The 72,089-nt window shown below is 37.4% G+C and overlaps 2 protein-coding genes across 2 annotated transcripts; both read right to left on the bottom strand.

Moving 5' to 3' along the window:
- Positions 1-19,462: 19,462 nt before the first annotated feature.
- On the bottom strand, positions 19,463-23,908 carry LOC116409478 (DC-STAMP domain-containing protein 2-like). The gene is made up of 12 exons (XM_031898134.1): positions 23,768-23,908; positions 23,384-23,440; positions 23,057-23,270; positions 22,353-22,510; positions 22,098-22,262; positions 21,705-21,872; positions 21,467-21,567; positions 21,243-21,370; positions 21,009-21,130; positions 20,776-20,869; positions 20,049-20,291; positions 19,463-19,868 (listed from the first exon to the last, which is right to left on the bottom strand). The coding sequence occupies exons 1-12, from the start codon at positions 23,832-23,834 to the stop codon at positions 19,790-19,792; spliced, it is 1,596 nt and encodes a 531-aa protein (XP_031753994.1). The 5' UTR covers positions 23,835-23,908; the 3' UTR covers positions 19,463-19,789.
- Positions 23,909-24,322: 414 nt separating this feature from the next.
- Positions 24,323-25,548, bottom strand: LOC116409477 (DC-STAMP domain-containing protein 2-like). The gene is made up of 3 exons (XM_031898133.1): positions 24,999-25,548; positions 24,591-24,761; positions 24,323-24,508 (listed from the first exon to the last, which is right to left on the bottom strand). Exons 1-3 carry the CDS (start codon positions 25,501-25,503, stop codon positions 24,330-24,332), a joined length of 855 nt encoding a protein of 284 aa, XP_031753993.1. The 5' UTR covers positions 25,504-25,548; the 3' UTR covers positions 24,323-24,329.
- Between the last annotated feature and the right edge of the window lie 46,541 nt (positions 25,549-72,089).

Here is a 72,089-nt window from a genome sequence, read left to right as displayed (position 1 = left end):
CTGCAGAGTGCCATTGAGCCCTATGGGAGACTTTCCTTGGGCCAGGTTGGAGCTGCAGAGTGCCATTGAGCCCTATGGGAGACTTTCCTTGGGCCAGGTTGGAGCTGCAGAGTGCCATTGAGTCCTATGGGAGACTTCCAAAATCATGCACAGAAGGATCAAAGTCAGAAAGGTTTTCCTATCGTAGGTTTACTATCGTTCGGATACGAAAATGTTGTGATTTTCGGATGGCCAATACGCTATTATCGTGACTAATACGATTTTTTCGTAAGCATTTTCGTGATATGTGTGATCATCAGAAATTATTGTATCTAATCCTAATTTTACCATTTCGGGATTTAAACTCGTACTTTGATGAATCAGCCCCTTAGTGATGATTCAATAAACACTTTCATCTGGGGACTAGCTATGCTCTGAACCTAACTCACATATGGAATTCAACACTAGGTACAAAGATCAACACCAGCAGGGACAAAGCCACCCTGTCCTTACCTCCTCCCATGTGGCAGGCATTAATATATAGCACCTTTGCATCTGGATGACATACAAGTTAGGGGATGGGGGGGGTTATCATTTTTTTTGGCCATCAAACCATAAAAAAAGTTCCACTTGATTGCACATACAGGACAATTGCTATTCTGTGGTCTTATGACAAAAATAGGGCTAAATACAGGATTCATTGATTATTAAATAGATTAGACAAATCAGAAACACATCTTTCTAAATGACAATGAATATTCAGATACATTTGTTTAGCTAGAAGATTACTTAAGCAGCAGGCACTAAAAGTACCAAATGTACTTCTGCCTATTTATAATCAACGAGAACAACTTTGCCGGCCAAAGCAAGACATTATTTTGCCAGGTTCTATTCTGTTCTGATACATATCCTTTGAAGGAAAACTCAAGATATTTTATGTTATAGTTTTGAATATATTATATTTAGTACTTGTAGAATTAATCACAAAAAAGGTCAACAAATCCCTCTTAGTTGCCCATTTGTATTTATCTCTCATGAAAACAACAGTAGAACCCTAAAGCTTGTAATACATGCCATTCTGAATAGACAGAACTGAAGAAGCAAATCATATGTAGCACACTATAATTAGGGCTTGAGTAGCCAATTATCAATAATCTGTAAGACAATAAGAATGATAGGGACAAATCATTCAGGGGCAGAAAAAGAACTGTCTGAATCATTTCTCTCTGCATGGGATTTGCATGAAGGATTAGGGATTTGGATGCATTTTAGTACTGACACCCACTGAAAAGTAATCTTTTTAAAAGGCCTTGGTGCAGACTGCCCAGGGGAGGCAAGTGACTAGGGTGCATCAGTGGTGGGGCACTAGTACCCAAGGCAAGTGTCCCTTCTGCCTCTAACTCCCAGCCCTGCTATTTTTTTCGGAATTGGCGGCAGAAGAAATAGGAGGTGTGCTGGGCAGAGGTTCAAGGGGGTGATTGGATACAGGAATAAGGTGGTAATTGGGGGAGAGGCTGCTGAGTGGGGGAGAAGGGTTGGGGCAGCCAATGCCAGGGGCTTCACTTTGGGTGCCTGTGCACATTGGCCAGGTTCTTAGACTGCTGATGGATATATATTAAAATACTTAAACTCAAAGTGTGGAATCACATGTAGGAAATGTTAATATAACAAAGAAAATTCCACTGGATCCTCTTGGTAACATAGGAAGAATGAGTTGGTGCCATCTGGAGTATTGTGGGTAGAGGGCAGTCTGGGTACAGGTGACGTTTTATGTAGCACAACCAGTGTGGAGAGAAAAGTGTCTCCCCTTGAAGAATAAGGGGTATATTTATCATGCTGTGTAAAAAGTGGAGTGAAGCATTACTGGTGATCTTGCCCAGGGCAACCAATCAGCAATTAGACTTCAACAGTTAGAAAACCAAAGCAAATCATATGATTGGCTGCTATGAGCAACATCTGTAATGTTTTACTCCACTTTTTACACATCATTATAAATATACCTTAAGTGTCCATTGAGAATACTGAAGCAGGTATCTGCATGTCACAGGTCTTATAGTAGAAAACTATTAATTATTTGGAGACTAAAATTGTTTTTCACTATAAGACCTGTAACGTGTAGATTCCTGCTTCGTTGTTTATTACATCTTTTATTTTTTATATATAAATATATATATAAAATGGGTTGGACAAATTTAATCTTTTTGTGTGTGCTCACAAGTTTGTGTGTACCTGTAAATGGATTGTGCATTCTGTACACGCCAAGTTTAAGGAAAATACTAATATTTCAGTGCATAAATTGCATGCTTTAGATGGTTATCATGTGAAATAATCAGTGTGTAGCAAAGATATATTACTCATGACAAAGAAAAGCTACTATAGGTAAATAGTTATTTACCTATAGTATGGTTATATACTGCATGCTTATGCAGACATATGTGAATGTATTTTTATTGTAAACTCAGAAGGTACAGTATGATTATCATTATCCTTCATATAGTACTGACCTTTAATGCAAAGCTTTACCGTTCATGCTTGAATTAAAACACAGACCCTCCACCTGACCTGCTACACAGCACCTGTCACAAAACCAGACGTGCCAAAATAAACATTAGACTGGTGTGCATGGCTCTAGAGAGGATTTCTTTAGCTCCCTTTAAATAATTTCCTGTAACAGTGGGCATAACGCGGAATGCTAAAGTGATTTTTTTCTAAGTGGGACTTGCAGAATCCTGCGCAGTATTACCGCCTTCTTTTATGGGCCCAGCCCTTCGTCACGTCGTCACTGCGCCTCACCGCCTCTCTTGCACACGCATGACGTTACGAAGGGGAGGGGCGGTCGAACATATAAAAGGAATACGCGGGAGCGGGCTTTGGGAGATTTTTCATGCGCAGATAGGGTAGTGGGGGTTCTCCATTTTACATGTAGTGTCCGTGCCTCTTGTGGCGTTTGTGCTTACGCAGGGCCACTGTCCTCTTCAAACCTGCTGGTCTGTCTCACGAGTGTGAGCTGAGCAAAATAGTTTGGCTTCTAAATAGTTGTAATGTCTGTGGGACTGGCTGACTAGGTCTGTGAGGGAATGAGGGCAGCTGGCTGCAGGACCAAGGGCTACAGCTGAGCAAAACTATATTTACTAGACTACTTTCCTGTAGTAGACTTGTTTTATACAAGTCTACACATCACCGATAGGACCTTGAAATGTTGACGATAATTGACCCCCTCAGCTTCAGAAGCAAGTGCTAAAGTAGATAGTCACTTATCATTTTCCAATGGAACAAACTACCAGCGCAATTCAAAAGAAATGGTTGAATAAATGGTCTTAATTAATCATGTATTTCAGAAAAGTTGTACCTGCAAGTATGAAGTTAAGGGTGGAATGAGAGTAATGCAGCCAAAGAATTAGCTTCCACGTTTTAGGTAAGGGCTATAGAAGTTATTGCCAAGTTTTATTTTAGAGCTAGTGTAAAAAGACTGCTTTAAAGGGGTTTTGTTCACATTTAAATTATCTCTTAATATGACGTAGAGAGTGCTATGCTGAGGCAGTTTGCCCATTGGGCTTCATTTTTATGGTTTTTCAGTTAGCTTTGACTATTACCTGACTATTTTGCCAACCTGGCTGTCCCTTCTCAAGCTGTCAGTTATAGCTTCTAATGCTAACGGCCTCCTGCTGCACAAATATGGCAGCCCTCTCACAGTGAAATATAGGGATTAGATAGGTAATGTGAAAGCATCACGCAAATACTTAAGGCTTAAAAATAGCATGCAAAGCCAATGTTATAGATTTACAAAAGGTTTAATTTCTGGTATCAGCATCTCTTTAAAGGTGAACCACCCCTTTAAGGTTGGATAGTAACCTTGTAGTATATGTTTATATTGAACCATTGTACATTATTATATTATCGTATTGTAACAGGCAACCTGATAAAATCTCTTGCCAAATTCCAGGATTTAGGAAATTACTAAAGATTAGAACAGAAGTGGAGAAGACGAAAGCTGCACTCCTAAGAATTGAATATACTGTAAGTAATACACTGGTAGATATGGTTCATTGACATGATGGATAGATTGATACTGGAGCCTTGGTGCGGGTCCAAAGATGCAGCTAATACAACAATAAAGGGATCCACACTCCAAAAAAAAAAAACAGTTTTATTATAAGGAGACTAAGTCTCCTTATAAGATGCACACATATAGACATGCTTGTTATATGGGAAAAATGAGCTTTATGATCCTACATCTGTAAGGTACCTATGGCACACAACTTGGAGTCACAGTACAAAGTGACAAAATCTGCAGGAGGGGCTTCCTTAATCTATTGCAGCCTGTTTAAAATGAAACAGTATGTTATGTAAAAAGACAAATGGAAGCCATTCCACTTTCGGTCAACTATGCTGACAGTTTGGAATGCAGAAATCTGCCAGGAGAAGTCGCATCTGGTAAACACTGTCCTATTGCACATGCAACTCAGCCAGCATGCTCCCAGATGGATGTGGCACTTGGCATATAAGATATGCTGTAATGTGCAACAAGGTACAAACTATGTATTCCTCAAAGCAGACTTTGTGCTTTGACAACATGTTTTCAAAATGATGTAGGGTCGCGACTTGTCAAGTTTTTGTTCACTATTGCCCCTAGGTTAGTGTCTTAAATGGAGGACTTTTCTTTCCACAATGAAGATCAAAAACCTTAAGTTCTCTCATGATGATGGCAGTGCTGCTTGCATTCAGCAGAGCTGTATTCATTGGTGTTGAGCTTGGGGAGGCACTTGAGTAACCCTTATTCCACTACTTAACTTGCACATACTTACTGCCAGCCAATGAGTGGCGTTAAATACACAACTGCCTTGTGGCTGACAGTGATGTGCTCAATAATATGCATTGGAGTTTTAATCTGGAATGAGTGCAGGTTCAAGTTTTGTGTAAACGTGCACTAAGGACACAATACTGTTGCACTTTCATCAGGGGCATATGTAAATGGCACCTTGAATGTTCTATAGGCCTTAATCTTTCAAATGGCAATACCATGAGTGTGGTAGTGTTAACACACACACAAATAAATATACAGGTATGTACTAAGTATATTTTTTTACAAAATATATTTTCAAACTGGCACACATCCTTGAAAAAGGTCCTAATAAGGACCTAAACATCAGATTGTTGTGCAATGTGCTTATAATAAAGGTATGAAGTTTTAATAAGGGTGTGCCAGTCTGTGCAACATTTCGGAGCAAAAAAGCTTGACAAAGGGGCTTTTTTGCTCTGAAACATTGCAAGTCCACAATAAATTTGCAAGGGCTTGCCCTGCTTGTACCTGCTTCGAGTGCCAGTGCTTATTCTTATCCTTTATCTGGAAGCCTGTTATCCAGAAAGCTCTGAATTACACAAAGGCCATCTGTAAACTCAATTTTAAGCAAATAATTCTAATTTTTAAAAATGATTTCCTTTTTGTCTGTAATAATAAAACAGTACCTTGTATTTGATCCCAACTAAGATGTAATTAATCCTTATTGAAGGGAAAACAATCCTATTAGATTTATTTCATGTTTAAATGATATTTTAGTAGGCTTAAGGTATTAAAAGATCTCTTATCTGGAAAACCATTATTTTTTTTAGTAGACTTAGAGGATGGTAATCGAAATTAGAGAAAGACCCCTTATTTGGAAAACTCCGCGTCCATATATATATATATATAAATATATCGAGCCAAGGGTGGCACACCGCTTCAGTCCTTGTCCCGGGTGCACAGTAAAAAAGTTTAAATATTGAAAAAAAGACCAGCAACACCGGATCTATTGCAAACAATTAATTATATATTGAAAAATGCATGAATAGCCAACGTTACGTTTCGGTCCCTGTCGGGACCTTTTCTCGACGGGGACCGAAACGTAACGTTGGCTGTTCATGCATTTTTCAATATATAATTAATTGTTTGCAATAGATCCGGTGTTGCTGGTCTGTCTTTTTTTCAATATATATATATATATATTGTGGGGGTTGACTCAAAAGGCAAAAGTGGCAATACTTTCTACAGACTGACTGTCTCTAACCATTGAAACTCCAAGCAGGGATGCACCTGTATTTTATTTACAGCAGGATTTTTTAAAAGACAGGGCACTTTTCCAATTTCACGCAACTTATGCAAACAAACAAAAGTTTATTCTTCTGAAACCAGGACAGACACGTTCATTGGCAGTCTAAATGTCTTAATCTGCTCTGTCACTACTAAAGCCACTCAGTCCAGTAATTATAAATATATTGTCTTCTCTCCTCTGCTCTCTGGCTGCACCAGCTTGCCTCAACAAAAAGGATTAAGGACTTAAGAATAAAAGTAAAAAGAAAAATTATTTATGACTACATTAGAATCATAACCCATATGTCCTACATGTTTAGTACTCCAGTGACAGAGGCCTGCCTACCACTTCCTGAACATACAGATCTCACTCCAATTCCCATGCATCTGTGATATCTGGACAACATATTGACAACAAGTAGCCATCCTAATATCCTTCCTTGGCAATACAAATACAATAATAATAATCTAACCTAATGCATGAATATCATGTATACACTGCACATTTCACTATTTCATTATCTTTTAACAGAATTTTGTACAGCATATAGGGGAATTGTTTCAGAGGCAGAGTGGTTTCCTCCTAGTGTTCTGACCCTTAACCTGATGCATTTTGGGAAAATACCTCTTTACGAAATGAACTATGCAAAGACCTTTATTATTTTATTTATACTTTTATTTATGTATATTTTTATATTTTATATATACTTTTATTTATTTTCCACATTGCCCTGATTTTCCCATGAAAACATGAAAGAGAATTAAAATAAAAGATAAAAACATGGAATACAAGGGGAAATACGTATGATATCTTACAGAAATATGAGGCTTCATTCTGGTGCTTCCAGCAAAAAGATGTTTGGTTATCTCCTTGCTTTTCACTTCATTTCATATCTGTGTCAGATGTTCCCTATGGTGTCGGCATACATCGGATTCTATTCTAATTTCTGTCACTTACAGGGTCTTTTTACCCAGTGAAAGCCTCTCAGTAATTACCATCTCATTCACAGGACCAAAAAAAAAAAAAATGATAAAAACAGCAAAGGTTATCATGTTGGATTTTAAGATTTGATCGCAATGAACTTACTGAGCAGTGGACTGGAAAGGTCATGTCTGTATACTTCACAGCCAAAGGACACTTTATAATGTCAGTTGACTTACTCAGTTTTCAGTAAAAAAATGAAAAAAAGGTCATTGTTCTCTTGGTAAATGCACATTAACTTTCCAAAGATGGCGCTGTTGGAAAGCAGTAAGGAATTAAAGCTAGAATTTGTGCGCCTACTCCTTCACTGATGCAAATAAACAGCCAATATTTAACATTTTATACATGTACATTCAGATATGGCTCAGTGTCTAACCCTGTCATCTTTTAGATCATTTAACTCTAATTATCATTATATGCTTTTTCCTGTAGTGATCAATGATTATAAAGATTAAGAAGACACACAAGCAAGCTTAAAGGAGCAGTAACAACAAAAAGGGAACTGCATTAGTTTAATCACATGTAGTATTCTTTACGTGTAAAAAAAAAAAAAGCTTTTAAGCTATCAAGTCTGCCTTACTATTCAAACAAACAGAAATTGAGTGGATGCATTTTGGGCTACACCCTTAGTCAGGTTGATGGCCCCCTATGTGTTCCTGTAGAGTTCTTCTTTGTTTGCTATTTCTATGGACCTGGGCAGCTGGGAGATATGCACGAGAAGAGGACTGCCCAGCTCAGACAGAACTAATGCTAGGCAGAAGAGGCACATGGCTAGGGTGAAATGCTTGGGTTGGCGCTAGGCACATACTTCTTGTCTGCCTACCCTTAGTCAAGTCCTTCCAGTCCTGCTCATGATCCTTGCTCCTACCACTCCTTGATGCTTGCTCATCTCTCTACCCTCCCCCCTCGTCATCACCATGTGCAGGAGTGAAGTGAGGTGGCAGTGAGCAGTGGCAGTGAGGATCAGTGAGTAGAGGGGAATGTGGTGGTGTAGAACTTCATAGGGTGAGTCTGATCACTGTTCATCTGCAGGCCAAGAATCAGCCCCTTTGGGCATTAGCCTAAGGGGCTGATTTACTAACCCACGAATTTGAATCCGAATTGGAAAAATTTCGATTGGAAAACGAACATTTTGCGACTTTTTCGTATTTTTTGCAATTTTTTCGGCGCCTTTACGACTTTTCGGAAATTATCGCGACTTTTTCGTTACCAATACGATTTGCGTGAAAAAACGCGAGTTTTTCGTAGCCATTCCGAAAGTTGAGATTTTTTCGTAGCGTTAAAACTTGCGCGAAAAGTTGCGCTTTTTTCGTAGCGTTAAAACTTAAAAGGCACGACGTTTTGCGCAAGTTCTAACACTACGAAAAAATCGCAACTTTTTGCGCAAGTTTTAACGCTACGAAAAAATCGCAACTTTCGGAATGGCTACGAAAAACTCGCGTTTTTCCGCAAAAATCGTATTGGTAACGAAAAAGTCGCAATAATTTTCCGAAAAAATCGCAAAATACCGATCATTACGAAAAAAACGCAATCGGACGCATTCGGCCCGTTCGTGAGTAAGTAAATGGGCCCCCATGTGTCAGATCTTGAGAACAGAAAGGGAGAACCAAACATTGCTTTCAATAGCAATTACACTTATACATTATATATATATATATATATACAGGTCCTTCTCAAAAAATTAGCATATTGTGATAAAGTTCATTATTTTCTGTAATGTACTGATAAACATTAGACCTTCATATATTTTAGATTCATCACACACAACTGAAGTAGTTCAAGCCTTTTAGTGTTTTAATATTGATGATTTTGGCATACAGCTCATGAAAACCCAAAACTCCTATCTCAAAAAATTAGCATATATCAAGGCACCTCAGTGGGAAGTCTGTGGGAAGGAAAAAGTGTTGCAGAAAACGCTGCACAACGAGAAGAGGTGACCGGGCCCTGAGGAAGATTGTGGAGAAGGACCGATTCCAGACCTTGGGGGACCTGCGGAAGCAGTGGACTGAGTCTGGAGTAGAAACATCCAGAGCCACCGTGTACAGGCGTGTGCAGGAAATGGGCTACAGGTGCCGCATTCCCCAGGTCAAGCCACTTTTGAACCAGAAACAGCGGCAGAAGCGCCTGACCTGGGCTACAGAGAAGCAGCACTGGACTGTTGCTCAGTGGTCCAAATTACTTTTTTCGGATGAAAGCAACTTTTGCATGTCATTCGGAAATCAAGGTGCCAGAGTCTGGAGGAAGACTGGGGAGAGGGAAATGCCCACAGTCAGTGATGGTCTGGGGTGCCATGTCAGCTGCTGGTGTTGGTCCACTGTGTTTTATCAAGGGCAGGGTCAATGCAGCGACCTGGCACCTGCTCACAGTGCCAAAACCACTGGTAAATGGTTTACTGCCCATGGTATTACTGTGCTCAATTGGCCTGCCAACTCTCCTGACCTGAACCCCATAGAGAATCTGTGGGATATTGTGAAGAGAAAGTTGAGAGACACAAGACCCAACACTCTGGATGAGCTTAAGGCCGCTATTGAAGCATCCTGGGCCTCCATAACACCTGAGCAGTGCCACAGGCTGATTGCCTCCGTGCCACGCCGCATTGAAGCAGTCATTTCTGCAAAAGGATTCCCGACCAAGTATTGAGTGCATAACTGAACATAATTATTTGAAGGTTGACTTTTTTTTTTTTAAAAAAACACTTTTCTTTTATTGGTCGGATGAAATATGCTAATTTTTTGAGATAGGAATTTGGGGTTTTCATGAGCTGTATGCCACAATCATCAATATTAAAACACTAAAAGGCTTGAACTACTTCAGTTGTGTGTAATGAATCTAAAATATATGAAAGTCTAATGTTTATCAGTACATTACAGAAAATAATGAACTTTAACACAATATGCTAATTTTTTGAGAAGGACCTGTATATATTAACCTTTTGGACATCAAGAGTGGCAGGTATTTAAAGATTTCAAAGAGGCTGTTCACTGATTAAAATTTTTGTGGGTTACATGTCCTTTAAACCCATACAAATTAAAGTACATGGAAAGTTGCTTCAAATCATGTATTTTTTAAAGTTTTTTATAATTATATCTGCTTCCATTATGCAGAAATGTATTTTTAGAACCACATCCATTCTTTATTAGCCATTATTTTATTTTTGGGGTTAATAACCCTCTTTAATGTTGTTGGAAATAGCCTTAAAAGTAAGGCAGATTACAGATGGCATAAATTTAATTGGAGGGAACCCCGCACCATCTAAGTCTGGGTTTTTTTTAGGGATAGGAAGTACAGCACAGATGATACAACCTCATGAAATGGCATGCAACATATATGATATTATGGCAGCAAACCATGAAATTGGCCTTTTTTATCAATGATTATCCAACCCAGCATGAGCAGATACACTTATGGATATATACTTCAGACCTTCAAGTAAATGACTAATTTGCTTTTCATTAAGGCTCAGTGACTGTTTCAGTGTAAGTAGCTATAGCATTTGTAGCTTAGCAACGGGGCCATTATGGAAAGACAAGCATGCTATCCATTAGAGGCAAATGTATAATCCATGATTTTATAGATATGACCTCAAAACAGAATTGCATGTGAGGCATTAGAGATACTATGAAATGGAGGTCAGCACAAACAGCTCCTTCTCCATTCCCTGGGTAGGAGCATTAAAGATTTATGGGGGAGTAATAGATGTCAGAAAAAAAATTATATAAACCAAAAAAAAAAAAAAAAAAAATTTAGCAATGTAATATTCTGCATAAGACGGTTAATACTCTGCTAATTTCTATTGCATTTAAGACCTGCTTGAAGGTGGTGTATTTTTTGTCACTCTACACTGATGCACACGGTGAAATTTGCAATTTAATTATAAATATATATCTATCCAAGAGGCACGTGAATGGGAGTATGCAGGAAAGAAGCTGCAAATTGAGCTGAGAGAGTTCTGTTCTGTGATTCAACATGTAGGCTGCAGCTGATTCACTGCTGATTGTTTCCTACCATCCAGGAACAGATAAAATACTCTCACTAGAAAGAATGTTGGGCTCAGGTGTACAAGCCCTGAGCCTTCAGCTTGTGCTATTGTAAAACACCCATAAGCAGACAAATGAGGCTAGCAGGAACCGGACTGCAGCATTTTTAGATTTGTGGACTTAAAAATTGTTGTTTATAAAAGTAGAGCTATAACCCCCCCCCAAAAAAAAAATATTGCTAGAAATACCCTTTTAGCAAGGGTGTATTTTAAATACTGAACTTACTGCACCAACCTAAAGGTTCAGAACCTCTGTTAGGAGGGTCAGGGACACTGCACATGCTCAGTGTGCTCTAAATAGCTGTTGAGAAGATAAACTTAGCAATTGACGCAAATTATCAAGCAGAAAATTAGTTGCTATTAGATGCTATTAAATTCTAATGCTAATTGCGCTGCTTTCAGAGGTTCCATGTGATGTAAATCTGAATAAATTACTATTAGTATATAGTTGGTCCCTAACCTCAGGTAACTGACAGCGACACAAAAAAAATCGGGGTGCTATTGGGGCATCTACTACTTTTTTTAAAGAAACAGTAACAACAAAAAATGAAAGTGTATAAAAGTAATTACAATATAATGGACTGTTTCCCTGCACTGGTGAAAGTTGTCTGTTTGCCTCAGAAAGACTACTATAGTTTATATAAACATAGCTGCTGTGTAGCCATGGGAGCAAAGCAAAGGGAGAAAAGGAACAGGTCAAACAGCAGATAATAGATAAACACAATTATATTTTACAGAGCTTGCCTGTTATCTGCTGTGTAACCTGTGCATTTTCTCCTTTTTCCAGCTTGAATGTGGCTACACAGCAGCTTATTTATATAAACTATAGTAGTGTTTCTGTAGCAAACACACAACTTTTACTAGTTAAGGGCAACAGTACATGATATTTTAATTACTTTAAAGCTCTTTCATTTTTTTGGTGTTATTGTTCCTTTAAGCTGTAAAGTTGATATGAAGCCACACACATTTTGTGCATTCATCTCGAAACTAATTATAGGCTTTTTGTGATAACTTTACTAAACAACAATATTTAATCCAGTACTGTCTGTGTCCTGTTGCTGTCAGTCGAATTTGTCTTTGTTTGGAGTTTTCCTATAGTCCAGGAATACTTACTGAATATTTTATAATATGGCTGTTTTAATAGTTGTGCCAAACTAAAGTCTACATTAAAAAAAATACGTGCAGTTACTAGCATATCAGTTAGTCTTGGTGTCCAACCTAGAGGCTCCACTCTGTTGTACAGTTCCATTATAAACCCTGTAGTCTGTGTATATAGATATACAAAGTAGAAATCTTTGATTGACCCTGCCCATTAAATGGCCACTGTACCTTTATTTTGTATTTCCACAATTTTATTTAATGAAAATATGAACAAATGGGTGTATAATTATTCAGTTATTCAATAGTTCAGTTTTAGCCTTGCCTTTGCAGCCATTGTGAGCTCCCACTGAGATTCCACTGTGTTTATAATTCTATTATGAGAAGCCTGAAATGCATGAGGCTTTTTAGCCCAAGGGTGTGATAGCATTAAGGGCATGGTAAGGAAGACTCCCTAGGTGTTCTCATAACCTACAATCAGAGATATCATAAGTCTATGCTATCATAGGCATCCCCGTGTTTTTTTAACAGTCCTGCTGGAAAATGTAAGGTTATAATAACATTTGCATTGCAGAATCTTTGGAATGAAGAGGTTCTACAAAGTCTATGATCTAATATTAATAATAATCTCTTTTTTTGTCATTTTACAGTTTTCAGTGGTTTATTGTATTAACCCCAAATTCTCCATACCTAAATTGTTATGACTGTTTAAATGCATTAGTATGAAGCATATATTCCTGTCCTAGAAAACGGCAATATATAATGTATTTTACAGGGTGAATCAAGCTGCCTTCAAATTTAAGAAAGTTGGTATAAACGTAAGGATAATACTGAAATGTATTCAGAACAGGCAAAAAATAGAAGACAGATTCTCTGTAAAATCCATCAAACCCTCTTTATTAAAAGATTGATGGAAATCGAAGAAACTCCATCTGAGGTTTGAGCTTATTTGATAACGGCCAACTCACAGTGTAAATCAATATGCTCAAAAAATGCACAGAGCAAGACAACTTATTCCAAATATTGATATTCTGAATAGAGTCGCAATCTTCTTTTTAGAGGCAAACACTGAATAATATAGACTAAACAATAACTGCTTTATCATCATTAGGGTATTTTAATATTTCAGCTTGCAGCCAATTAGGTTTGATTTATAGCACAGGGTGCTGAAACCAATGTTTTGAATTGTCATCCCAAAAACAATTTCTTACTGCATTTCTTCCATCACCCAGAGCTTCTGTATCTCAGGATCAACACACAAATCCCTCACACAAATTATTTTACTGGGATTGATTTACCACAGAAAAATACAAACTATTTTATTAAGGTCCTTTAAGGGTTGTAAATAGGGATACCAAGTTTTTTTTCACCTTTTTTTTTTGTTTTTGCAAGTGGTAAAATTTTCCTAAATTTGCTCTAGTATTTCTCATGGGTTTTGTTTCACCATGAGGAAAAATTAGGTTTCTTGCACGGGAAAACACTCATCATCTTCAGTGCACTTGGCATGAGAAATAATGCCTATGGACTCAAATGCATTTGGGGGTGGAAAAAACCCCCATTGATACCATGGCATTTTGTGCAAGAAAAAAACACCCAATGTCTTGGGTTTTGGAGTAAAAATTTTTTGAGAAAAAAATGGCCATTGATTCCAATGCATTTGGTACAACAAAAAAATACCCATTGACTCTCAAACATGACTCTCAAAAAATGGCTATTGACTCCAAAGCATTTATAGCAAGAAAAAGGGATTTTACTGCATTTGACACAAAAAAACCCCATGCATTTGGCGTAAGAAACGACTCTTACTCTGCCCATTGAATCCCACATTAGGAGCGAGAAAAAATGTGGCCTATTTATCCCAATGCGTGTGTGATGCAGAATGTTCAAGATTGGACCAAGAGGCACATTTATATAGCTTATATATTTTTAAAGACATACAGTTACAATTGCTGCTCTTTACACTGCAGTTTCTACCTTGGTGCATATATAGGTGCATATACTGTATATATCACGCTGTGTAATGATTTATTTTTTTTTTTAATTCTAAAAACTCACAAAGAAACTGTTATTGATAGAAAAATCATTCTTTGTTTTTGCCACTTTTTACACTCAACAGCTTTCTGTATATAACGTGTAATTGCATAATACATATAGGAATCTGGTATTTCTTGCCAGTTATTGTAATTGTATACATGGCTTTGTACCATTTTTAGCTAATGGCTTCGTGCTAATCAACTACATTTCACTATAATGAACATTATACAATCATTTAAAATTTACGTAATTTGGATCTCCATACCTTAAGTTTGCTAAAAACCGTTTAAATATGAAATAAACCCAGTAGGATTGTTTTGCATCCAGTATGGATTAATTAGTTGGGATCAAGTACAAGGTACTGTTATTTATATTACAGAAATAAGGGAACCCAAATAAGGGATCCCCTACCTGTGGGGCAAACATAAGGAAAACATGATGGAACTTCTAGGACATAAAATATGTTATTAAGTTAGAGTGAAATTTTCAGTGAATCTGTATTGCTGTCTTAGATGGTGTTGGAACTATAGCCAGGCAACTGATAAAACTGTATTTACTTATCTGTATCAGCATTGTGGGGTGAAGGGACTTTTGGCCACATAATAGATATTTTATTTTAGAAATACTGCTTGCTGATTGGTTGGTATTGGTTATTAGGCAAGTAGCAAGACTTACTTATTGCATAACCCTAGTCTGAAAACCACTTCTGTAAAGCAATTAATATTTTGGGTTTATCTTCTATACAAAAAGTTTCATATATCTGAACTGATCCAGCTTGAATCTCTCTATTTTAATTAATGTACTTCACTTTTTATATATCTACTATATGAATATTTCTTTAAAAAAAATGTAGGCCCTTCAAAATATCTATCCATAGTTAATATATCTGTAGTGAAATGCACATATATACAGCAGCATTTCCACTAAATTCTGCAAAGTAGGATATATAACAGAGCTGTTGTAGTCTCCTAATAAGATTTTAAAGAACTTATTATTCATTATTACACACATCTAAAATATTAAAGAATTGGCTAGGGAATAGAAATATAGGCAAAAGAAATAGAATCTCAAAGTAGTGAGCAACATGTTTTTCATCTGACATGATTAGAATGCTGGCTAAAGTAGATGTTATTTTTTATAGATAGTATTTATTATTTTATTTAATATCTTTCGTGAAGGTGTGAGTTGTATATATGTATGTATATTTTTATTTGTATAGTGCTACATAGGTACACAGCACTGTACAATAATAAATACAAAGTAAAGTTACATTAAAGATTAAGAGAGAGTGCAACTTCTGGCTTCAAGAATGGAACGCTCACTTAAGAGCTCTGAGTATCCATGTTGCCCAATTTTCTTTTTTGAAATACAACACACAAACAGACAAGGGATTTTATTTAGGTAGTTATGGATAAAGCAATCAAAATAATTATCTTTGTCCAGGATAGATGTGTTATGGGAGGGGGTAGAACGGATTTTTTACATAAAAATTTTTAGCGTTACTGGTCCTTTAAGCGGAGCAAGCTCTCCGTAAGCCACAGGGACAGGACCTGCTTAATGACAGACTGACAGTTTGGTGGCTGTATCATGTATGCATGCTCAGTTTGTAAAGAAATAAAATTAAGCAATTCTCAAGGCAGCCGTGGGCTCTAACACCCCATTAAAATGAATGTGTCAGACTGTTTAAAGCAGTCCCTTTGTTTGCTGATTCTCATTAAATCTTTATTTCCAGTGCAATACTGTTAATAATTAAAGCAATGGTTTCTCTACTACTCTATATACAGTAGGCACCTTGTTGCCAAGAACCACTAACGTTCAAACACTCAAAGCTATATTGTTGCCATGCCATTAGAGAGATCTAGTATAGAAGTGTGGGATCATGGGTGTGTGCAAATAGTCAAAGGCCCCTCCTGCGACCCCCTTCGCTATTACAGGACTAGCTGCATTATTCAGTTACAAGAGGTGGGAAGAGGCCCTTAGGTCCCTTAGTGTTCTTGCACTTGAGCCCTTGTGTTTATAAGAGGCATGAAGCTTTTTACATTTTTCATCACATGAGCATTATACTTTAAATCAGGCATTGTTAGATACATTGTATGGTTTCATACTGGTTTTCCCATAGACATTTCAACATCTGTCATATGCAATAATGCATTTACTGTCACTTGTCAGAAAGGTTAAATTTTCTTTTCTTAAAGATACCAGTAGAAAGACAGCTGACTATAATAGTTGCTGGAATCCATAACTTGTAATGTCTATATAATTGCTCCATTTTAGTCTGTCATACTATTTGGCATTTTCTAAGAGAACTTGACCTATGATAATATTTTTCCTGTAAATTCCTACCAGCTGATTAAAGCAATTGCAATTAACTGTTTCTTCTATAACTACAGCTGAAGCATAGCCTCAATAGTTTTGTTACTGGCAGTACCACAGCTCCCCTGTAGACAGAGTCATTAATGTTTTCTATAGGGAATTATCGGCCATCAGCTCTGAGGTGCTGGAGACAAAATGTCATCATGGCATACTCTTTAAGGCAAGTTCAGAAAAAAGAAAGGGTGGGAATATACTTGGCTGCAGAACAACCATACTAGAAAGTTAAGCCACACAGTGGGAAAATTTGTACCAAGTAGAGTAACCTATTGCAATCAGTCAGTAATTAGTTTGAAAAAATGTACTGCAGGCAGAATAGTAAAAGCAAATAGCCAATTGGTAAATAAGTGTTTCTGTAACAGTGGTAGTTAATAAGACCCACACACTCCAATAGCTTTACTCTAATAGTAGCAACATTTCCAGGGGCACTGCTGCCATGAAACGAGTTGAGAATCTGGCCTCAGGCAGCCGTGCCTGGCAGGTTACCAGGGACGGCAGAAACATACTTCTGGTAACTTAAAGACCTAAAATTCTGATTTTTATACTGAAATTTTGGGTTTTCTAGTGCAGAGAGTGCTCTGCACTAGTGATGCACTCCCTCTCTAATGTGAAAAAGCTAAGCACAGCGGGAGTGAGGTTGGCAGCATCAACTTGGCCACCTCAGGCGGCTAGGACCCCTGAAGCAGGACTGAGCATCTCTATCCCTTACACTAGCAGTCAGCTTAGCGGCAATAGGGGACTTTTGGCATTGTTCCTCATTGCTGCATACTGTATGTTTTACTGTAGGAAATCAGGCACACACTCAATTGTCATTGCAGATGTGTTCATATACTGCCAGCCAGACCCTGTCTTTGTGGTTATACTGAAATTATAGGTACTCCAGAGTACCCATATCATTTCTGGCTGTTGGAGCACTTTTTAGAACAGCAACTTTGTTAAATGAATATATGAAGTGTGATTTATATGGTGTTACTTTGTTGTTGTATTCAGTTATGAATTAAGGCCTTTGTGCATACAGTATGGCACTATCACCATTTTTCTGCCCAGCATTTCTTATGGTTTACCCTGGATGCTGGATGGTAATACCAAGCAGCAGGTATGCTACACAGTTTGTTCATTATTTGCCACTCTGCTAGTGAGGACTAGGGGCAATGATAAAGGTGTGCCCTGTGTCTATTGCCATCATTTACTTCTAATTGATTTTCTCCCTCCAAACTGCACAGAACTGTAATTCAAGAAGTGACTGGCACATAGTAAAGTTGATCAACCTTTTTGGAAAGAGAGCTTTAGGGATTCAACCAATTAATGATTTTTAATTTGTCTCAACAGGCCTGGACTGGGATTCAAAATAGGCCCTGGCATTTTAAGTTTACAGAAGCCCAAGCAGCCCCCACCCTCATTTAGCCCATTGATTAGTGACTGTCTGTAGCATTTTGCAGCAGCAGGCAGGACACTAAGTGCAAAAACATGGATTGTTCTTTTTATTCTTTTATTTGCACCATGCCTTATACATAGAAAATGCCCCATTAAAGGGGTAGTCCAACTTTAAAATAGAATGTAGTATGTTAAAAATGTCCTATTCATAACAATTTTTCAGATGGCTTTTATTTCTTTATTGTTTATAGTTTTTTAATTATTTGCCTTTCTGTTCTACATCTTTCCAGCTGCTAAATGGGGGTCGCTGCTGACATCTGAAAAACTATTGTTATTATTTCTTTTTATTATTTAGCTTTCCATATAGACTTGTTTCCTTAGGCTAAGCTAATGCCAGATCTTGGCCTGCAGATAAACACAGGCCAAGAATCAGCCCCTACGCTGCCATCAGCCTTTCCCTGCACCCAGTCCCATTGCATCAGGCAAGTACAGTCACATGGAGCGCATTTTATATTGGAGAGCTACTGAACACAAATCTAAATGATTAAAAAACTTCAATATCTTGCAATTTTTTCAGAATATCAATGCCTACATTATAATAAATTTTAATTGAAAGGTAAACTACCACTTTAAGTATATTGTTGATCCAGTAGGTATTTTTATTGGGATTTTACATCACAAATGATTCTTTTCATTATAAACACTATAGAAACCAGGGAAAAAAGACAAAAAAAAGTTATCTTTGCACATTTTTATTAAACAGGTTGGAGGTATATTTTTACACCAGTAAATAATTTTGTGTGCTTTTTCTTTTTTTTTTTGTGCTTATTGTCTTCACAGATCTGACTTAATTTTAGAATTCCACCTTATCCTGCAAAATGCATGTTTCCTGAAATTAAAAAAAAATGGTATTTTCTCAACTAATAAAAAAGGAACGGTCCAACAAAGGTCAAATGAAACAAGTAGTGGAGAAAAACAAACTATTAGTACTAGTCTTAAGAAATTACTGAAGCCCAAATACTGTGACTATAAAGGCCTCAAGCCTCAATTAATTTGGGTAATGGGGCTACTATGAGGCTACTTCTATTATGAAATGGATAAAGGCTAGTGGCAAGACCCTCCATTATCAGTGCCAGTTCTTGAAGCAACCATTGCTTATCCAAAAATGCCATGCTTCCAGATTATAAAATATTTCAAAAGAATGCTTGTCTCTTTAGTTATATAAATCCTGGATTAAAATGGGAATGTGCAGCACAACACAAACCGCAGCCTACTATAAAACCCCATCCGCCCCAAGAAACTTGCACACAATTTTCCTAATAATTCTAATACAGGATGATTTTTGATGTTACTATTTCTTGAATGCTGCCAATGGGCCAGAAACAAGTGACACCCACACTGAGGGAAATCAGAGTGACAGAGACATGTCCTACAAATATAAGGCACATCTTAAAGACAACCTATGAACAGTATGACATGAGCATCCACATGCCTGCCTTAAGTACAAAGAATAGTCTTACCTGTTCTAGACCAGTCTGCAGGAACTCAGTGTAGTACGGTGACAGTGGCATTGTAGCAGATCTGTTGTCTTCTCCATTTTTACAGTTCAGGTGTGTAGCTTGAAGCATATGGGCCCAGTTGGACTTTTTTATATAACTGGGCCCCCCTCCTTACCCTCCCACACACCACTCTCCTTCCATGTGACCACAAGTTTTTTATACATCCAAATAAGTCCTTTCAAATAACAGTTCTTTTACTTGACTTATTAAAAGTCCTTGTTACTTTTTCTTTCTTTTTTTAAGTCTTTTAGTGTGGCAAAATCAATCTTTCTACGAGAATCCGAGTTATTTTAAGGATTTTCTACTGATGTTTCCTCATCAGAGCTGTCACTTGCTTCAGATCTGTCCTGATATTCAAAGTCTGTCTCTCTGCAATCACAGATAAAAAGAGCACCTTAGCTTAGAGCACATTCTGCTAGACCACCAGCAGACAGTCAGGTTCATGTAATATAACAAAATATTGACTAAACGCTGCCCCTTAAATCATTTACTGCCACAAGTTTAATAAAAATATAAGTGCTGACATCACATAGGACAGTTATATCTTACTCTGAATCACTGCTCCTAGTGCTCTCAGTGTCAGACTCTGAAGTCTCGCAATCTTCTTTCAAGTCCTTCATCTTTTCAAGCAATTGCTGATATTTAATACTGCCTCTCTTTGCACGGGTCTTTACATCACTTGCAGTATACTCTATACGTTTTTTCAACGTACTCCTCTTTAGTGTGTGCGTCTTTTCAGTATTTTTCCGTATGTGCATCCATATAAGAACCTCTTCTTCATCACTGGAGTCCCTAATGATAATAAAAAAGCATGACTGGTTAAAATGGAGTATAAAATGGAATATTCCAAGATCACATTGCATTCCTTTATACAACATGTTTTATTGCGAGTCACATTGACAGTGCAACTCACAAACACCATTCTGTGACAAGTGGCGCAGCATTTACAAGCTATCTCTAGGGAGCAACAGGTAAAAGTACAATAGATTAAAATACCTATTACCATACCAAGAGAAACCACTATAGCAATTAATAGTTTAGCATATTCCATGATCTGCAAATATTAGATAATTTGTGAATTTAAGTAAGTGCATACATAAATTGCATTTATATTCTACAATAAAACCTGTCACATAGGGCTACTTGCAAGGAACTTAGGAAAACGTTTCACATTTAGATGCTACTCAAAAGGTGGCCTGCAAGATATTTTTTTGCATATCTATCACTTTAGAAGGAAACCTGGTGTTAAATAAAAAAATATCCCAGTAGAACTTACATCTCCACATCTATGTTATCTTCATATATGAACGGCATCATACAGATCATACAAGTGTTGCACAGCATGTCAGTACAGTCTCTGCAGTACAGACCTGTGGAGAAGCAAAGGTAAATAAAGATATGATAGGGACTAATAATTGAGTAAGGCAGCAACATTTGGCAGCTGAGAAGTCTGCTTGGATTTAGGATGGTTACCAGGTACTGTGCTGAGATGTGCATTAAAAAACCTACCTTTGCACCCACTGGTGAGGCATGGTCTGAATTCAAAACTGTTATAGTCACTGCAGATCTTGGCACAGGCTACACAGCACTCTGCTTTTTTGGCTTCTTGGAATTTAGACATCCAAGGAAATCTACAAAATAAGGTTAAGTTACAATTAGTTATATATTTATAGTGTTATATGAATACAATATATATATTCTAATGTATATATTTTTCCAAGTAAGGTATATACAGATACGTACTTTGATGCCAATATATCGATTAAATTTGTATGTCCCTCGTCGCCTGTTCGCCTGACTAAATTGAGCAAAATGTCTCCCTTGCTCATACGCTTGGACATCAGAGTATTGTATAAGAAACAGATTCTTTGCTACATGAAAATAGAAAAAAAGTGCCTAAAGTCAGATTCTATCTCTATATGAGTTCAATACAGGAAATTACATGTTCTGTGAGTTCTGACCCTTACCTGTTCGCGGAATGGATAGTAGTAAGCACATATAGAGTGCTTCAGTCTTTCAATATAAGCTCCGAATGTACAGACAAAGAAGGCTAGTGCAAGTACTATTGCTGCGGGAAGAAAAATTGGGGTTTGTGAGATATACCTGCAAACTAGCAATCCTTAAGAATCCATTTTAACATTTACACCATGTTATTTTAAAGTGTTATCTTCCAATAAAGCATAATTCAAACCCACTTTTACTTACCAATCAAGCGGTACTCTGAGTAGTTGGGCTCCAAAGGAATAGCCAGACAGTTTTGGGATACAGATTTTACTTTGTCTGGATACAGGGTATTATAAGAATCAACCATGGAATGAATCGTCTCACGGAAGAAACTATTCCCATTTACTCTCACATTGGGAGCATCAGAAACTAATAAAAGAAAAGACATCACAGTTACTTCATCAGGATTAACCGGTTGTTCAAATACAAAATATAAATTACAGCAAGACCCTTCCTACTGGCATTAATGATTTACAAGCAATATTTAAGGAAGAAAACTTAAAATTAAAATTTAAAAAAAAAAAACTTAAAATTAAAATTCAGAAATCTTGCAAATCAGCCCTAGTAAAGGGCAGCTGTGTGTGAAGCACTAACCTTTTACTAGTAAATCTCCTTTCAGAACGTAATTTGCCACAGCCAGTATCCAATAGACAGAGTAATCCATACACATGAAACAGCAGGCAAATAGTAGGATTCTGAAGATATTAACCATATCAGGTCCACGTCCTACCTTCTCCTTCTTGGTAAGAGCCAATGAAGCTGTAAAGAAAAATAAGAGAAAGCACACGTGAATAGTCAGTATGTAATGATAGGTATTAATGCAAGTAGTGGAAATGTCTTAGTTCTTACCTGGCCGGACAAATGTCTTACTTTCCTTGTAAGTTAGAGGCAAAAGGGTTTTGGCACCTCTCCTGCCCCTCATCACATCTAACTCCACAAAATTCCTCGTTATATAAATATTGTCAAAATTATCATCAAATAAATAATGTGTGCGATACCATAATGCCCTAGTGGGAAGGAAGAAACATTAGGTTATAAAAAAATAATGGATTCCCATGTGCAAGACAAAATTGCATGTAATAATATATGTGCTCCCCAAGAACATGTAGATTAGACCCTAACCCGTCTGCTCCCAACCCAAACCCTACCTGACCCGGCTTTTGCCCTGTATTTATAGAACTGCGCCCACCCCTCCCTGCAATGACATCACAAAAGGGGGGGGGCGTATATAAATTCAGAAGCTGGAAGATGCAGCCGACAGTTTTGCGGGCGGGGAGATCAAGTGGAAGAGCTAAACCCGAACCCAGCCGTGACCCGCAACTAATGTGCTGAGGTTGACCCGAACCCGCCTGAACCGCTGGTAAACCTGTGGGTATCGGCCAGCCCGCACATCACTAATGTAGATGTACATAATATATGCATTCTCGCCTTTTCTAATATTCCCCATACTTTTGTCTACACGCAATTCTGACATTATATTTAGTTTAGACAGTATATTTGCACCAGTAATACATTGATTAAAAGAATACATGCAGTGAGATCTGCTTACTCACTTGATATAGATATATAAGATCATGAAAAATACAAAGTAGGTAAACATGCTGATCATCTCTCTGTAGGGGGCCACTAGATTCTCTATCTCTTTTTTAACATCCAGTGCAGCCTGAAACAGGCTTTTACTGGAGTTGAAGTTGATATCAAAATCTTTGTTCATTGTGATGTTGAAAGCAAACTGTTCCTTGAAATTCTTTATCATCCACTGGACCGCTATGGGAAAGGCAAAAGATGAATAAAAGATTTAAAACTTGCATGAATATATAAAATACGTATAAAGCAAGTAAAGTAACCAACATTGTTACGCAATAAACAGTCATACTCACGTTTAGACTTGTAGCTCCTGGCAAAGCGCTGGATGATGGCAGGTACGAGGCACGGAGCTGAAATATAGAAAGAATACAAATCCATGAAGCAGGGCTGAGTTACACCATGTGTAATGATACTATTTATTGTTTTCAATGTTTGTACTGCCCCTTTTAGGGCATACTGTGGTAGGTGCAGACCACAATCAGGCTTATTTAGTAGGCAGTTGGTGCCTGGGCAGTAGCCTATATCAATTAATCAGTAATTGCCTTTGCCCAGACAGCTGCAGGAAGATCAGTGACAGCAAAAATGTATCTGGTTGCCATGGGTTACTACACTAGTGGCAATTGTTAGTAAAGGAGCTGCAGAGTGTTAATTACAATATGCTTCAGACTAATACTTACTGCCAGGCACGTGACAAATTAAGCTGACAGCATCCACAGTGTTGCACAGGAAGCCTGCTTTCCCCATTGCATTGAGACATTTGTCTTTACCAGTTTTAAATATCTTAAAGCATTTCTTGTCTGGAGCCCCTGTAAATTCATCGCAAATTTCTTGTAGGTTGTACAAGTTGTCCCAGGCTCGGTGTAAGGTCCGACCTATGGAGAGAAAAGCAAAATGATGCACTTGTACAGAGCTTTAGGAGACACCCTGCATCTTTCAGGGGGTTATCAAGGCACCGTCAACCCAGCCATCTATAAAGAACCCTACGTGTAGGCATATTCATACAACGTGAACTTTAATATCAGTTAACTAAGAGCTCAGTAAATAAGGCAGTCATAATAACAGAAAAGAACCTCAAGTCTTGACCTAGAAGACTGGAGAAAAATAGTTATTGCAACTATTTATTGGATGTCCTTCCACTTCATTACCCAAATCCTGCCCTTATTGTCTATGTCATTTATGTCAACATGAATATAAAATAGTCAGGAAGCTGATCTTAAAGAAATGACCCAAAAACCAATATCAGCCCCCCGTTACCACTAACCATCTAGCAAAACCCTGTTCCCTGCATATTCCCCTTTCATATATTGTGAACTTACCTATGTGCTTCATTTCAAAAGACAAGGCGTCCAAGAATTCATTTGCCTTATCACCAACCTTTTTGAAACCTTTCGCAAGCTTCTTAATCGAATCTGCAAACCCTGAAAAATAATGTGCATGATTAAGAACATGATAGTAAGACATTTTTCAGCCACTAAAGCCACTCCTTAAATGTTTACTTACTCAACAAAGGCTTTGTGAGGGCCAAAACAGTATCTTCTGTCTTGTTTATGGCCACTTCCACTCCACAGCGTACAAAACCCGTTACTCTCAGGAGATTATCTGCTGTATTCGCTACTGGTCCTTTCAAGCACAAGCTAATTGCAAACACCATGATCAAATATTTGCCACGAGCTGTGAAAAATGTGATATGAAATAAGACAATTATTAGTACTGCATCATGCTAATCTGCAGCTAAACAGAGTATTGTATTTTAGAACTATGGGATTTCTAATAAATGGGTTCTGTAAGCAAGGCTATATTGTATGGAAAGCTACACGTGTATATTACACAGCAATAGTCATTGTCGCTTTATACATAAATATTAATAATAATAATAATAGATGTGAACTAGTTCTGCTGGTTTCCTACCTGACAATAAGTGTGGCAACATAAGCAGCACAGTAACCCGTATAGTGGGGTAGAAAGCCATTCCCAGTGATAGAAAGAATCCTATTATTAGGGTTGTCACTATGCAAAAATACAGGTTATAGTTCAGTAGTAATAGAACAGTAAAGCCATAGAGAGATGTGAGCAAGAGGCCAAAGAAGAAGGCAACAAAGCTGCTCAGCACCTCCCTAATTTTACTGTCCTCTTTAAGCTTAGGTGTAGCCGGCTTTTTGTCTTCTAAATCCTCATCCAGACGATCCAATACCGAAAGCTCATGAACTGGCGTGAAGTCAGAGAACTTGGGGCACCATGATGACAGACACTGCCGGTTGAATCCGCACAGGCAAGTCTCCCTAAAGCATTGACATGTCTGCAATAGTCCTTTGCAGATCTTCTGGCATCCATGAAGGGAGTTTGTGCAGCATTTCTGCAGCATTATGCAGCATTCTTCACAGCAAATTTTACATACTTGAAGAGTTGTTTCCATGATAAAAGATTTTTTAAAAAGCTATAATAATATAGAAATAAACAAAAAATTAAATGTGAATCTTTTAGTGTCAGTACAGCTAGTCTGTGACTGTCTGCACCAACACTAAATGATAGACTAACACTCAGTCTCACTCGTCTGTGTGAGAAAGCAATTGTGTTGCTGGCAGTGATGACATCACATTTCCTGTGAACACTAACTCTGTTGCTATGGATACCAATGACAAAATTTTTGTCATAGATTTAGAAATATAGTAACAGAGTTTCTTTAAGTTTAAACTTTTTGTTAAACCTGCCTACCCGCAAGATTGAGAAAGTGAAAGCCCTCAACAAATAAATAACGCCTGAATATCAGAATGTGACATACCTTATAAATGAGCTGTCTTATCTGCATAGTTATATATCATATATTATTGCCAAGCCATATTTGTGTTACCTAAATCTTAATTAATCCAAGTTATAGATTAGGTCATATGATGTAACAGTAATTTTTTTCTCTCAATCTGACTAAAATAAAAGTCTCAGTGCAAAACACTTTTGCTTTTTTTTTGTTGATTAAACTAGTAATGAGCAAAATGTTTTTGTCAGGTATGGATTCCTAGTGAAATTCCACATTTTGGCATCAGTGATTTTTTTTTTTTTTGCGAAACTGTTGCAACAATTTGCTGCAACCGAAATTTACAGATTAAGGAAAAAGTTACAGTTGCATCAAAAAAACTTGTGCTCATGAAAAAAATTGTAAGGTAGGTGTAAGTTTTCACCATTTCACAAAATTTTCAGTTCAATGAAATGGAACAGATTCGGTCATCACTTGATTTTACAAACGGATTAAAGCACTGGTGTCATTTTTTAAATGTGCAAAATTCAAAAGGAATGAAAAAGGGATTAGGATCAGCAAGCCGTAAAGTGCTAGCTAGATGTATGTCTCTTGGGGTTTCTGAGGTGTCCTGATAGCTGCTCATGCATTTAAAGTACTTCCTATAATTGGGAACTGCAATTCATTACAAGAAAAGATGAACCAAAATGAACGTAGGGTACTTACTAGAGTATCTGATACCTGGTGATCATTCAGGGTTGGCCGCACCCCTCCAAAAATAGGAATGGTTACCAGCACAACAAGGCTGTGCAATGTGAGGGTCTGCCCTGCATTTATTTACTAATATACAATGTTTTGGGCAAGTGCCTCTTTGTTAGCTATATAGACCATGAAATCGGTTGGTGGAAAAATGAAACCTACATCATAGCAGCATACACATCAGCAGCAAACGTTAGAATTACATAAAACAGAAGAATCTCCGCTCCCAATTGTATACTAATAAATAATGTGTTAGATGTTATTAAAACATCAAAAAATGAAAAAATTAAAGGTCCATGTCCAAATTAACTGTCCATATTAGTTGTGCATTAATTACTATAGCACAGTTCCAAATGTCCATGTTAATATGGCTAGAAGCAGATATAAGGGGTGCAAGAGTGAGGTGAGCTGAGGGTGTGCCACTTAGTGCTTACTTAGCAAGAACTTGTAACTTATAGACTTAAGACTCATGGGACTTTCTTTCCAAGTCAAGAAAAGGAGCACTTGATATTCTGCAGTTGAGAGCTAAAATTGTTATGCTCCTATATGATTTGTTAATACAGATTCTTGAAACCACGCAGCTGTTTTTGGTTCTGGTAAATAAATAATTATGTTCCCTCTTATATTATTAACAGTTTCTGGTCCACACCTGTGTTTTAAAAAAAGTATTTGTATGTATACATATGTGTATATATAGAGGTAGGTAACAAGGAAAATTGACCACATAAAGTTAACTAAAAGGTAAACTGCCCCTTTAATGGTATTACTCAAATTAGTTGTTTCTTTTCAAAATGTACAGGTATGGGATCCCTTATCCGGAAAGCCGTTATCCAGAAAGTACCAAATTACGGAAAGGCCATCTCCCGTAGACTCCATTATAAGCAAATAATTCTAATTTTTTAAAATGATTTTTCTCTGTAATAATAAAACAGTACCTTGCACTTTATCCCAACTAATATATAATTAATCCTAATTATATTATAATTAAGCCTATTGGGTTTATTCAATATTTAAAGGATTTTTAACAGACTTATGTTATGGAGATCCAAATTATTGAAAGATCCCTTATCCAGAAACCCCCAGGTCCCGAACATTCTGGATAACAGGTCCCATACCTGTATAACAATCAGATTCCTGGACCTCCAATATTTTCCTCCTGCCTTATCTAATTAGAAGCCTGCATTTTAACAATTGCAAAAAATGTCCAAAATGTATTTACTCCTGATTTATTAAGTGCTTCATAACATCCACATCTTGCTAATAAAAAAAAAACTGTAACTAAAAGTCTAACACAAGCTGGGGATGATATAATAGGAAAACCCCAGAGCTCTCAGACTTAGAAAATAGATGCAGTAAGTAGTGACTATACTTTATTTAAATTGATAGAACAGACAGAAATGAGTCTACATAGAGTCTTTATTTCCCACAGGGACTAAGGAGAAGAGGAATACAGCAGGAAACTGCACGCTGCCACAGGTAAGTAAAAATATCCTTCAATAGTGAACTGGTTAACAAGACACAAAAATAATCAACATGGCAATGACAATCCACTTTAGTATTATATGGGAAATAAAGATACAGAATTGTGTGAGGTATTTCAGTCTGTGGCTAAATCTAAATACCAAAAAAGGTAATGTTAGTGGGTAGAGGTTATATACTAGAATACAGAGAAAAACTGGAGCCCCAGTTAAAGCATTTAGTGAAATGTGCACTGGAGGCTGAGGTACCCTACGAACTAGTATGTGTTGCTGGCAAATTATTATTTATGGGATAAAATGTCATTTTTACTTACTTTTTTGTACGTGATATTATTTATATGTAGTTCAGCATAGTACATTGTATAGGCAAAAGTAGATAAAGCATTATTTTGGCTGAATTGTATGTAACATCTAATATGTGTTAAACTCTTATTGACAATTTCCGTGCTGCCCTATAATGTTAAAACTTTGTAGTACCCGGGTACTCATTCCCATTACTATTCCTATATATTTATAAATTTGTAGGTACACATATTACTGGTGATTGATTTAGGAGTGGGGTAAAATGATGGATATTTTAGGAAAAAAGATATATATTTTTTTTTTTCAAGATCATTTTGTTATATCGTTATGACCTGAACCACAAGTACCACTAATAATACAGTGTAGCAGATGCAATGTAACTAAAGATGTTGAGGGATGGGGATAACAAAAATGGAGTAGACGAAAATGTGGAAAACTGGAGAGGCAGATAGCTAATATGAGACTAAAGCAATATATAAGCAGGCAGTTTTTACTGAACAGGTAACTGAATGATTCACAAGAAGGCAGGTTGCTAAATAGAACACTGGCCTTACCCCAAGGCTGCAAAGGAATTTTATAGGATCCCTAGCTTATTTCCCTAAAGCCTGCATGGTGCACTGCATAACACAGAGGGTGAAGCTCAGTAACTGACACCTCCCATTAGAAACTGTTAATATAAACCCCTAATCTCAAACTCTCTGTCATAGGTTCCATTATGTGAATTTCGGGGTGTACTGCTAGTTCTTGAGCTTCTTTTTCTGTCCTGGTCCCAATCAGGTTCTAGTTCATTTTCCTGTCGCTGCCATTACTTTCTGTTTGTGTTTGTCTAATTGTAGATAATACTATCACAATAGCCTTTCATTGCTTTTTCAAGAAATTATCCAAGCAACTGACTTTAACAGAATCTGCCATCACACCTTCACTCAGAAGGGCATTCCCCAACCTCACTACCGTCACCGGGAAGAACCACCTACTCTGCCCCTACTATCTGCCTATTATCCCCTCTAATGTACTTGTACAGAGTAATCATGTCCCCTTCAAGCGCCTTTTTTCCAGAGAAAACAACCCCAACCTTGACAGTCTAACCTCATAGCTTAAATCTTCCATCCCTTTACCAGTTTAGTTACAGTCTCTGCACTCTCTCCAGCTAATTAATATACTTCTTAAGGACTGGAACCCAAAACTGCACTGCATATTCAAGGTGGGGCCATACCAGAGACCTATAAAAAGTGGCAGTCTTTAACTGACAGTGAGACAGAAGAGGAAAGAGTGGGGGTTGGTTGCAACAGCAGAGTACCTGTTTGTTTCACCTACAAAATCTTAAAGCTTTTTTGTATTGCTTTTGGAAAAAAATATAACCCATACTGGAGCAAATGATGCTTGCTTTTGTTTTAACAATTATCTATAGCAATCCAAATGTTTTAAGCAATATCTCTTACTTGTGAATCACTGAAATTCTTAGAATTCTGAAGCGTGTTCAACCATCCCTCTCTTATTTCTGTTAAGTACCATGCTAGTAAACAAGTGCACTGGCTCTCACAGTAAACAGTAAACTAAATATTGAAAACGTTTACTTTCTAAGTATTGAACTCAATACTTTAATTCATATTATCATTATTTCTAATAGGTATCAATAAAAGATGTTGTGAGGATAAGAAAGGAATATTCTCTTTCTAGTAGGAAATGAAATAAAACAAATATAATGATAAGTCAGACAGTATTCCAAATATCTCCTGATTTCTTTTCAGACAACATTACTTTAATTCTCACTATGTCCTCTCCTATACAATATCTACACTTTACATCTAGATTTACAAAACCTTAAAAACCATGGTGGGTTGGGGGGCATCTTTCTAGGCACATACACAGGTAAAGTATGTGTTGGCATATTACTCTACTACTAACAGAATGATTTGCCCTAAATAACTGTATCTCTGCTTATGCATTGCTTTCTTGCTCCTCATAGAAAAAACCTTAAGAAATGTTGAGACATTTAGAGACTAGTAGTTACAAATTGCTATTTTCAAACCCCCAACCTGTGCCTTTAGGGATGGTTACATATGTAAACTAATGCACCACACCAATATAAGAAATACATATTTGCACAAAGGAGGGTAAATCTAGCTGGTGCAGAAGGGTGAACAACCACTAAAGGTACATTCATCTTTTGGTTCTGTTCAGTTCTGAGTGTAGAAATAATAAACAGTGGACCTTATTAGCAGACCTTACATACAGTATTGCTGCCATGACTGTGGGTCTCCAGAGCCATGTTTCTATTTGTGCAGGTGGTTGTGCACATCTGAATAAGTAGTAAGTAGGTATGATTGGCTCTTTTAGTTTGTCTACAGAGGGTTAAAAGTAATTTATCATGGCAATATAAAATAAATCTTTTGGGAAGTAAGCAGAGTGGTGGCAGTAAGGAAAAGGTTGTTGACCTTGCCTGCATTAAGAATTTGCAATTTGAATTTTATTCCCAAAAGAAGGTACAATTATTCTTTCTCTGAGTTTCCTTTTATATTTGTTTAGTATTTGGTAAGCGTTTTAATTACACAGATCTTATTCTTTATTCAGCATTGAATTCTACAAATGAGGTAAATGAACTATTTGCATGCACGGCTAGGTTGTCTGCTTCAAAAAAAGAATTCAACAAAGAATCTATTAATTGGCATCCATATTAATTCACAGTTTTCAGTGCCTGGTTCCTTATAAATATCTAATTCAGGGGACCTTTTGCAAACAAACAAGCTTAACCCTTTCTTCTATGTTTGTGACAACCACATTAGTGTAAATGCAGAGGTGCTGTGCTGTTAATTTCCATTGTTCAAATATTACAGTGATTTGTTTGGTAAAATGTGAAGAAAAAACAGTATGTGACGAGCATATAAAATACTATTGCCTTTAAACAAGCCCAGTATTATAAATTAAACTAAATATACACCTATTACATTTTTATAATGAAATTAAAGTGATGTAAATGGCAACAACAAAGCCCACAGCATTGGCCCAAACTAGTTGATACTGCACTTACAAAGCTTGCTTAGATATAAGACAACAGCTATAAATTGTTATTCTTCTACCAGGTGCAAAGTATGTGGTTCATAAAAGCTTTAACGTTAAATATAATTTTCTGGTGGTAATTTGAAAGAAAGCTTCTGATTGGTTAGCTCTGGATACTGTACCTGTTTCCAGTGGCTGTTTAGTCAAGACTGTAATAGCAACAACAGTTGAACAAGAATTACACCACTTGACTCCTCTTTTGGGTAAATTAGATGTAACGGTTTGCTGCTTGTTGTACATATCCTATTTCTGCAAATATGTTTTTCTTACTTCTTAAACATAGCTAGGATAGATAGGATTTTGATATTCTGTAATCATGCTTGAACTGCGCAAGTATCAATTGTAAATGAGAGCATTTATATTCATTCTGCTTCTCCGTCTCCAATAACGATCAGTCATTTTAATTTTGTAGCATCGTAACAAAAACAACTGATTTGAAATTTATATTCGTTTCTACAGGCAGTTGCACAGTCTCATTTTTGGCTTCTGCCAGATGGTTAATGACAATCACCATAACAATGTTATTTAGAAAACTGGAAAATAAATCCAAAAAAATGAAAACCTGTTAGTTGACAGCTTGAATTGAAGAGGGGGAACATACATTCTCTTTATTGGATGACAATTAGCCCAAAACGTAATCATGACTCAGATCATTACAAGAACATGTGCAAAGGTAAACTTTTATTCTAAGAAAATAGGGCATAATTAAATAAATTAATAAAATACATACTATGGCAAAATATTGGGTGAGGCTTGTTTAAAGGGATATTAATTCATTCCTTCTCTTTCAAATTATAAAGTTAAAGACAAGGAAACCTGAATTCACTGAGGTGGCAATATGACAGGCACCCCCAGTAAGTTCAATTACTAAAAAATGCACGAGCACCAATTTAGACTTGCTAGCACACAGTTACTATAAGTTTCATGAGTTGGTAAGTCTAATGAGGGATACCTGGGCAATAAAGGTAGATGGTGGTGTAGCCCTATGGAATAACCTTAGCAATTAAACTCACTGAGAGCTACCTAATACATTGGCTTTTGCATTAAAGGCCAGTGGTGTAACATTGCCCAAATAGGCCCTGGCATTTCAAGTACAAAGAGGCCCAAACAGCCCCCCACAGGCCCACTAAATAGTGACTGTCTATGGCATCTTACAGCAGCCCCTCTGGCATTGCCAGAACCCACAGATTGCCAGTCTAAGCCTGCAGTGGACCATAACAGTCTCGGGGCCACTGGTCATAGTGTTTAAAGCAGAGATAATGGAAGAAGTTGAATGCATTTTACTGTGTGATTCTACAGGTTACAACCTTTACAATGATGTTTCTCCAATTCCCACCATACTGTTTGGCCACACTAATTTATGACATTTTGTAGTTGGATTTTAAACTTAAAAAGCCTGTGGGAGATGCTAAGGAGTTTGGCTATTTTTTTGCCTTGAAGACTACCCCCAACCACACAAAGACTGCAAAATTTTCAATGCATGCTATAAATAGCGCTCGTTTTAACGCACCTTAGTGAATCAACCCTAAATTGTTTAAACTTCTTTATTTATGAAGGGTACAATTGATATTTCCATGTCTAATATATGTAATTCATCTTTTTCAAATAATTGATACATATCTTGTTTCAAGTTGATGGATCACCTAGGAATGTGCTTGCTTTCTACACCGGGGTATCAGTTGTCTTACATTAACCTTTCCATTACACATTAAATCTACATTTCACCAATATGAGACCTTTTTCACCAGCTGAAGAATTTGCAGTCAGGAATGTTTGTGAAATAAGATCAGTCTAGTGAATTATATAACAGCAAGTATTTATTTTTACTTGTAATCTGTTATTTGCAACTACATACATTTATTAAAAGGGAGGGGAGGATTATTCACAAATGTGCAATTATAAAAGTGCTAAGTCACCCTCATCAAGGTTAACTCTATATCATGGCCCTAAATTAAGTCTAGTTTTCATTAGCCTCTTCATGTTTGGAAAATGGCTTCATCTAATTGGCTGTTTTATCGGGTTTGTTTGTTGCCTTTTTGTGTGAATTGGGGGATTGATTCATAAGTAATTGGTTGTTGACATAAACTTTACAACAAAGCCATCTGTAGTCTTTCTGTACCCACTGCATTACTCTGTGATTTTACACATCTTGTATAACAATAATGCATCAAGCAGAACACACAGGAGAGCACAGATGCCCGCACAGAATTAGTCCTATGTCTTTTTGGAAGGAGCCACTGTTGTTGCTGTGATATCTTTATGTATAAAATGTTTCCCATTGACTTCAGGGGCCTTGAATCTAGTGGGCATAAAATGTGCCTTCTTGGCCAGGGATCCTCAAACTACGACCCACGGGACGGATCTGGCCCCCCAGGGTAATTTACCTGGCCCCCGCTGCATCCTCACCCCTGGCAGCGGAGTTTTTGGCCCTAACTCCATGGATTCGAAACCGAAATCCTATGACTATCTGAACACAACATTCACACACAGTCAACAGTCTAAGCACAAAATAACTGGAACGTCACAGACAAGTCAAGTATTTTATTGCAAAACCCAACCCAGAATGCCACCTTCCCGACTAACGTTTGATGAGTAGGCGGAGTTACTAAGTGCCCAGATCTGCGCAGGCTGCTAACAAGCGCTGGGCTGTTGCAAACTCTTCTGACGTTTCCTGTGGAACAGGCCTGACCAGGAAGTGTTGCTATGCACGACCATCAGAGCAGCGCTGAGGCCTCGGCCCGGCTTCCTGCGCGCCAATTTCAAACCGCTTCTCCGCCCACTGTTCTGTTATCAAGTTTTGCCCACTTACCCTTAAACCCTGATGAACTGTGTCCGGCTGGGGCAGGGAAATCAGCTCGCAAAGGGATGAGAGCTTAAGCAGCTTTTCCGGTGTTTCACAGAGCGGAAAGGAGAGATTAATCTTTGTGTGTAAGTCAATGTAATTTTGCGAGTCCGGGGGGGGGGGGCTCCGGCCCCCCAACAGTCTGAGTGCCCATGAACTGGCCCCTTGCTTTAGAAGTTTGAGGACCCCTGTTCTAGGCTATCTTAATCAATTACATTAGAAAAATAAACTTCTCAAACATGGCGATACCAGGGTTTCTCAAGAAAAGGTTTTAGGGCTGCAGTTGGTGGGCTCTTGATATCAAGTTCTCTGGTGCCCTTGGTGCCCCAGTCTGAGACTGAATATAAACTATCCTATCAGTGCAAGGCACACCTTTTGACACCCCATAACTGTGGGGAAATGTGCGTGACAGCAACAGCACTTGGGGTTATAAATTAGCTCTAACATATCAGACACAGGGTTGAGGAGCGTTTACCCAGACAGAAAATTGGTAAAATATCCTTATTGCTTAAAATGTCAACATTTTAAAAAGTCAGATTTATGAAGGAATTACTTCCCAGGATTCTAGAATTTCAATAAGCATCTATTTCAGAGTTATTTAAATGTACCGTGGTAGAGCTCTTGTAGACATGTGCCTTGGTGAGCCTTTAGAGATCTTTTATCCTTGAAAGTAAAAAAAAATAGAAGAAATGTTCTTCAGACATACTATTTGTGATATTAGGTAAATCAGTAATGGTACAATCATTATTTCATTGAATATTGTAACTTCATGCAATTTCAGCTGTTGCGTATTATTAGATATCCAGTTTGACTCATTCCGTTGCCCATGTGGGCTGTTTTCAGCAAAGTGCTGCCAAAACAGTTCGGCCTCTGCAGAGCAGAACAATGCCTTAATTGCACAGATTGTGATTGTACTATATATGGGCTAGCAGGTTTAGGCTGAATAGAAAATACACTGTGAAATCACATAGGCATCAGAGTACCTTATGAAATGAAAACAGCATTTCTATTCAATTTTAATTTGTGCATATGAAGAATCCAGCCTTCCCTGAAACTTTTAAGTACTTGTGATATTAATTTCTAATTTGGAGCCAATTTATCAGCAAGTTTTATAGGCATACAGTATAACAAACAAACAAGGAGAAAGTCTTACCACATATTTTAGTTCTGTAATTGTTGCTTGGAATGGCGAATAAACAAAGAAACACAGCTCTTGTAGCAAATAAAATCATGTTTATAAGTTTTAGCATTATTGGTATTTAGTGTATTGTATTTTATGATATAGGTTCAAAAGAGGCTTCTGGTTACATTTGCTTTTAACTTTGTTTAAACTTCAAAAGCAGTCTATAGTTTTATTTTACCAAAGCAACAGTAGTGCTACATACAGTGTACTTATAGGAGAGAAAGAAGACCTACTTCTTGAGCCACGACATGAAGAAGTCTCTATAATAAATGACAATCATGCTACAACTAGAGATGCACCGAATCCACTATTTTAGGATCTGGCCAATCCCCAAATCCTCTGTGAAAGATTCAGCTAAATACTGAACCAAATCTGAACCCTACTTTGCATATGCATAGGGTTAAAGACATCCATGCTCACCTTCAATGTTTATTCGCCAAAAAGTAACATGATTTTAAAGATTTGGATTTGGCTGACCAGGCACATGGATTCGACTGAATATGAATCCTGCTGAAAAAGGCAGAATCTTTGCCGAATTCTGAACCAAACATGGATTCAGTGTGTCGATTCTTTTTGGTCTCTTATATAATCATTAAAGCCCATTAGACCCAGTTACGGTAAGAGGTGGGGTGATAAAATGCTTGAGATATAAAAGAATGACTATTAATGGTGGGGTGGCATTAACAAATAAAAGTTTGAAAACTACATTGTTGTTTATGGGTGGCATGCAAGGAAAACTATACTCTAAGTCACTACATACAGTATATTCCACCCTTCATGTTAAGCATAGGATTTCCATTCCACCAAAATTGTCTTCTATATATAAAAAGAACATGAGCATGCCCTAGAAGCACCTATCAAACCAGAGCACAATAACATTTAACAATTTTTTCAATTACATAATAGGTCACCAAGTTTTAAGCTTTGGGTTACAAAATTAAAGGCATGGATCCTCACTGTAATAAGGATTCCATATCTCTGGATACACCCCCTATGTAAGGGGTGTAGGCTTACTGTGCAATCCCAGTATGCCTACATAAAATAAACAAGATTATTTTGCTCCACTAACACAATAAAAATAATTTTTAAATTATTATTTATTAGGCATATAGGTCCTCTTTTAAAGTAAGGATTTAAATGGTGGAGCACTCACTGTTGATTCTCAATAGTAAGTTAAAGGGAATGTAACTCTTCTCCAATTAGAATTATCCATACCACAGTCATCTCTCTGTTGCTCACTGTTCACTGCTAGCAAGTAAAGCATGTAAAAAAGGTGAAAAGCCTTACATGAATATTTGATTTTGTGACAGGTGAGACACAACTGCAACAGCAGAGTTAGTAATGCAGAATGGCATTGTAAATCATAAACTGCCCATTTCAGTTAGCCTTTCTATCTAAGGCAGAGCATGGCTTGATTCCAAGAAAACAATAGGAAAAGAAAAACACTAGATAAACCCTGATATGTAATAAAAGGCACAAAGTTTGCCCAGATGCAGTAACCAATAGGATGTTTGCACACCCAGTTAATGCTACCTACTGATTGCTTGCTATAGGTGACTAGGCTTTTTTATTACATAACCCTAATAGAAGTTTTGTATTTTTCTACCAAAAAGATTTACTTATGTATTGTAAACGTTGGGGGCAGTCATTTATTTGGTGGGTCAAGATGGGAATGCAAATATCATACAAGCCCACAAGCAGCCCATATTAATCTCATTAGATGTTTTTAAGATATTTTTATTTTATAAGATATTTATTTGGCCTTTGAGTGGTACTTGCCATAATTTGTCCTAACAGTCAAGCACTTGCTGTCATGGGAGTCTTAATCTACACACTGCAGAAGATAATTAGATACATATTGTATTTTAAAGTGGCTGTTTACCTTAAAATAAACTTAAGTGTGATGTAGAGCTTGATATTCTGAGACAATTTGCTATTGGTCATTACTTTTTATTTTGAATTTAGCTTTTTGTTCAGTAACTCTCGAGTTTTAGAATTTCAGCTGCTATCTGGTTGCTAGGATTCAGATAACCCCACCAACCAGGCAGTGGTTAGAATGGGAGGCTGAAATCTGAATAGCACAGGGGCTAAATATAAAGATAAATCATTAAAAGTAACAATAACAATAAAATGGTAGCCTCACACAGGCTGCCAAGGTCAGCGACCCCCATTTGACATTTGAAAAGAGAAAGAAAAAGTTCAAAAATAATATTAAATGAAAAATGGGGATCAGTACCAATAAATCTGAAGAGCAAGTCAGATCTCAGTCAATTCCTTCCTTCTCTGCATATGGCCTCTCACAATTCCTATGTTTAAGTTTAAACATAGGAATTAAGTTTAATATCCCATGAATTTATGATTTTAACTGCACTTACTAGTACATGAAAATTGGTTGGTATGGATTACGAGATGTCGGGGGGGGGGGGTTAGAATGGATAATGAGATGTGGGGGAAACCTTGCTCTTGTTATAATATCGACACTTTAGTGTCATAATGAATGACTTTCAAATTCTGATGCATTCTAAATTGATTACAGCTGGTGCTCTGACATTAAAGTAATTGAATGAGCTGGGTAATCTTGTCAGCTCTCCTTAATCACAGCTCCATAGCAGTCTTGTCTAGACCACCAGTCAAAAATGCCTTGTCTTTTCTTTTCTGGTATAACTAAACAGTATCTATATATTGTATGTACTGTGATAAGGTTTCCTGTACCATCTATGAAATAACCAAGTTAATCTTCAACATGTCCCTGCATTCTCTCTCGTTACATGACCGATTATTATAAATTGCCTGTGTGTTTCTATGCCCCAAATGCTTAACCTTTACATCTAAACTGAATCTTAATTGCTACTTTGACTTCTACATCTGAAAGTTAATGAGCCCCCCCCTGTAGTCTGATACCTTATGTAGTCACTTTTTTAGAGCCCCCTTCTTCATGTTTATATCCATATAAAACTAGTGCTACCTCTCTTTCTTATTTAGCAATATAAAAATCAGAAAGAAAGGAACAGAGACTGGAAGACTGGTATCTGTTTTTTTTACTTTCAAAAAAGGAAAATCTGCCTGTAGAACAAATTCCTAATTTTCTTTCTTTATAAAGAAAGTCAGTAAAATAAAAGAGCAGTTAAGCATCTAAGAGACACGAGCGGAAGGAAAGAACTTTGTTTTATAAAAGTAATAGGCTTAAAACCATTTTAATGGATAGGTAAGTTTATTTACAGAACCAAATACATGTCATTATCTTGTGGAACATGAATAGAAGGCAAAGTATCAGTTTGCAAGCAGGAATTGTCAACATCTTCTGAACTTTGTGCAGTAATGGCCTTGTATATAACTTTCAGCTGTTAACCGCAACAGAGTGCAAGAGCGCATAACCTTATGGTATCTTCCATGCCCAGATTCTGTAACAGTACTTATAAAATTATTTATATGCGTATTTATTTTCCTAGGCTTTAATCATCAGTCGGCATCTGTCTTTAGTTGAGCACACACAGAATAACCTCAGACCTTTCCTTACAATCTGATTTGAGGTTGCTGAAAACCAAGTCTCTTTCACTGTTTCAATGTCAATTTTCTTTTTAATGTGCGGATATCTCAGGAAACCAAGAGTATCCATGATTGCACAATAATTAAACAAAACGCTGTATTCTGATTCAGTCAAAAGGCTTTTTAAAAATGAGGGACGCAATTACTTGGCAATAGCTAGGTGCATTTACCAATACATCACTTCAGTTCAAAGGGATACATTCCCGTTATTGTTTGCTTTCCTTAAATCTATGCTTATAGTTCCCTTCCATGTGTTTATTCGGCATGCCAATGAGGTGATACAAGTAAGTTAAATGTATAAACTGAAAGTTTATGTCTCTACTGAAATATTTCAGCATCACGCACCGGACACTTTCACCAGCAATGCTGGGAACTGGGTTTCCTTCTTAGGAGATTTTGGATGTTGTGCTAAAGCTCTGCTATTTTAGGGCATACTGTACGTCTGCTGATTGACAAAACAAGTGAATTACCATTTGATGTCCCTGTTTTCATTGCTTGCAAAGATCTTATTTCAGCAGAACGTGTTTGGCTGGCTTGAGCAGTTGTTGATACATTTCATATTATTGTTTTTCTAAAAGATATTAAAGGACTGTTGGATGGGGAAAATTGCTTTCCCTGTTATGGGATGGAAAGTTCCTTAAAGATGTTTAACAGTGAGGCTGGAAAGACTTTGATAAAGCAGTTAAAGACAGCAGTAGAGCAGTGCATTAACACAGACATTATACTTATAGTGCAAATCAACCCTTTTAGTGCCAGATACCATATAGTATACAGTGCCTGCATAACAGTCCTGTAGATTCTATAATTCCAGGGTTCCCTTTTGATCCATGCTTAATAATGATGTGCAGGTTAGGAAAAACTCAACCCTTCCCTAACCTGCAAAACCGTAACTCGCACCCAACCCTAACCCACAAAATGTTACCTTTGTAGGACCCACACCCAACCCCTACCCCCATCTTTATGTTCTCTACACTAGTGCTGCGCCCTTTAGAAGCAGAGGAAGAGTGTACTTCCCCAGTCTGACCGACACCCATCCCAAACCCGCAACAGTCGCCTAAATGTGAACCCTAACCTGCCTGACCTTAGGGTAAGTCCAGAGCTTGTGGGTCAACCCGCACATCACTAGGTCCCAGGTATGGAATGAGTTAAAGGAGGGATAAGAATGAGCACAGTAAAAAGGGCTTGTGTTTGAAACTGCACCAAAGTGGGAAGAAAATATTGCATGTGCTAAGTTGTACTGCTCATATTCACCAAGAGTGAGTGGCTCTGTACTGTATTGTATTCTTCATAGGCAGTTCCGTCTCTTTACCATAGCACTGTTTATGGGATTTTTTATAAATGCTTGGGAGCTAGGGCTGTGAACATATAGGTTCCTAAAGGGGTTGAAAAAAAGTATCCAAAACATTTTGCCAAATAATATAAAATATAATTATAGCCAATTTTAAAAAATACATTAATTACAAATGACATTTACTTTTAATGTAACTGTTATATAAGTATCTAACATGCTATTTTTTGCACTGCTTTTTCTGACAATATGATAGACGTTAGCTGACCCTTGAAGGTGAATGGAGTATAGCTGGCTTCTGCCAATAGCGAAGGGCAGACAGATATTGCTGTTAATAGCAAGAGAAATTAAAGAAAATTATAATTGTTTAAATTAGAAACTATGGGAAGTGGCTTTGCCCTATTTTAAAGATTCCTTATACCTGTACTGTACATGAAGCATGAATAGGTGACAATCACAATAGCACAATACATTTGTTTCTCATCTTTCTCTAAGGAGAAAGGACTTTAGGAGCCCCAAGCATAATAGCTGCACCCCCTAATGCATATAGATCAGTGCTGTCCAACTTCTACGGTGCCGAGGGCCGGAATTTCTCTAGCATACATGGTGGAGGGCCACTAATGGAAGCCAGTTTTGACCACTCCCCTTTTTGAAACCACACCCACTTCAAACCACACCTATTTTATCACAATGGTGGTAGCACAGCAAAATCCCAAATGCTTGGTCCTTACTGTGGGGATATCAACCATCATTCATATGTGAAAGAATTATGTCATATTAAGATATACCCTTAAATTCCATATGCCTCCTCCTCCCCTGTGGATAGCAGAGCAACCCCCAGTACATAATTACACACCTTTGGGACCATTTAATGGCCAACTGCTAACAAACTCCCACAACAAACCCCTGCCAGGTTCACCTCCCACAAGCAGCATAGGGCAAGCAGAGTATGGCACACACAGGCAGCACTCTGCCTGTCCTATGCTGTCTGTGTGTGCCATACTCTGCCTGTCCTACACTGCTTCTTTGTGCCATACTCTGCCTGCCCTACCCTGACTGTGTGTGCCATACTCTGCCTGCCCTACCCTTCCTGTGTGTGCCATACCCTCCCTGACCTATGCTGCCTGTGTGTGCCATACTCTACCTGCCCTATGCTGGCTGTATGTGCCATACTCTGCCTACAGTACCTATGTCTGAGGTGTGAAGAAGTGAACAATGGGAGTGATTACAGTCTGAGCCTGAGGTGTGAACACTGCAGGGGGTGAACAATGCAGGTATTAAAAGGTGTGAAAAACACAGGGGATTACATTTTTAAACAATACAGAGGGATTACAGCTTGAATCTGAGGTGAGAACCATGCAGGGGGCCAGTTAATCTCAGTACTGATACCATTTAATGCTTACTCAAAGGTAAGCCATCAAAGCAGCCAGACAGGTGGGGGGCCACACAGAGGGGGGTCGCGGGCCGCATGCGGCCGGTTGGACAGCACTGATATAGATACAAATATACACAAAAGAAATGCTTGGTGCTCCTAAAAAATAAATATAATGTGAAGCCACGAGGTACAACCTGATAATTCAATGCCTATTTATGGAAAAAAGATTATGGAATATAAACCTTATCTATAAATAGGTTAAATTTTACCTTTAAAGCAACAAAATCAATAACACTCTGTAAAGCTATAGAAACAAATGACAATAATTAATTAAAACCAAATTGTTATTCATTGTGCGTGCTAATTGTGTAATTGTTATTCAGGGAGCCCTCTTGATGTTTCATGTTAAATACTCATGCATATTTTTCACCCTGTTTGAGTGTTTGTTTAACCAATTAATTAAGGAAAAGGGGATATTCTGCATTGATTAGCATATTAATGATAGAATATATTCCCTATGGCAAAGACATTTACATATGCTCATTGTTTAATCGCCTCTTGTTTCTCAACAGTTCAGGCAATCATAACTCAGTAAAACAAATACAATCATATTGCAAATAAGCTTTATTGTGTCTATTTGCAGAAGCCACTTTTCCAAAACGATTACATAAGTCAAAATAGGTTTTGGGTTCAGGGATATGCTTCAAATTCATCTGTCAAGATTCTACCATAGTTGTAATGCTGTGCAACATTATGTCTCACCTACTACACGTAGATGGTTAGGTTGTCTGGTCCCATTGCATCACATGAAGCCCACGCTTATGACGCTGAGAGATTGGTGCTTGTGTCATGTTCATGTGCGCTACTAGGCACAGAGCCACATTTATCCCTGTCAATCATCATGTCAGTAGTTGTGTTGGTGCTCCTGCACATACAATTTGGTGCCAGTTACTTACATATTTATTTGCTTATAGACCTTACAACCTGGTTTACTTTGTTCCAGTTCTTTTGCTTGTGTTTTACTGTCAGTACACTAGAATCACAGAAAGTCAAACGTTCAGTTTCTCATGTGTAGCAATGATCACTTTGCAATGCAGCATAGGCAGAGACCGCAGCCCCAAGGGTAAGGACAGGGCCCCATTGCATTCTGTGTCCTTTACTGCTCCCTAACTTGGGCAGTCTGCAAAGTGCCCCTAAAATCTTTAGTATTGAATACAGGTAAAGGACCCATTATCCAAAATGCTTGGGACCTGGGGTTTTCTGGATAAGGGATCTTTCCGTAATTTTGATCTCCATACCTTAAGTCTACTAAAAAATCAATAAAACATTAATTAAACCCAATAGGATTGCTTTGCATCCATTAAGGATTCATTCTCTCTTAGTTGGGATCAAATACAAGGTACTGTTTTATTTTTACAGAGAAAAAGGAAATCAATTTGAAAAATCTGAATTATTTGCTTAAAATGGAGTCTATGGGAGACAAGTTTTCCATAATTCGGAGCTTTCTGGATAACAGGTTTCCAGATAACGGATCCTATACATGTACAGAATTATTGCTATAGAATTTACTAAACCATGGCAGTTAGTAATAGAAACTAATGGCTAAATTTTAAGATTTATGTGTATTCTCTATTTAAATAAAAATATTTACTCCATTTCCAATTGACTTGCTAGCAAGGGTTTTGGAAGCAAGAGGATGTGAGGGACATGAGTAAAAACATAGTCACCAAGTACTTGTAATGATTCTGGTTTCAGTAATAAAATTTACAACTTGAAATCTCTGAAGACAAAAAATAACCCAGAATATTTCAGTAGTTTATTAATGCCTGATCGTAACACTGGTAGAGGTTTTAAGCATTTGATTGACAAAGATTGTGGAAAATGGTTGTGTGTAGTGTATTGGCAGTTACCCAGTAAAAATGCATATTTTCATGGTTGTTGGTAATGGCATAAACTGTTGGAAATTATAACCTTAGATTTGAAATATAGGAGACAATAACTGGTACTTGCTGACCTGCAGTTCAAGAGTAAGATTATTGTTGATGGAATGCACCTACTCACTGAAAATAAGGGACTGACAAAACAAGAAGGCAGAAATTAAAAATCTGAAAATAGTCTAATGCCTTGGAGTGCTTCTTGTCTACCAACGCATTTCATGCCCTAATGGTTACAACTTGAAATGACTCTTAATCATCTGATTTTATCATTCTGAATGTCAAGGATTTGATGCAATCTTCATGCACTTTTGTGCCCTACTCTGAATTCCATTTTACATTTTAAAAGGGTATTGTAGCAAACCAAGTCCCAGATTCCCTTTAGCAATATTCCATCCTGTCTGGCTGTCTGTCTCTAACTTTGTTTTTTCCAATTAGTTTTTACATTTCATATAATGCAGTTCTTTGTGTTAGCCAGTGGTTTAAAAACCTGGGGGTCAGGGCTCCCAACCCATGAGGCCTTCCAAAAGATTGTCTGCACAGTGCAGATGCTGCTAGAATCATCAGGGGTGGATGGGGTGATGTAGGAGAGGAGGTCCAGCTTACTTATGTCAGGGCCTGCTTTGCTCTTGCCAGGGATGAAGTCGGGACCAAGGAGGAAGCAATACAAATAGTCCAAAGTGCAGTATCTAAAGGGGTAACGGGACTGTCTACTGTAAGTCAATTTCAGGCACAGGTCAGGGCAGGCAGCAAACAGGATAGTCAGAACGAAGCAGAGAGGGGGAAAAAAACAGCAGATCAAGCAGAAATAACAATTTGGGCACACCCAGGAAATTTCCAACTCTTATCTTTGAATTTCACAACAAGCGTGATGACGTCATGCACCAGCCCCTTACTATGCAGTGCGCCAACATTCTATGGGCATTGCCATCTTGGATTTTCACACAAAGCAGATAATTTCTGACCAGAGCACTCCTGACAACCTGTAATTGTGAAATCCTGAAACATTATAAAGCCTGGAGTCATACACCTCTTTCATTCACTCACTGCAAAAGCATTAATTCCTCCCTGGAAATCCCCCTCCACCTAGTCTTTTGCTTCTCTATCCTATCTCTACAGGCCTCCTTCAGTAGAAATAACCTAACACCAACTTTTTAGCTTCCCCATCATGTTTACACAGGCCCCCATTAGTATACTCCCTCGCATACAATGGCCATCCCTCTGTCGGTCTGATTAACTTCCTTACCAAACCCTCTACTGCCCCCTTTTCCCTCAATTAAATGTCAGTTCTAAATGCCAGAACTTAGTCACTACTGTTGTCTTTTTCTTGTTCTTTGTTTTCAGAAAACAAATCAGAGACATGTTGGAATATTTTGGGTCCATTTTATTGCATACATTCGATTTTATGAGCATAAAATTAATTAAAGTCATATACCTCACCAAACAAGTTATTTACCTCCCAATATTCTGCTGTTTAAATTCTAATTTTTGTAGCCCATTGTTTGCAGCCACTTTGGTGTATATTGTATGCGCAAATTCTGGGCCCGCACATGCTCATACACCCTTACTACTAGAGTTTACTTTTACTAGAATGCAGGCAGGCGCTGAATATCTGTCTATAAGGTATGGCTGTGCACAGAAAGGCACTGTGGCTGGCAGTGACTCCAAAACAATAACTTGTTTGGTCACGTCTGTCATTCTGTCTGTGTCAGTATGGTTTATAGTAAGAATGGACTGTGTCAGACCTTTGCACCAGTAGAAGAAACCTCTGTAGACCTATAGGTGCCTTTTAAAATTTTATATCTCTCTCCACAATCTCCGTTCCTTACAATGAATGTTCCTTCCAGTGTACTTTTTTTCTTGTAACAAGTCCCATTAGCATAAAGTTTAATTGGGCACAATAAAACTCATGTACACACATTACTGACCTGCTCAAATTATGCATGCATTCATTTCCCACTGAATAACAATACGCTGCATCTGTTTCATACATATAAACGAGATACATCTGTACAATATGTTCATCTCCCAGAGTACAGTACCATGGATTGCTTGTTAAGTTTTTATGACACACACCCGTTTATAATGATTTACCAGACCTTGATTAAGAAACCAATATACTGTAATTAGAGCCAACTGACAGATCAACAAATGTTATATCTAATTAATTAACACGAATGCTCCACGCTGTCGCTGCATATAAAAACGATTGCTTTCTCCTTCATGCATACTGTATTCCTACTCATTGAATAATCCTGCTGCTAAGAACTGCCCCTAGTAACTTTAGAGAGCACAATGGCTCTCTAAATGGTGCATTTGATGTTCTGCCCCAGGGGGCCCGGAAGCACCCACAGTTTAAAGGACTGGATGCATAAAGAACATAACATAACCTTCTAAAGATTAGCATGCATTGAGGCAGATTCAATTCAATGAGAAAAAGTTATCTCTTGGTTTATCTCGTGAAAACTTACGGATTCAATTAGAGGAGAAATACTTTTCTCCAAATTCAGTTCCAGTTTTTTCCCATAGACTTCAATAGTTTTCACGTGATGAACTTTGCTTTTCTGAATTGAATTGCATCTCAAATTGAATCTTGGCCATGAGTTTTCATGTGATAGACCTTTTTCTCACTGGATTGAAGCTGGCCCATTGTGTTTAGGAGTTGCCAAAGAAATAATTATTTAATGTATTAACAGTGTAGTAAGTATTGAACTTAATAAGCTTTAACATTTAATTTAAGAATGCATAATTATTAGAATCTTGATTTTACCTTTCCTTGCACAGAATGAGAGTCTTCCCTACGAATGCTTACATTCAAAGTAAATGTAAAAAGTCAAAATTATTTGCAAAATTTGTTATTCACTGTTCATCAGTAGGTACTCATAACCAATTTCATGATCAATCCACCGAGAAACCCTCTGTATAATGAGCTGCTCCTTAATTTACAGCCTACCAGGCTGCAGCTAGGGAGTTTGTTTATACAGAGGGCTTCTAAGTAGTCTGGGGCTCTGTATTAGTTGTGCCCATTCAAACCAAATGTGTTCTGTGACTTTAATTTAATTGTCAGATTTTGGCCTTCTTAACAAAATAACCCTAATCACTGAAAAAGGCAATCCCTTTAAAGGAGACATATCCTAAAAAATAGACTGCACTAGTGAATTATACTCCTCTAGATATAGAAGGATTGTGCTAAAAAAAAGTAGTGTTTCAAACTGATTTATTGAGGAACCGGCAGCTCTCAGTACACTGCAGTGTAGGATAGGAACCAATCAGCAGCTAGGCTCACCTGATAGGGAACTGAAGCCTGTCTGTGCTTGTGTGACAGCAGGGCTGTGATTGGCTCTCCCCCTCCTACTGTGCTTCTGGCAGGGACCGTTATGACACGCCCACCCCTCATTCAAACTCCGACAGAGAAGTGATAGGATCTATAGGGAGCTCCAATAAAGGGGCCATTGTTACAGATAGGGTTAATGTTTAGCCCAAAGGGAAACCAGCACTGTATATTATTCATAATTGCCTACAAAATTAAGGTTTTTCCCATTTATCCAATATGTCTCCTTTAAAATTGCACATGTGAAAAATCAAATACATTGACAAACATGTTACAGAAAAAAATTACAGTGCATGTGGTATTTAAACAATAGAGATGCAAAAGTCAGTTTATTCATTTATATTTTTGAGCAATAGATTTTTTTGTGATGAAAACTATAGGCAAAAAGAATGCACAAACCCTATTGATTACAATGAACCCCATTAATGCATTTTTTAGGCTTTTGTGTGTCCAGATAGTCTCAGAAAATAAATGGTTCACTTGAAAATGGTCTAATCAAATTTTTGTCCTTGGCAATTGTAATCAAAGTGTTTTTTTATAAATTCGCCCTCCATTCAATTGTCACATAGCATCCTTCAGTATGGTTTCAAACTTTCATTGCTTATGACCTGCCCTTTTGTGGGTGACAACTTCCAAAAACCTACAAGAGTGACTGCATATAAAAATAAAATATGGTAAACTATTGCTATTGCATCTTCAAAGGAACCCAAAGGCAACTGATTTAAAGCCCAAGACTGTAGTACAGCATACTTACATGAGCGTTTTTGACCATGATTATTTGAAATAAGGACATGATGACCACACGCTAGTGTGTTATGTGAACAAGTGTCCGGAGGTGGTTGTATTTGGAACAGGGGACAGGACAGAAGGACTGGGCGGTGCCAAGCACAATTATACAGAAGTGCATGGAGCACATTTTGACACAAGTAGCTTTAATAATAATGGTTTTACACACAACTGACTGCAGGGAAAGTGAAGAAACTGCAACTGCACTCGTGGATGTACATGAGCCCTATTTGCATGGTCTGAAAGAGTATATAAACCCTCCACAACACTGCTCCCCCTAGTTCTCTAACAGATTACAGATACCAGAAAATGTATGTATCAAAAGTCTGCTGGAAAAAAAGGTTACAGATACAAAGAATTCACCAGTGAGAAGGATGTTTTACCAGCACTACGTCGGCCATCTTGCTATTATATTAAATTTGGATAAAACTGTGTCATTTTAACAGTAAGCTATTACACTGTTTTCAAATAACAAGAGGGAGAACATACTGCTTTTCAGATGTTCTGTGCCATCAAGCAGTGTTTAAAGGAGAAGAAAAGCTACTGAAGCAGTTTATTGCCATTAAATTAGCCATAATAGTGCAAGCTAAATCGCTATATTTATTCTGCAGAAAGTTTACCATACCTGAGTAAAACAGCCCTAGAATCTCTCTTGTTTGTTTAAGATAGTAGCTGCCATTTTAGTCTGGTCTGACGTCACTTCTCTGTTTGGATCTCCTGCTGCCTTGACTCTCACTGCTGAGGGGAGGGGGGAGAAGGGGAGAGGGAGATAAGAACAAGCTGCACAGGCTCATGCTGTACCCTAAAAGGTTTGAGCTGAATAAAGGAAGTCTGACACAGAAGCTCATGTGTAAAGAATAGAAGGAAGAGAATTCAGTGTTTTTTTTTCGCAGAGCAGCACTACTGTAAGTGCTTATGGCTGTATTTGCATAGACCTTTCTGATAAAGCTTATTTTTAACCTTTCCTTCTCCTTTAAAGTTTCCAGCTGGAGAACATTGATAACATGTTGGTATATTCTGTAATTTGTAGTCCAGTAAAATTTGAGTAAAGTTAAACAGCAAGTGTTTACTTCCCATTTAAAGTTTTGCAGGAGCAAAAACATGGAATCAGTTGTTCTTATATACAATAGACAATTGTGTTTCTAATTGCATCCTTTTTAATTGGCAGGGATTCATTTTAGCTGTGATCAGAGAGTTACACCAAGATAAATGGGAAATTTCAAGAATCTTAATTGACTTCCTTGACGTTACCAAATATTTCCATTACAGTCGCTAGTTAATTGTCTATTCTGTAAATAAGATTTCATGTTACATTATTATTTAATTACTTATTACAAACTAGGAAGCCAGTAATGTCTATAAGCAATTAGACTGCAATATATAGAACTTAAGATAAAGCAAACTAATACCTAATCATGAAGAAATTCAATTATGGTTATCGTTAACCTTAGAAGTACAAGTTGGCTATGTGCTAAATTGAGGAACATCATTAAAATTGCATTTTTTCTCATTATAAACAACATAAAACTTACAGAATAGTACCAGTCCAGAGTTACTCTTCAATGGACATTTATTTAGCTAATATATTATATAAGAAATAGCCTACCGAACAAAATTAGAACTCCTCAAAGAGCCACTTATATTAATTATTTGTTATTAATCTTAGAAAGTTCATCATTCTCGTCAGCCACTGCCCCAGTGCAACTTACAATCTAAGGTCACTATCACATTCACATACACTAGGGCCAATTTCTTAAGGAGCCAAACTGCCTGTATATTTTTGGATAAAAATGCCTGGGCCAGAATCAATCTCAGGACCCCACCACAGCAAGGGAGCTAAGCCACCATGTTGCCCAATACTTTGGTTCTTTGAAACTGTTTTAAATAGCATTCTATAGGGCACTAATGTCAGTCTAAGATACAGTGAGTTATGGAGAAAATAAAGCATGAACTTTCTATGCATTAAAACTAATTTGGCAAAAAAACCCACACATTTCATTTGGGATGGAAATGTCATTACTGTGGTCTTTCAAACATATTACGTTTTTTTTTTTCATATTGTCAGACACAATTTCCCCACAGCAGGACAGAAGAAAACCTGTTTGTGCTGAAAATAACAAGCCAAATGAAACGCACATTTACCAGTACAAGTCAGAGAACATTAAAGTGAGAGTAAAATAAATTCTGTGGTTTGAAGTAAAACCCCAGGAAGAATGTTTTGCAATTTACTAATAATGCCTAGAATGGACGCATAATGCTCCTACGTAGCAAACAAAATGCTGAGCATGCTGTTATTACCTCCCACCTATCAGTTATAATGCCAAGGTTCGTCTGCAATAACCTGTGACAAGGTAATTTTTAGCGACCACTAATTTATGTCTATATAATTCATATAATTCATATCTACAGTATATCGACTGTGGACCAGTCACTTTCTCCCCCCTCCCAAGTAGCCTATGAAACTCTCTTGCTGTAATAAATGATCAACAGTCTACTTTACTAATCCTCCTTTCCACAAATGACTTATTATTGACTCCTTCAGACACGACCTCTCTTGATGAATATCATTTTGGTAGGTAGATATCTTTATTCTTCACCTAATTTATTTTTCAATGTCAGTACTTCATCTTACTCTGGCTGCCTCATACAGGTTCAGGTTGTAATTGAGAAATTTGGTTCTCAATATGGTAAACTCTCATAGGATATATATATATCATATTATGTTATATTATTGCTACTGTATATTATTGCCCTCCCAGCTCTGCCAACAACCAATGAGCAGCTTGATAGAAGAGAGGCTTCATTTCTCAGAATACTCTTACCTGAAGTACTTATTTCTACTAGCAGCAGCTAGAGAATCCCCATTCCTTGGATTTAATAAAGGGTAAACAGACTGCAAGGTAACTAATATATAGACAAATTGTTTTGTTACTGCTCTCATCTTTAGTTTACATAAATAAGTGCAAAATATGAAGACTGTTTCCAATCTTTTATATTTTGGCATGTTTTTTTTTATGTTTTTCAAATGACATAATTGAAACCAAGAGGATGTCCCCACAGTTTAGATTTAGTATATTTATCTTGTTGTGTACATTACCCAAGGCAACCAATCAGTAAATAGTTAGAAAACCAAAGCAAAGCATCTGATAGTAATGTTTCACTTCACTTTTTACACAGCATGATAAATATACCCCTAAGAATAATACTTTATACAGGTATGGGACCTGTTATCCAAATTGTGTCTGTGGCCTTTGGAGCTTTCTGCATAGTGGGTTTCCGAATAACGGATCCTATACCTGCCTGCAAAAAAAACAAAACAATAGTATAATATATCAGCAGCTTTCGAAGACATACACAATGGTTCTAAATGTTTTCAGGCAGGAGGGTCACTTTAAAGCTTTTCGAAACTCAATTCCTGTGGTGTCTCTGCTTTGTAACTAAAACCTGCAGACCATGATTGCTTAATCATGCCATGAGAAATTATCAGAGATTATTTATTTTTTTCCAACCCCATATAAGGTATAAACTGTACCAATGTTATATTACCCCAAATGTTCCTATCATGATTAAATAACCGTGGTAATATACTTTAATACATATTTATTGCATTTAATATTCTCTAATAATCTTTTCATCTTCACTTCAAACTAAATATGGTTTAATATTGCATACCAGTTGAGTAGAAGTATGGTTTATATAAAATTTACAGTCAAGTCTTTAAATGATTTATCTTATAATGCCCTGGAGAGAATCACACGTTAAGGTATCAAATAGACTTTTCTAAGATGTTTAAAATGTGAGAATTTGGCCCCTAGAGTTATTGATTTGTTTTAATATTTCATCATAATGCAGCTCTCACTACCAAAAATTCAGTTTATATGTAAATGTACACCCTTCTCTTTATTTTCAATTAGACAGGGTTTAATAACAGCTGCCTTAAATAACAGCTACAAAGCGCTATCAGAGCTCTTGAAACCAAATAAAATCAAAAGCTAGCACCAGAGAGAGATGATTATATGTTCAGGAAGCTTGATTATGTAGCCAATGTTTACTCCAAAATAAACTTTAATGGCATTGGTCTTCCCGTTGTTTTACTATACACTCTCTATCACTTATATATACAGTATATACAGTAAACCCGATATCCAAAAAGCTCCTAATTACAGAAAGCCTGTCTCCTATAGACTCCATTTTAATCAAATAATTCAGATTTTTAAAACAGATTTATTTTTTCTCTGTAATAATAAAACAGTGCTTTGTACTTGATACTGACTAAGATATAATGAATCCTTATTGGATGTAAAATAATCCTATTGGGTTTAATGTTTTATTGATTTTTTAGTAGACTTAAGGAATGAAGATCCAAATTACGGAAAGACCCCTTATCTGGAATACCCTTGGTCCCGAGCATTCTAGATAAGAGATCCTATACCTGTATATCACTCTCTGTAATGCGTAGTCAGGAGAACACGCTTCTAGCTTTATCCAAGGAGCCTTTTTATTTTTTGCAATAGTCTTGCATTTTATATTAAATACAACATGCTCACAGTATGATACTACATTTACAGCTGGATATTTCGGTAATTAAAGTTTAGCAGCACCTAACGTTCCTAACAGATCCCCTTCCCTGGATGGGTAAAACAATACTAAGAAAAGAAAAAAATACTAAGAAAAGCCCCTATTGTGAAGCCATGTTGGGGCACACACATGAATAAAAGAGTACCCTAGCTCCCTTTTAATGCGCAGGTATAGGCCATTTACGGCATCCCTTACTTCTTTGCCTACACATGAACTTCACAAGTATGCATACGTGTATGCCTCAACATGGTTGCCCACACCAGAACATCTCTCACGGGGCATGGGTCAGATTGCTCAATCAGTACCCCATCCAAATTGCAGGCTCTGTTAACCCGCACCTCCAGTGGGAGAAACAATTGTTTGGTGATTGGTGCCCTTTAAATAGTAATAAAATATTCACACAGTAGGGATCATTTACGATGACCCTAAATACACGTGCTGAAGCACTATAAGGCACATAATCACATCCCTTAGTGATTATTCAAGAAGCAATTGTGTCCAGCTCTGCTGCAGCTCTGTTCCTTGCCCCAGATTAAAAGCAAACTTCTTATTGGTTGTTATGGCTTACTGTGCCTGAGCAAATGTTGCGCCTTTTATTATAAAAGAGGGGGCAGAATGTTATCTTCAATTGTGCTGAAAAAATACTCCATATATGGTGATATTTCCTAAAATAGAGCAAAGTACATGGACAAAAGTTGGAGTCGAGACTTCAAAACAGCTATGTTACAGATTAGATTTTGTAAGATATTGGGTTGACATTCCATTTCCCTTTGGTAATTTGTCAGGAAAACTTAAATATATTTTATATGTGGAATTTTTAATGAAATTCCGCTGCCAACAAAATCATCTAACAGATGGTTCCAGTTTCAAGTTATATAAGAATTCATTGACATGATTGATTGATAGTCTACATGACTGCTTTCTTTTTTTGGCTAGGTTATTCTTGAAGGGCTCCAAGGGCTCTTCTTTAAAGAGTTCCTACCTTTCAAGTTCCATATTTTCAGCTCATAAGGTATAAAAAAATAAACAAATCACCAAGCCTGCTATATATTATTCAGTTTCTCTAGCTTTTCAAGAAATAGTTGCCTTTTTTGATAATTGTGCTATGCCAGGAATCGGATTCCAATATGTAATTATGAAGTAGAGTTGCTTTTATATGGACTGAAGTTATAAAAACTGGCTTTAAGTAGAGGAAAATGCTCTTTAGAGCTATAAGTGTAGGGTTTTAATAAGATTGACTGCTTAAGTAAAAGAGAGTTTTTGTGCCTATAATACAGTATACTAAAGAAATCCCCTCTTCCAACCTTTCTGATGGGGTCTTAATGCTCAACTCACTGTAGAGGGGTTCTCAAAGCCTTACAGTCTTCTACTGTGCACTGCTGGAGAAAAGGAGAGTCAGTCTGTGAGTATTACCCATCGACTCCAAGGTGGTTGTGCAATTTCTCCCATAGTTACAGAGGCTCTATAATTACTTTTCTTGCCCACCTAGAATGTACAACTCTGCATTGTATAAAGAAACGCCTGCCTCTTCAGAAGTGGCAAATATTTCTTAACAGATCTACAGCAAATTCAGTTAAATAAATAGTAAATATGGCAGAAAGCATCACTTCTAGCACACAGAGGGTGTGTTTCAAATGTGTTGGAAACGCAGCCAATGCAGAAAAGATTTGGCCATGGGCATATTGTAACCCTTTCTGCACCTGTGACTTTATCAGTGTGTTTGAACATATTCTGCCTGCTTATTTCTCATTCTATTTTGGATCACCTAGAACCTATTTAATAATAATGTGAGGTGTCGCACGCAGCCACATGTTAAACTGACTGTTGAAACATAATTGACTCACGAGACTTGTCTCTTGAGAGGAAAGGCTTATCGAGAGTATAGCTGACGATGGCATCGCCTTCTTCGAATAAATTGTTGATTTTAGTTACTTGGATTGTCAAGTTCAGTTGTGCAATAGCAGCTTAATTAATTAGTGTAACACAGATAGTTCAAGTTAAAGGGGATCATTGCAGGTTTTTATTCAATTGTATTTTTGCCTTAATCGTATATATTTCTGACATTTACGTTTTTCAAAAAAAAAAAAGAAATACATCCTTAGTTTTGACTATTTATAAAAGAAACAGCTAATGTTCTGCATAAAATATGAAGGAGTTGACACAAAAACAAACAAATTGCATTTCTTCCAGGCATTAACATTTATTTCTGCTCCTGCATTTGATTGCCTTATTAAGTCCTATCTTCAATATGACTTTTATAACAAGAAGAGGTCAATAGCATACATGAATTCATCTTGAACTAAATATTCTTCTTATACACAGGCAAGTGCCAAGATATTCTTCTAATACACTGGTGTGTAGAATTTCAAGCTAAGAAATGTTAGAACATTGATTTAATCCCTTTGTGCATGAAGTTAATTCCTATTTTGATAAATAATCTTTATTTGGGAAATATAAAGTCATTTGTTATAACGAATGCAACTCTCAGCAAATTGGTCAAGTTTACAAAAGCTGTGGGAAAATCAGTTAAAACGATACGATTTGGTAAATGATTTTGCAGTCAGTGCCTCTGGGATAGAACCCTTATAACCCGCAGCAAAATGTTGGGAAGAAGGGGAGTGACAGAGCCAGGGCTTGCTTAGCCTCCTTGTTCTGGGTTTTATTGGTCGATTTGGAAATATGTGGGGTAGTGACATCAGGGAGATATAAAAGGGGGTAGTGAACTTTTCCGCTTTCCATTCCAGCTAACGCAGCACAGTAAAACCCCCACCCTCCTTCCCTGCATTTGCGTGGTGTAAATTAGTGAACATGGCGGGGTGGTCGAGTCCAGGACACAATGATGCACCCTGATGCTCCCTGTTCCATATAGCAAAAGTCAACTTAAAGTGAACCATGCATATTTCAAATATTTTTCAGCATTGTTATCTATTAATAGTATTACCAGTGCCAGGTTAAAACTTAAGGGAGCCCAAGGCAACCCCCCCCCCCCCCCCCCCTGCTTAGTAACCTGTGCCTTACATCAATGTACTTTTCAAAAGCCTCTTACGTCTAAAATGTTCCTTAGTGTGCTCAGAGGCAAACCAAGGAAAGAAGATGGCGTATGCAGAGCATATACTGTGGGGACTCTGGTTTCTTAGATGACACATACAGCAGTATACTTGCAAAAATGTCTTTGCTAATGTACAGCGGCCCTATTCACCCTTGGCAGACTATCCCTAATATTTTATTTTCACAAAATTAATTTAATAGAAGCAATATTATTATGTCAACCATAAGAGCTGAGCCGCGCTTCAGTTATGGGATCCGTCAGCGTTTCTGTATAGTAAAATAATTACCAATGAAATTAATGGTATGTCAGAAAGCATTAGATAATGTAGCACAAAGCTATAATAACACTGTCTGCATCTTTATAAACTTTGTCTTCTTTTTGTGCATTACCATTATAATATTGACTGAAAATAAAAAATGAATTATTTATAGTATTATGAATGTTGTCATCTAATAATTAAGATAAATGTGGCTCTTTATTGCTTATTAGACCTCAATAGATATATATATATATATATATAACCTTTACTGTATGTATTACTGTCTTCTGGTTCTGGTCACCCACCTTTTGGGGAGTGCAGCTTTCACATTATTTTTCTATTTATATATATTAAGAAACATAATATTAACCACATTTTAATTGCTCTCTTAATTATTGTTTTACATTGATTTTTATAGCTAATTCCCACACCCTAACATGAGCTATTGATAGGATTGTAATTATTTTTTAATTTAATCATAGAGTGTTTTGGGATTAGCATTTCTTTTACCTCTTATTTCTCTGCAAACCACTAAATAGCATTACATTTAAACTGTAAACATTCTGAGCGTCATAGGTCTGTTTATAACCTCACTGTTTGCTCTGAACATAGATTAATCAGTGCTTGATTAAAATACAGGATACCAGTAATTATCCTTGTTGCTAGCTTGTTCTCCAGGTATGGATAATAATCAACAAACAACCCGGATAATAATCAACAAGCAACCTGTGATTGGCATAAAACCCATTTGGTGTTACTTTCACCCTTATCTAGGGCCTCTTTGTATTAATTATTAAGGTTCCTACACTTATTAAAGCAAACTAGACATATATGAACTAACTTATCAGCCTAATAAAGAAATAAGGTCCAGAACTGATGGTGACGTCTGCAGACATCAAAGCTATTTACATCTTTGATGCTCTCATTCTGTTGAGCTTATTGGAGTGCAGCAATATGCCAGCTTGTCCCATTAAAGGAGAACTAAACTCCCCTAGGTACAAAAGCCCCCTCAACTGCCCCCCTTCTCCTCTCCCTCTTCGCACAGCCTATTACATTGAAAAGTAGCCCAGTTTAAAAACCTTAAGCTTAAAAAGCAGCACAGCAGAGTACCTAGGCGCCATCTTCTGTCCATTAGAAAATGCTTTGGGTCTCACCGCCAACACAGACCCTGCATGAGCATGCTCAGTTGAATCTGATTCCTGACTAGCCCAAACTGTGCATGTTCCTGTAGGATCCGTATTGGCAGTCAGACCCAAAGCATTTTCTAATGGAGAGAAGATGGTGCCTAGGTACTCTGCTGCGCTGCTTTTTTAGCTCAGGTTATTAAGTAGGGCCACTTTTCAATGTAATAGGCTGTGTGAGAAGGGAGAGGTGAAGGGGGGTGATTGAGGGCTGTTGTATCAAGAGGGGTTTAGTTCTCTTTTAAGGAGCAGTGAGAGTAAGGACATAGTAAGAGTCCTTGTGTTAATAGCATACACACGTTGCAGGATTTTATTCCCCAAAATAAACCATTAAATTAAAATGTTATGCCTGTCCATCTCCCTTCTCTGTTGGTGAGATGGGCCTGTCATCACATAGTGTGCAACCTGGTACCCACACTTTGTAGTCTTTTAGCCTTTATTTTTAAAGCTCATACTCGCAATGTGCAGTGAATATCTAGGACCTCCTGAATGACCAAGATTATAACTGATAGCTCCACTTTGCTGTGTCAGCCTTCAGGTACAGCAATGTGCAGAGGTCTGTCAGATTGGGCACTGCATCGGCTCATTGATGTAGTCCTTGCTCCGACGGCTCCTATACCCATCATAATTCGATCGTTTGGCCCTAGTCTGGCACAAGGATGCCGTTCGCTTAATTGCTGACTACCATTGGCACTCCCTAGTTTGCACATCTGAATTTGGGTTGCATACTTACCACCACCAATATTTCATGAATACAGCACCACAAAATGCAAGCTATTTGCTTTCTGCTTTAAGCTACATAAATGCAGCTTCAGATCCCCGAAAGGTGATTTATGATTTTGAACCTCTGATACCTCCTTGCAGATTTGCATGCTAACCTGGTGATTTCCCCAACACATGTCTGAGACCTGCCATGGGTTCAGTCTGAGTGGTCAATGTTTACCCAGACAAATGAGGAGTAAAAGGATTCAGTATCCTCACTATAATGTAGTACAGCATGGAAATGGGACCTAAATGTCATATTTCTTTAAACATTAAAAACACTCCTACTAGATTTGCCAGTACACTGTAACATGATTGATAAGATTCAAGTATATAGTCAGCTAGAATGAACTGTGTTTGCATAGCTTATACAAACTGATAAAACTTGACTTTTTTTCCATTTTTTCATCATGAAATCCACTATGTTTTAATTAATACTGTCTCAGAAATTAGTCCCAGGCTTGAAAACACAGATGTGATTCAGTGCAAGCCAGCTCCTTTGTTTAGCAATGGCCTGCATCTACAGCTCTGTTGCTCATAAAAAGCAGCTGCAACTGCAGCTGTGCTAAATGTCTGCTGTATGGCATTTATACTATTGCTTAATCAGCAGCCAATGAGTAGCTGTCATGTTGGGCAACAAATCATTTATCCAGAGGAACAGGTCCCTTAGCTCTGTTAAATAGTCCCAATAAGACATGTAGTATACCTGCAGGGGAATATTTGTGATGCAGATTGTAGTTATTTGGGGCACACCGTGGGGCTGCATATGTAGCCCTGTGTTTTTTTTTCTTCTGGTTCTGCTTCACTTTGAAGTACAGTAGATCAGTGCATTTTCTTTCAGTTATTCGGATAAAACATTATCCTGTTAAACATTTCTTTAGTTAATTATTTTGTATGCCACTAACATGGATTTTCATAGATCCCTTCTGTTCATAAATATTATTTGTAGTGTTTGTTTTAATGAAAAGATTGTTCTCACCAAAGCTCTTCATTTTGTGTATTTTGTTAAGTTGCCAAGTTTTTTTTTCCCATTCTGTAACTGTTGACATTTAAAAGAATCAGTGTTTGCAGCCTTCGGAATCAAAGTAGTAATTTATTTTTTAAATCACTGACACAGAGAAGAGAAAGCTTCTTGGCTTGCGGTTTGTGCTTTTATACAGGCTGGAGCAATATGGGAGATACGGGTTTCAAGGTTGAAATGGGGCATTGTACATTCATCTGTAACATGTACGGTCTAGTAAGGAGTGACATTTTTCAGCAGATGTGGACACACAAGGAAAACACTGAGTAAAAAAGTCCATTGACTTCAATGCATTTTGCATTTAAAAAAATACTGTGAAAAACCACCCACTGACTTCAGTGAATTCTCCTTAAAGGAGAATGCAAGTCAAAATTTAAAAAGCATACTGCCCAATAGTCCTCCTATTATTTAGTAAAAATGCCACTTTTGGCTCACCTAATCAAATATTTACTCAGTCACACTTACTTCACATTTTCTAGAACAGGCAGCCATCTCTAAAAAGGTATTCTCCCTTCCTTTCCCTCCTTGCTTCATACTGCACATGTGTTTCATTCCCTCCCCCCCTCCCCTCTGCCAGATCCGCTTCTGATTGGCTGGTGGGCATGTGTAGCTCAGAACAGGAGACAGGATCAAGTTACACACATGCATAGAGAATAGGAAGGCTGCCGCTGGCACCTACAGGAAGAACAGAGAGATTTCAGTGATGTCACTGTAGTCTTCACACTGCTGTAGGCTGCCAGCACCGTATCTCAGAGAGGCAAGCAGGGATCTGGGATTTTAGATATGCAGTAAGTACTTAAAAAGAATGCCTTTAGACTTACTTTTAATTTATATTAACCATTCATTGTCCTTTAAAAGGGTTGTTCACCTTTAGAATAACGTTTAGTATGATGTAGACATTCATATTCTAAGAGTATTTGCAATTGGTTTTCTTTTTTTATAGTTTTTGAATGATTTAACTTTGCGTTCAGCTATCTGGTTGCTAGGGTCCAGTTTACCTTAGCAACCAGGCTAGAGATTGGAGGATGAATAGGAAAGGGTATGAATACAGTACAGTTGTAGCCACACAGAACAATAAGCTGCTGGGGTCAGTGACCCCTACCTGACAGCTGGAAAGAGGCAAAAGAAAAGCACAAATAATTCAAAAACTATAAAAAATGAAGACTAATTGAAACGTTACTAAGAATAGGACATTCTATAACCTATTAATAACTTACTTGAAGGTGAACAACCTGTTCAATTTTTGATCTCCATAACTTAAGTCTACTGAAAAAATTATTAAATAAACTCAATAGGAATTGTTTTGCCTCCAATAATGATCAGATATATCTCAGTTGGCATCAAGTACAAGGTAAAGTTTTATAATTACAGAGAAAAAGGACATCATTATTAAAAATTTGAATTTGCTTAAAATGAACTCTATGGAGCTGATTCACTAAAGTCCAAAAAAATGAATGATATTTATAGCATGCGTTAAAAATATGCAATATATTTGTGGGTTATTTTGTAGCACGTGATATTAGCGCACGCCATTACGCACGTAACCATTACTTTCTGAAAATTACCATTTCCCTGAAAACTCCAGGATGCATCACTCTAGGGCCAACACATACTTGATCCTCTTCACAAGCCAACAAAAATCCGACTGAAAACTCCATCTTGTCTTGCCAAATGATCACGAACTGCAATGTTTTTTTAAATACCGCCTACCCTAAGTAGGTGTTAATATTAGCACAGATTACCGCGACATTTCACGCGTTTACTGCTTCAAATGTGTTTGTGAATCATGCCTTAGTATTATTTCTATTCGATAATTACCACAATGTGATGGAAATACTGCTTTGCGCATGCGATATGAGTAGTAACACATGCAAAATGACTTTGATGAATCGGTACATAATTATTGCACACTTTTAAACGCAAAAAACTATGCGTTAAGCGTTAACGACCTTTAGTGAACCGGCCCCTATGTGAGATGGACTTCCTGTAGTTTGGAACTTTCTGGATAACGGGTTTATAAATAACAAATTCCATACCTATAATCATTTCTCTCTGCATGCAACGTGCATTGGGGATGAAAGATTCAGATGGGTGATAGGCTGATGAATTAACCCAGGTATCAGCTTTAATAAATGTGTCGGTATGCTCAAAACTTTCCAGCCTGGTGACTGACAACTGGGAAACTGATAGGAATCCTTTAGGATTCTCCACTAGATTTAAAAGGAAAATCAGCCCTGTAGTTAGACACACAATGACCAAGTGCTTATTGGATGAACGTTGTGGTAAATGTTTCATATGATGGAATGTTTTATCGGGTTACTAGTCCTAATAAAGTTTTGAATAGTGAAAAATGTAATTCCCTGTCTCTGATATATCAAATATCTTAAACAAAAAAAAAAACTTTATTTCAGAACCTTGCATCCCAACAACTGCACAGTTCATATTACATTCCTAGAGATACAATATATATCTCTAGGTATAGGGGGAAATTTTATTCACATTTCCCCCAACATATGGGGACCTAAGATCTGTCCAGTTGAGCCCCTCCACACTCACACATGTTCCTAGTGACCCCAAAGATAATATAATATTACCCTATCTATAACTTACATAAAACACTTAGGGGCTGATTTACTTACCCACGAACGGGTCGAATGGAGTCCGATTGCGTTTTTTTCGTAATGATCGGTACTTTGCGATTTTTTCGTATGTTTTGCAATTTTTTTCGGATCCAATACGATTTTTGCGTAAAAACGCGAGTTTTCCTATCCATTACGAAAGTTGCGTAAAAAGTTGCGCATTTTGCGTAGCGTTAAAACTTACGCGAAAAGTTTTAACGCTACGAAAAATGCGCAACTTTTCGCGTAAGTTTTAACGCTACGCAAAATGCGCAACTTTTTACGCAACTTTCATAATGGATACGAAAAACTCGCGTTTTTACGCAAAAATCGTATTGGTAACGAAAAATTCGTACAGAATCCGAAAAAATCGCAAAACATACGAAAAAGTCGCAAAATGTTCGTTTTCAAGTCGGAACTTTTCCAATTCGGGTCGGATTCGTGGGTTAGTAAATCAGCCCCTTAGCATTGAGATTCATAGATGAATTCTTTTTCTGCTACTCTTTATCATCATTTATTTATTTATAGGGCACTGGCAAGTTATGCAGCACTTTATATTAATTTATAATAAACAGGGGCTTCGCAATCATTTAACAAAAACATGTTACAGACAAATTCATGGCCTGAGAAATTCAATTTTTTTAGTGGTGTAGTTGAATTGATTCAGTTAGATTTTGCAGTGGGGATTTTTATTGGCACCTTTTATAAGCAGTTAAAATACATTTCCCTACTCAAATAGAAGTGAAATTGGTAAAGTGTATTTGTCAATATTTATTTTTAGCTTTATAAATAGTAATATGTTCCATTACTTTTAGTGTCTGTGCTTTTCTAAATGTGATAATGGTTATAACATCCTCACAACTGCTCTTTGTTTAAGCAGGAAAACAGTACTTAGTAGTTAGCCTGATAATACTGCTCTATGTAATGCTGATTCATAGTTATTGTACTGTTATAATGTGCATTTCTATTGAAGACAGGCTCTAGGAACCTTGGGCATATGCCCTCTGAAAAATGAAAGAAGAAGAATGAGAAGACCTGAAGGACATAAAAGGAGTTTTGTTATGTGTTTCTTTATGAAGGGTTGGTGGTGGAGGGCAGATAAACTGGACATGAAGCTTGGGTTTGATTTACATTGCCAATTGTACTATATATAAGTAAATGTGCTCATAATAGCCCTACCTTCCATCAATTTAAAAATGAATAACCAATATAAAGTTACTGATTATAAATCCCTACTAAAGGTACATGTAGTTATGAATTTTGTATAGCATTACCAGTATTTATCTGCCAAATTTGGAAGTATATATATTATATAATATATGACTTATTAGTCACTAAAAAAAATGCTACAAAAAATGCTAAAGCTAGTCTTTAGCTAACTATATATATATATATATATATATATATATATAAACTTCCAAAAAAATGCTGGTAAGTTGCTGTTGCCTGGGTGCAGGTCCAAAGAATGTTGAAAGTGCTCGAGGGAGACTAACATTCCATTTAACTAATCTGTTTAAATAAGTCCTGTGAGTGCTGACCCTCCTTCGAGCCCTATATATACAGTGGCTTGCAAAAGTATTCGGCCCCCTTGAACTTTTCCACATTTTGTCACATTACAGCCACAAACATGAATCAATTTTATTGGAATTCCACGTGAAAGACCAATACAAAGTGGGGTACATGTGAGAAGTGGAACGAAAATCATACATGATTCCAAACATTTTTTACAAATAGATAACTGCAAAGTGGGGTGTGCGTAATTATTCAGCCCCCTTTGGTCTGAGTGCAGTCAGTTGCCCATAGACATTGCCTGATGAGTGCTAATGACTAAATAGAGTGCCCCTGTGTGTAATCTAATGTCAGTACAAATACAGCTGCTATGTGACAGCCTCAGAGGTTGTCTAAGAGAATATTGGGAGCAACAACACCATGAAGTCCAAAGAACACACCAGACAGGTCAGGGATAAAGTTATAGAGAAATTTAAAGCAGGCTTAGGCTACAAAAAGATTTCCAAAGCCTTGAACATCCCACGGAGCACTGTTCAAGAGATCATTCAGAAATGGAAGGAGTATGGCACAACTGTAAACCTACCAAGACAAGGCCGTCCACCTAAACTCACAGGCCGAACAAGGAGAGCGCTGATCAGAAATGCAGCCAAGAGGCCCATGGTGACTCTGGACGAGCTGCAGAGATCTACAGCTCAGGTGGGGGAACCTGTCCATAGGACAACTATTAGTCGTGCACTGCACAAAGTTGGCCTTTATGGAAGAGTGGCAAGAAGAAAGCCATTGTTAACAGAAAACCATAAGAAGTCCCGTTTGCAGTTTGCCACAAGCCATGTGGGGGACACAGCAAACATGTGGAAGAAGGTGCTCTGGTCAGATGAGACCAAAATGGAACTTTTTGCCCAAAATGCAAAACGCTATGTGTGGCGGAAAACTAACACTGCACATCACTCTGAACACACCATCCCCACTGTCAAATATGGTGGTGGCAGCACCATGCTCTGGGGGTGCTTCTCTTCAGCAGGGACAGGGAAGCTGGTCAGAGTTGATGGGAAGATGGATGGAGCCAAATACAGGGCAATCTTGGAAGAAAACCTCTTGGAGTCTGCAAAAGATCTGAGACTGGGGCGGAGGTTCACCTTCCAGCAGGACAACCACCCTAAACATAAAGCCAGGGCAACAATGGAATGGTTTAAAACAAAACATATCCATGTGTTAGAATGGCCCAGTCACAGTCCAGATCTAAATCCAATCGAGAATCTGTGGCAAGATCTGAAAACTGCTGTTCCCAAACGCTGTCCATCTAATCTGACTGAGCTGGAGCTGTTTTGCAAAGAAGAATGGGCAAGGATTTCAGTCTGTAGATGTGCAAAGCTGGTAGAGACATACCCTAAAAGCCTGGCAGCTGTAATTGCAGCAAAAGGTGGTTCTACAAAGTATTGACTCGGGGGGCTGAATAATTACGCACACCCCACTTTGCAGTTATTTATTTGTAAAAAATGTTTGGAATCATGTATGATTTTTGTTCCACTTCTCACGTGTACACCCCTTTGTATTGGTCTTTCATGTGGAATTCCAATAAAATTGGTTCATGTTTGTGGCTGTAATGTGACAAAATGTGGAAAAGTTCAAGGGAGCCGAATACTTTTGCAAGCCACTGTATATATATATATATATATATATATATTATCTACAGTACTTTCACAATTTTCCCATAATACAATAACCATCATAAATATTTATTTTATTCTATACTATTTATCAACATGCCACAAGAAATGATGAGTTAGATGATTTTAATCAGCATATCTCCGCATATTGCATTGCTTCCACTGCTCAGTATACATGAACTGTCTAGGACTCCAACAAGCTGCAACTGAATCTTAGGAAGAAACCAGTCTAGGGCTGGCAAGCTGTGCTCAGAAACTTGAACGCATTAATACCAAAACAAGAGTTTATAAAAAAAAGAAAGATGGAGGGCACAAGTTTTGATATAGTGCCCGATAAGAAAAAATTAACAGTAACATTACGCATCCCTTGTTATGGCTGGGACAAATATGCTTTGAAAGGATATGAAGGGGCTGATTTACATAGGCACTGGATTGCACCATCACAGTTACTCCTAGCAACCAATCTGTTCTTATAGGCTGAGGGAGCTCCCATGCTGGACCCATGCACGTGTGACATGATCAGTTGACTCCAACCCTGAGGAGCCAAAAATAGCATTGTTTCCCCAATAGTAATGCTGGCACTATTAGCCTGCAACTCTGAGGGCTACAAACAGAACCTGCGTGTTCTCATTACCTGTACAGACAGATACCATATCATTTTTACTGTATATATCTGCATACCATTAGACTTTACTTGTCAATTTAATCAAAATACATGTAAATGAATTGTGTAATAAACATTAATATTTGCACCTTTAAGTAAATGCATACTACTGTAAGTGAGGCTACATGATGATAGATAGATAGATAGATAGATAGATGATAGATAGATAGATAGATAGATAAAGAAAAAGAAAGACTATGTAGTTAATGGCTGTAAGTATATCTCAGCCTCTATGTATGTGTTATTTTACAAGTAGAAACCAAGTCTCTATGCATCTTGCACTTTATATAATGAGGCAAGCAGAACACTGTATAATGAAAAATGGAGGTCTCTGCTTCTAATGATTCACATATGTGCATTTGGTCCATGTATCTACGTCAAACCGATAATTGTTTTTTTGCTCTACAGAAAAATGACTTCATGTTAGCTATTACTGGTGGCTCCCGTGAAGTCAAAGGAAACAGAAAGATATGCTCCAGGGTATTTTAGGTGAACAGCAGCATCAGTGGGGGTAAAGGTTGAATGGAAATGGTATGCTGGCAAAGGTATGTTGGGAAATTGTATTAACATATAAATATGCTACATATTCGTCTGGTATTCATTTTTACCACTATAGCAGTACAGGCAGAGGGCAAAAGGAGGGTGCTCCAAACATCAAGCAGCTATCAAATCTCATGCTATACAATACAGTCCAGGAAAGGCATTAGCACCAGCTTGGTAGAATACAGATGCCCAAATAAATATACAGTGGAAGGCGGCATACACTAACTAATATACACATTAACTAATGCTCACGGACAAACAGCTGGATATGGCGGGAAATGCTGGATTTTGATCTTCCAACAAACAGTCTCCAAGCAAACATTTTGTGGCTGTCTGATAGAAAGGCAAATTATTCTAAAAATCCCATTCTGTGCGGCTATAAGGTACCAGTAGAACTAGGGAAATACTTCATTGGTGGGCCACTACTTCCCTAAGAAGTAACAACCAAAGCATGTGAATTTCAATATAATAAGGCACATGGTTACATAGGGTTGAAAAAGGACCAAGTTCAACATTACCATTTAGTAGATAGCTCGCGTTTGTATTATTTCTACTAAAGTGCATAACTTTTTCCAGTTTGCTGCCCAGTTTTCCAATTTTGTCAAATCGCTTTGCAAAGCGGCAGCATCCTGCATGGAACTTATAGTTTTGCACAATTTAGTGTCATCAGCAAAAATAGAAACAGTACTTTGTATGCCCACAGAAGAAAAGTGGTATACACTTACTGAATTAGACATAATCCCCCTAAGTTCTCCTTTTAATAATTTATTAATAACAGCCCCTAGTCCACTGACAGATGATGGAAAAGGATCAACAGCTGACATGGCAGCATAAATGAAGCTAAAGCCAAGTGTCTGGAAATACTATTCAAAGCATCCTATTCCGGGTTGCTAACATGAAGGCAACCCATAGGAAAATGCAAAATACTAATATTTCACACTTTATGAGTTACATTGAGTAATACTGGGATACCTAGTAGCAGAACATCCCTGTATAACTTTGAGTTTGTTTGTTTGTTTGGTAACATTATTCTAATAAAATAGCTCCTAATGTCAAACTGAAGGTAAGTCTAACGGGGACAATTCCCAGCACCCCTTGCCAACTCTCATAAGACTTTGTGCATATGGATATCCTTTTATCACAGTAATGCACGCATGATCTGCAGAATGAAAAATAAACTCACTTAAATAATCAGATGTAGATCTATGCTGTAATGCACAGAAACATTCCCATGTGTGCTTGCACAGCTCCGTATGAGCTGAATATAAACAAACCCAGCTTGCCTTCTTTATTTCAGCCCACATCTGCTTTTCAGTGGGGCCAATGAGTATGCATGACAAAGGCATTTATAGAGTACGACATGAGTTAATAAATGGACTGTGTGAGCTGTATTTTGAACTAGCATTATGTTGTATTTCATTTTTAAGTTGTTATTATAATATCTTTATTTGTCTTTGGCAGTAGATAAACCCTGTTGGAATAGGTTAATCTGCAATGGGAGCCTTATTTATCGGCATATTTTTTTGTTTGTTTAGATACATAGAATCTTCCAGAGCAACCAGTGACATCCAGTCCATAGGCACTGAGGCAATAGTTTCCAGCAGCTTCAGTATTACAATGTATAATAATATTATATGCCTGCTTCCCATTAGCATGTAGTTGAATGCAGTATTTATTAGGCATGCCTGGATTTGCTCAGAGAGAAAAGCTTCAGCAATATTATTATTGTATAAGAAGTTCATGTCTTCAGGGATGGAAAGACACTAGTAGACATAAAAAATAGTGTCTTGATTATGCAAGTTATGTTAAATGTTTAAAAAGTTATGATACTGGGGAAAACCTGAGCATCATATACACTGTAGGCATCATAGCTGTGAGTCTGTAGGGTGCTGTGTTCCTTGGGACCTTGCTTTACCAGTCTTGCCATTTTATTGCAGGTGATGGTTAGGGCATGATCCCAGATACTCTCATCAACTGCTCACATTCTAGAAAATATTTTCCTGTTCTTATATCATGTGTCCCCATGTGCTGACTTTTTTATTAAAATGTGATCTTTGCATTGGACTTTAATTGTTCCTCATTGCTTTCCTTTAGCGTTGCTTTAAAATATAATGGGCTATTTGTATAGCTAGAAATTTAAACGGCACATTTGCCAGTCAAATTTCTTGCTGGACTGTGCTGAAAGCACCGACTCTATTGGCTGTGCACCGAGTATTAAAGGAACAGTAACACCAAAAAATGAAAGTCTTTTAAAGTAATTAAAATATAATGTACAGTTGCCCTGCGCTGGTAAAACTGGTAAGTTTGCAACAGAAACGCTACTATAGTTTATATAAATGAGCTGCTATGTCAGCACGAGGGCAGCCATTGAAGCTGGGAAAAAGGAGAAAAGGCACAGGTTACATAGCAGATAACAGATAAGCTTTGTAGAATTTAATGGGGATTTATCTGTTATCTGCTAAGTAACCTGTGCCTTTTCTCCTGTAAATGGCTGCCCCCGTGGCTACACAGAAGCTTTATTTATATAAACTATAGTAGCCTTTCTAAGGAAAACACACCAGTTGTACCAGTACAGGGCAGCATTACATTATATAGTAATTACTTTTATACATTTTCATTTTTTGGTGTTACTGTCCCTTTAAGAGTTGGAGGAGGTAAGGGTGTGCTGGTGGAACTTTCTCTATTTGTATAGCTATCAATTATATTTCATCAGATGCATATACATCATATATAAATGTGTTAGCGCACAGCCTACAGAAACAGATCCACCTGAAAATATTCTTTAATACAGGTATAAGATCAGTTATCTGGAGACCCGTTATCCAGAAATCTCTAAATTACAGAAAGGCCATCTCCCATAGACTACATTTTAATAAGATTAGAATTCTAGTTTAACAGTACAGGTATGGGACCCATTATCCAGAATGCTCGGGACCAAGGGTATTCCGGATAAGGGGTCTTTCCGTAATTTGGATCTCAATACCTTAAGTCTACTAAAAAATCAATAAAACATTAATTAAACCCAATAGGATTGTTTTTCATCCAATAAGGATTAATTATATCTTAGTTGGGATCAATTACAAGGTTCTGTTTTATTTCTACATAGAAAAAGGAAATCAGTTTTAAAATTCTGAATTATTTGATTAAAATGGAGTCTATGGGAGACGGGCATTCCGTAATTCGGAGCTTTCTGGATAACGGGTTTCCGGATAAGGGGTCCGATACCTGTACCTTGTTCTTGATCCCAACTACAATATAATTAATCCTTATTGGTGATAAAATAATTTCACTGCACTTATTTAATAACTTGTTTAAATAAATTTTTGTTATCTTGTTTATTTTTTTTTTAAAAATGAATACAACCATAAATAACCCTTAAATACCTCAAATTAGTAACTAAATAGTTACATGTATGTTGATCAGTCTGGCCCATAAAGTATGGTAATCCAAATTATGAAAAGACACCTTATCTGGGAAACCCCAGGTCCCGAGCATTCTGAAAACAGGCCCCTTACCTGTATAAAAATGATTCTTAAAGCCATAGCAGTTTTTAACAGTAACACCCACTATGCTTTGCCATACCTCCAGGGAAAAAATTAAAGTAGGTGGCGCATTCCACAGTGTCTATCTTTAATTTTGTTTGCTGGTGGCTAACTTGTAGGCAGGTTACAGGGCCCAACATGATCAGGGCCCACTGGGATTTTTTCGGTAGCCTAGTTTGACCCTGGTTTGGTAACAAACATGACATTGAGCTAGGCTATGCAGTGCACTACACCACCTGGGCAAGCCCCACACATAGGAAGACACATCAGTAGTGGAAAGTGGGTTCTTATAAAGTAAGAGGAAGAAGAAGATATCGCCTAGCTTTGCATCCTCCCTAATACACACAGCAGGCAAATTCATGAAGTCTACAAGGCATTATGCATTCAATTGCTACCATGTTTATTGTACAGATTCCCATAAATGCTTTTTTTCAGAACTGGGTCATGCTTTTATAAAATATATAACATAGATTGATATCTTAATATTCCTAATGCAGCTGTTTTCATTCATGTATGAATTCAGCCTTGCAGCTCCTTTCCTTAATCTGCCATCAGTGAGCCTATATATCAATATGTAGCAAACCCTAAGGGCAATAGCTACAGCTCATACAGCTGACAGATATCAGCGAGGTATTTCTTTTTAGATCAGCGCCCAGGAAATTCAAAACTACATGCACTGTTAAAAAGTCCTGATCACTTTCTTGGCTTATATATGTTCATAGACAACTGATCCAAGAAAATCTGCTGAGCTAAGTTATTAATATCAGTTTTAAAATTATTCTTATATGTGAAAGCAGAAAGTCAACAATCACTGGGGATGCCAAAAGTTAATCACCCTCCAGTGATTGTATTCACTTAGCTGATACCCTTGGCCAGGGCTACTGTATGGCCTGGGATTTATCCATTAAGCAACATGGAACGATCCTCTTCCTGCTTTTTTCTTCACATGGGTGCATATGCAGTAGAGCAAAAAGTCAAACTTTAACAAAAAATCCTGGTTTTTCACTCTACTGCGCATGCCTTGGCCCCGGGATTCTGAAAAAAGTAGAACTGGACAGGATCGCTCCAGGGTGCTCGCTATGAAGAAACATGGCACAGGGCAGTTTTCTGCTAACAGAAGCACCAGCCAAGGATATCAGGTAAGTGAATACAATCACTGGGGGGCTCCTAACATACTCCCCCCACAAAATAAATCTTCTGTAGATGGGTAGATCAGACATTTGTGTGTCGGGGGGTTTCTGAGCTATCCGTGTTGTGTGTTGCCAGTAAACATACCACTTAGCATAGGTTTAAATTAGTAACACAGAATCTGTGGGATTAACACATGTGTTGAGATGCTTCTTATCATACTCCAAAAGATCAGGTAAACAAATATGTTTTGTGTCTACTTTTAAAAATATCCAAAGGAATTTGAACCTCCACCGGTAATCCCAAATCCTTCCCTTCTGTAACAGAAGCCTGAACATTATCTCGAGTAGGATATCAATGATTATCTAAACCAATGTACCGTATATATTCTGACATGAAAAGAACACGCTTGTAGAACCAACGTCAAATGTTTTATGTTGTTTATGTTGTTGTTACTTATGCATAAATAAACACCTTTGAAAAAAAAAACATATCCAAAGGAGATGACTCTCAGTCGTTGCATTGTGCTCAATGATGGAGAGCTCAGAACATTAACACTCGGGACAGTGTTGGGTGCTGGTCCACAAAACCCCTTTTTTGCATAGAAGTTGAGACTTGCAATAGAAGGTCTTCCAGATGAACAAAGCCTAGATTATTTAGTGATTTTAAAGCATGCAAGTCAATTTTTTAATTGGGAGCCAGTGTAAGGAACAAACATACAGTATGGTGTTATGTGGCATTGGCAGTGTTGATGGGTGAGTGGCATAGCTGCCACATATTGAACTAAACTGTAATCAAAGCAGTTCCTTTTCTGGAGGACTGTAATAGAGGGCATTGCAGTAATATAGTCTTTAGGATGTAAAAATATTCTTAGATTTTATATGTTTTACTCTTGCAGTGTTTCTGAGATGAGAGATCAAATTTAGAATTACTACAGTCTGTTCACTTGGTATGACAAATATAGATTTACATCCACAAGATTTAAATCCACTGGCTTTGCCCCCTGCCACCTTGTTATTAGCCTCTTTGTCCAATGAGAAGTACATGAGTTTTGTAATGGGAATGTAGTTGATAACTATAATCCAGCTGCAACCATTTTGTGACCTGCCTGACAAAAAGGATTTGGTCCAGCTGAGCGTTGTATCTTCTTCAGCACAGAACTTTTCTAAACGTTCTATTATAATTTTATGGTTAATAGTATCAAATGCAGCAAAGAGATCAAGAAGGATTAGGATGGATTGTCTCGAGCCATTAGCTAGATTCAGCATGGTTTCTTTGCAATTATGGCCTGGTGAGATGTTGGTTTAGAGACTTTTATCCAGTTCAGATTGTGTTTTCCACCACTGCCTTTCCTGCTTTTAACCCTTTCTGAAAGAGTGGTATTTTATATATGTCTTTTGTTTAATCTCTTACTTACTTACAGTTTTGGTGCGGCATGTTGCATACGACTGATTTAATGACTCCTAATACATTCTTAGCCCTTTTGATTCCCTTTTTCTCTTCTGTGTTTGCTTCACATTGCCTAAGTCCTGTTTTCTTAACATGACTATTGGGAAGACACAGATAAATGCTTTGCCTCTTACACTAGACAGATTCAAATAAATATTTATCTCTCATGCTGAAATCATTCCATAGAGATTACAAAAAAAAGAAATGTTTTGCAGATATAATCATGTCAGCACAGTGTTCACTCTTTATTATGCACCGATGGAATTTTATTCTTCCCCCATTGTCAATTGATTGAATCTTTGATTGAATGGCGTTCGTCTGACTCATATTTTCTCTTTCCACGTGCAAGTTCCTCCATGTGAATAAGATCATATTCCCAAAGCTACAACATACAACCTTTTCACCTTTATTTACTGCAT

The sequence above is a fragment of the Xenopus tropicalis genome, chromosome 3 (assembly GCF_000004195.4).
Source record: "Xenopus tropicalis strain Nigerian chromosome 3, UCB_Xtro_10.0, whole genome shotgun sequence".
Classification (NCBI taxonomy): Eukaryota; Metazoa; Chordata; class Amphibia; order Anura; family Pipidae; genus Xenopus; species Xenopus tropicalis.
This window is presented reverse-complemented; position numbering and strand designations above follow the sequence as displayed.

What these genes read in the sequence shown, in the direction of transcription:
- LOC116409478 (XM_031898134.1), bottom strand. Translation starts at nt 23,834, where the DNA reads ATGGGGAAAGCAGGCTTCCTGTGCAACACTGTGGATGCTGTCAGCTTA. An exon ending in TAAGACATTTGTCCGGCCAG is followed by an intron (nt 22,263 to 22,352) that starts GTAAGAACTAAG and finishes TTTTCTTTACAG; the next exon opens with CTTCATTGGCTCTTACCAAG. An exon ending in GATAACATAGATGTGGAGAT is followed by an intron (nt 20,292 to 20,775) that starts GTAAGTTCTACT and finishes TATTATCATTAG; the next exon opens with GGACTCCAGTGATGAAGAAG.
- LOC116409477 (XM_031898133.1), bottom strand. Translation starts at nt 25,503, where the DNA reads ATGGAAACAACTCTTCAAGTATGTAAAATTTGCTGTGAAGAATGCTGC. An exon ending in GTTGCCACACTTATTGTCAG is followed by an intron (nt 24,762 to 24,998) that starts GTAGGAAACCAG and finishes CATTTTTCACAG; the next exon opens with CTCGTGGCAAATATTTGATC. An exon ending in CCTCACAAAGCCTTTGTTGA is followed by an intron (nt 24,509 to 24,590) that starts GTAAGTAAACAT and finishes ATTATTTTTCAG; the next exon opens with GGTTTGCAGATTCGATTAAG.